The following is a 56041-nucleotide window of genomic DNA, read 5'->3' on the forward strand; positions in this document are numbered from 1 at the left end:
CGATGCCTCTGGGAGGATCGTCTGGACTTCATTTCTTGCCAAGGTTGATGGCAAGAGGGTCAGCAATTGACAGCGTTCCCGTGGAGAGGCTGTGGTCGCAAAGGCGCGGCGAATGTTGTCCGCCCACTCGGTGCATGTGGAGCACTTTTGCTCCGACGACCCCGATGCCACGTTTTCATATATATATATATTTTTTCTCTCTTTTTACAAAATAACAAGTTGCAATCATTGCGTCGCAACACAGGGACACCCCGTGCCGAGCTTCGGATAAGGGGCTCGGTAGAGGAGCCGTATCCATTGCACCATCAGTATGATGCAACATGTTTTTAATTGATATTAACCGCTAAATAGAGTTGAATGACTGGCTAGAGTTAAAAAAGAAATAAAGAATGTTTTTTGTTAAGTCGCACTTAAATATTTTTATTTTCGTGCTTGTCTCGTGTTTGCTTGCCAAAATCTCCCCAACCCACGCGTATACAGATTTGAATTTCAGTTAATTTACTTCCATTTATAAGTACCGTATTGAATTAAAATATGACTCTTCTGACTAAAGTATTTTCTAAGATACAGGCCTGCAAATTTAGGGGAAAACAGTCAAACAGCCGAAATTGATGTTTTTTATATTTTTTTAAAACATAATAAACAATAACGATATTTCTTTCGTACTGCTAAGTACACATAGATTGTGCCCAAAAATTGTGAAACTCAGCTAAGAAGTATAATTTCCGTCATTAATCACCAAATTTTACCCCTCCGGCTACGCAAGCAAACGCGACTTTCCACTTCTACGTAATGTGCGAAATTTTGCGTCGGAAGATTTTTTTTTCTGGGTGAAAATGATCTTTATTTTTTTTTTTTATTTCGGACATCGTTAAATAACATATACAATTATGAAGCAAATTAAGAAGGTCGACCAGCCACCCTCTTTTCGATCGTATCTGAAGTCACCCTGTATCTGTTGTGTAATTTATTCTGTATAATGCGCAATTTATTTTAACGTGCAAAAGATATGGAAGAACTATTACTTGCTATACTCGAATAAAAAAATAAAAAAAAAAAAACTTTTCTTTCAAAGTAAGAAGTCGCAAGAACTGCGTCGCCCCACGGGGGCGCACACCGTGCCGAGCTTCGCAGAAGGGGCTCGGTAGACGTGCTGTATCTATTACACCATCAATATAATGCAACATTTTTTTAATCTATAGTAACCCCTAAATAGAGTAGAATGACTGGTCAGAGTTTGAAAAAAATCGAAAACGGGATTTTTTTTTAAAATCTCCCTTAAAATATTTTTATTTTGGTGCTTGTCTCGGGTTTGCTTGCCGAAATCTTCCCAACCCGCGCTTAAATAAATTTGAATTTCAGTGCATGTACTTACATTTATACATAGTGTATTTACTTAAAATATGACGTTTCTGACTAAATTATTTCCTAAGATACAGGCCTGCAAATTTGGGGGAAAAAAGGTCAAGGAGCCAAAATTTATGTTTTTTATTTATTTTTTAACACATACTAAAGAATAACAATTTTTTTTTCGTATTGCTAAGTACATACAGATTTTACTGGAAGATTAGTAAGCTCACCTAAAAAGTATAACTTTAGTTATTAATCACCAAAGTTGCCCCCTCCGGCCATGCAAGCAAATGCGACTTTCCACTTCCACGTGATGTACGATTTTTTGCGTCCGACAATTTTTTTTCTGGGTGAAAATAATTTTGATTTTGTTTATTTTGGACATTGGGAAACAACATATAAAATTATGGACCAAATTAAAAAGGTCGACCAGCCACCCCCTGTTCGATCTTATCTGAAATCACCCTAAACAATAACAGACGATTTTGAAATCTTAACTATAATCTGCAACCAAAACATTTTTTCTGTCGTGTACCGCCCCCCCTGGAGGGCGCATGTCTGCATTCCTATTGTTTTTGGATGATTTTTGTGCTGGGTGAACGAAAATAGATATAACCTGGTCTTAGGTGGCGATATTAATATCATTATGTTAAACGCGACGACAACACAGTGTGAACTCGTTAAAATATTACAGTCAAACGCTTGTGTTAACACCAGTACTTTGCCAACTCGTATTCAAAATGATATTTCAACGCTACTTGATGTTTTTATTACAAATATAGACACTCAAAAACTAGTGTCAGGTGTTATCGGCGTGAACGTCAGCAATCACTTGCCCATTTTTCACATGACTAATCAAAACGCAATGGTTAAATCATTTAAAGAAATTTATGCTCTTACATTTCAAGACATTAATCCACTAACATTAGAATAATTTCTCAATGAACTCACACACGTAGGCTGCGATATAGTATATAGTAAAACTACCCCTGATGAAGCGTACGACACGTTGTTAACCTTGTTTAAGTCGGTTTACGTAAGGTTATTTAGTCACAAGGCATCAAGAAGCAAAAAGTCGAAGAAACCTTGGATAACGAACAAGTCATTAAAACTAATAAAACAAAAAGATGTTCTTTATGGGCGGTTTTTACAGACAAGAAACTCAAATGATCTGCATGCTTTCAAAGTTTTTCGTAATAAAGTGACTAGTTTCCTTAGAAGTGCAAAAAGGAATTATCTTCACAACCTGTTTAATGCCGACATACTACAACGAAGGGACATTACGTGGCAAAGACTGAACACAGTGCTTGATCGTGGCCAGCAGCACCCAAAGTGTATTCAAGAGTTACTTTTAAATGGCCAAGCAACATCGGGAACGGCGCTAGCTAACTCTTTTAATGACTTTTCTTGTATCACTGGCTAACTGTACATACGATCCACGTAGTTTAGAATACCTAAAAGCCAGAAACCGTGAACGTGCGTTTTTAGGGCCGACTAACGCTGAAGAAATATATCTCGTGTTTTTTCATTCCGTAACAGTAACTGTTGTGACGCCGATGACTTGCAAATCCGTCCAGTTAAGTACGTCCCAGATCTAATTTGTCCTGCACTTGAACATATTTATAACCTGTCATTTATACAGGGTGTATTTCCAAAACGTATGCAGTTAGCGAAGGTGAGCGTTTTGTATAAAGGTGGTGACAAAAAGGAATTATCAAATTACAGACCAATATCAATTCTTCACGTTTTTTCGAAAGGTCTAGAAAAATTAATTAATAATAGAATGACTGTTTTTTTGTGAAAAACATAGGATAATCACAGACTTTCAATTCGGCTTCAAGAAGGGTCGTTCAACCGAGTCAGCCCTCCTGACACAAAAATAATTAATTCTCCATTCTATTGAGCACAAACCGCTAAGACTAGGGGTTTTTGTAGATTACTCAAAGGCCTTTGACCGAATAAACCACGTTACCTTACTAAAAGAACTCGATATCTATGGCTTCCGATGGGTATTTCGAGATTTGTTGAAAAGTTATCTTCAGTTTTCGTTTCCAGAAAGTTGTTATAAACAACAAGATGTGCGATATCAAAGCGATTCAATCCGGAGTACCCCAGGGCATTTTTGGGCCCTTGTTATTTAATATATATATTAATGACGTAATAAATATTGATAATGATACCCAATTTGTTATGTATGCCGACGACACTAGTTTATGTTTTCATTCTTCCGATATTAAACAATTAATAAATCATGCAAATAATGTTCTCGATAAATTAAACCAATGGACCCTGTTGAATTCACTAGCTATTAACAAGTCCAAAACAAAAGCTGTGCGTTTCAGACCTAAAAATCAGAAAGAAAATATTGAGAACCCCCACATGATAGCGACTTCTCCTGTGAATGTTGTCACATAAGAATGGGGCCTTTTTAGACTTCGTTCGATTAGTCCAAATAAAGATTTATTAAACAACTGGCATAAAGTTAAACATTAAAATACAGACATATGAAATTAGACTTTGGGAGGAAATAATTCTATCTCTGGCGACTTCCCCTGCCGTCCTCCTAGACCGCACTTTCAGCGGGTGCCCCGACCACAGCCAAACTCGACAAACAAGGATCCACACAAAGGCGGGCGAGCCAAACTCCTCCACAGCCGTAAGGGGTCCCAAGTTTGCGAGTTAGCGGGCGGAAGACTCCACAGCCGAAGTGGGTCGGACGTAAAGGTTGGCCTCCAGAGGCAGGGAGAGTTCCAGCGGTTGGCTGGTTAATACGTTTATTGAATATCTGCCTTCTGGCTGGAGGGCCTCAAGGTAGGCAGGGGGATAAGGGAGGGGGGCGGGGGGAGGGGGGGAAAGTGATGGGCCCCTCGGTGGCCGCTTATATTGGGTTCAGCAGCATTCTGGGGTCCTCCAGTCCACCAACCAGAAAGTTTTGGAAGGACCAATCAAGAGGGGTTTTCTTAGCACTAATGAAAAGGCTCGGAGCCCAAATCAAATACGAACATTTAAAAAAACATGCTCATACACGAGACAGAACACATTTCAAACGAAGCTCACAAGAGCAGTCATAAACAATAGAAAGCATATACGTACGTAAACAGGGAATTTATTCAAACACAGGGCAAAACCACCTCCGAGTAGAGATCCCAAAAGCAGACGTACACAAGACAAAACACTTCCAACGCGGGGTTCTGTAAACTAAGTGTAGCGTTACAGCGTTCACGTTCGCCCCAATTTTGGGTCCCCCGACTCCGAAGGAATCCATGAGCCGTCCCGTGTAGACGGAAAGAACTTTCTAAAAAGCAAAAAACATAAAGTGAAGCTAGACTAAATACTCGCGCGAGCAAAACTTCGCGACAATATTGTGCCCTCAGTGAAAAGCCTAGGAGTTGTATTTGAAGAAAACTTAGTTTGGAGCAAACATATTCATATAATTGCTAATAAACTCTCTCGCGTTGTATGTATTTCTACAAAGTTGCGGTTTTCTCTACCCACTAATATAAAATTGCTTATTTACGATTCCCTGTTTCTTTCTCACTTCAACTACTGCCACCTAGTTTGGGGGAACACAACCGCGTCAAACCTTACTAAACTTTTTTTACTACAGAAAAAATCCGTGCGCGCTATCTCTGGTTCTCCCTACGATGCACATACCGAACCACTTTTTAAAATCTTAATGTACGTCCGGTTCAATTTTTATATAATGATATACTGCTTAACAGGTACTATGCCGGCAAAAGACGAAATAAGGACAACATTGAACAATTATCTAGATTAACAAGAAACACTAACATTTATAACACACGTCACAATAGAACATGGATCATTCCTCATGCACGCGCGAATTACAGAAATCAATCTTTATGTTACACATTACCATTTTTACTAAATTCGCTTGATAATTAGAAAGGAAAAAAAAAGTGTTTCATGTTTCATACAGTTTATATACCTAGATCTATAGTTTTCACCTTGTATATCTTTGCGTACATTAATTGCCTAATGTGTAGTAAGTGATGCTGATGTTGCGTCACTCGTTTGTTATTGTATATTATTACCAGTTCTGTTGCCAAATCTTTTTTGCTTGTTTTTTACATTGCAATGGGACTATGCATATGTAGAAGGGGCTCAGACCCAGTCAAGCCGCACCCTTGCGGCTTTTTGTCTGAGCTCCATACATCATTTGTTCAGAACTTTGTACTTGGTGATGTTAAATAAACTTTGATTTTGATTTCGATTTTTTTAATTAAATCTTTCCACCAGCCCGTTTCCCATCGGATGGTAGAGTATAGTGATGAGATGCTTCAAAAACAGCAGCTGGTTTACCTCTTTCATGAAGTCCGACCTGAAGCAGGAACCTCCATCGCTAAGGACCTCATTTGGAATTCCCCCATATCTAGAGAACATTTCTATGAAGGCTTCCGCCACATTCTACGTGCTGATGTTTTTGAATGGAAGAGCATATAGGTATCTTGTGGCAACGTCTACCATTGCCAGGATATATCGGTTGCCCGAACTCGCAGCTGGGTTGATCTGATCGATGATGTCGATCGACACTCCCTCGAATGGTGTTTCGATGACAGGCATTGTCCCAAAAGGCGCTTAGCCTCCTCTGCATTTGGGCACAGTGCGCTAGCATACATCGCAGGAACGCACGTACCTTTTGATGTCACTCCGCATGCCTGGCCAAAAGAACTCTTCAGCCGTTAGCGGAAACGTGTTCTTCATTCCTTGGTGGCCTGACATGATACCATCATGCGCCATTGCCATAGCAGTTGGTCGGTATCTTGCTGGGAGAGCCAACTGCTCTATACTTCTCCGTGTTCAAATGTACAGCTCCGAAAGAGCAGGTTGTTCTTGATCATTATTTCATACATTGTACGATACTTGTGTTTCTTCACCACCCTTCCAACCTTTTCGAAACAACTCCTCAAAGACGCATCTTTCCTCTGCCGCGTCGAAAGCTTCTCGACGGTCGTTTCGAGAATCGGAACCTGTGGCACATTCAGTAGAGGCTCAGTTTTGTTCTTGCTTTTATTTTTCCTTGTCTCTCCAAGTCCAGCGATACCTGAAGGCGGAATTATCAATTCCTAATCCGCTTTTACCGAGTCGTCCGGAGAGGCTTCCTTGCGGTCCTTCGTCTCTGGTACCTCGTCTTTCTTTTCAGCTGGTGGCCGAAACCCTGAACAGTTGGTGTCTTCATCTCGTCGCTTCTTTGTTTATCGCATTCCCAATACGGGCTCGGATCGTTGGGATCTCTCACTTGCGGAACGTTGCCGAGCCTAAAGTCGTATAGGGGATTGTCAGTGCACTTCGCCAGAACTTTTCCTGCCAGAAAGGGTCTGTTGATTACAATTTCTGCCTCAGGTAAGTATTTCACTGTTCGGTCTAGGAAATATACGGGGCTACAGTTTCCAGTGTAGCACCCAACGGGCACCAAGTTATTTTTTACAACTAATGTGTTTCAGCCGGTGTCCCGTAGTACCGTAAGTTTTCGCTCGCCAATGCGGCCTTCAACCACAGGCATGTTCTTCACCAGAAACTTGGGTGGTCTCCCTACCCCTGCGTTAACCGCTGGTATTTTGTCGCCGTTCGTTATTGTGAGGTAGGTCTCGTCTGGTTTACCTGCCGTTTTGTCGGAGGCTGTCCACAGCCAAGAAGCCTGTGGTTTATCGCCAGCTCTCAAGGTACATTCGCCGGCCTTTTGCCCCTTCCGTCCGCAGTGCCAACATGTCGATGGTCTATATTATTGATTGTGACCCTGGCAATTAATTTTCTTGTACCCTACCTTATTGCATAAAAAGCATCGGAGGACCTTCCTTGTGTCTTCTCTGAACGCGTTAGGGAGTTTCCTTGGATTGGTCTTCGGGTCTGCTCCCTCTACCTTAGCTTTTAAAGTGCTCGGTTAAGTCTACGCTTAAAAAAAAATAAAACCTACGCTCTCTCGGCCAAATCATCTAGGGTCGAGCAGTCTCCATTTTTGAGGAAAACCTTCGGCTCACTTGCGCAGGTTGTCGAGTAGTGCTCCTTTAGCATTTTCTCTCGGATCGCGTCGAAAGCTTTTCAATTCCTGCAACTTTGATCCACCTAACGAAGTACTCCGTCAACCTGGTTGCAAATTGTTTTCTTGTTTCCCCGTCCCCGGGCTTCGCCTCACTGAATCTTTCGCGATAACCTTCTTTCGTATACCGGAATCTTTAAGCAGCGCCAGTTTTATCTTTGCATAATCCATCGTATCCGCAGGGGTATGCGACCGACCACAGTCAGGACTTTTCCTGTTAGAAACAGACTTCAAGTGGTTGCTCACTTGTTTTGTGACCATCCGAGACCGGAAGCCGTATGTTCCAACGTCTGCAGATACGCGTCGAGATCGTCGCGCAATTCTACTGCGATATCAGTTTGTGTTGACTGACCTTATGACTTCGTCAAGTTGAACCGCCTTCTTCCTCTTCGCCTTGTGCTTCGCAATTTCCTCTTTCCGGGGCCGTGATTTCGAGTTGTAGCAGGTCCCGTTTCTTATCCAGTCGGTCATATTCCGCTTGACATGTGCGTTCTTGCGCCGCTCATGCGCGTTCTTGCGCCACGTGGTCTTCTCTTGCCGCCTCACGTGCCTGCATCCTTTCCTCTCTGAATATTTTTCTCCATCTAAGCCTAGATCTTAAGCTCCTCACCAGAGTATCCTAGTTCCCTTCCAGCTGCCATCAATTTATCAATCTCTACAACCCCAGACCCAGTCATGATCGCGAACTCTGTCCTCCGGACCAACGAAATTAGGCCAGTGGATTGATGGAATCCTGGCCGGTTATCCAAACGGCAATCGTCAGTCGGGAAAAGGGAGAAACGTCATCCATAAATCGATAAAAAAAATTATATATTACAAGAAGGGAGATAGGAAGATGTCAGAAGCGAAAAAATAAAGAAAAGGAATTAGCAGAGCGAAACACTGAGGCAGTTAAGTTTACATTATCACGCTAATAAGCCATTTCTTCCACCGTCCTTGCAATAAGTTCAAGCCTTTCTACTCTGCGTCTTGCGGAGCTTCGCCGCATGAAGTGTGATGCCAGATGCCGGTGTCTCGTACTCTCCCTGGAGCTGTTCGTAGCAGCCGTCGCCGACCATAGCGGCTGGTTCCGCTCGGAGCTCTGGTCCTCACAGTGCGTCGTAGCCCAACCGTGGCTTTCGTCGCTGCTTGTTTTCTCGCGCTCGACATTTCCTGGAACGCGCTTGTTCCCTTCTTATTCTTCTTTTCTTCTACCAGTAATAATCGTCACCCGAACGTGACACTCATCTCGTGTTCTGATTTTCAACATTCATGAACTTATCTCACGTACAAAATCAGCGGTAACGGGCTGCGTGATGACAGTCGCACTTCCGTCTCCGACGCAAGGTACTGGTACCACTCTCTTTAAAATTTGAGGCGCAGGTTCGTCCCAATAAATGTTTATCTTCAGTTTCACAATAATATCCTATTATTATTCGGTACTATATTATTTAAAATTGTTAAACTAAAAAGTGTTGACTTAAAACGAAAGAAACACACAAGAGAACGAAACAGACGACACAGCTGCTGTGTCGTCTGTTTCGTCCTTTTGTGTGTTTCTTTCGTTATAAGTCAATTTGCATCACCAACACGCTGAAGTCTTTAACAAAGTGTTAATATCACGACTGGGTGTCTGGCACAGTAGTCTGGTGCTTCGTGAAGGATCAGTACCACTCCAAAAAAACTTCAAATTCATGATGCATGTTTTATTTTGTAAGGTGAACAACCTTACTTTCCCCGAGGTATACACACAACAGCCATATCGCAGGTAGGAAAACGACTCGTAGGGAAGAAATTATCTAAGAAGGATTAACTTGGTAGCCACTCGAAAGCTTCATATATTCGTTTCCAGCTAGAATTGACTTACTAATGGCACTTTTTTTTTTCTTGACGCTTTTTTATTTCGATCACGAAAGCAACCCCAGAAGGTATATTGTTGGTGTCTCACCTCTCCAAAGAGGAATGCTATGACCTTGTAAACAATTATAGGCTCCCACCTTAAAAGCCGAATTCTAGGATCGCAGACATATCTGTTAAGGAGATGAAATAACCTAGTTCGACGTGGCGGCTTCTTTCCTCGTGCACTTAATAATTATTTATTTATTTTCAGAAAACACTGCGGCGCCGAAGTTCTACAGCAGGGAATTGAGAATATATAAAAATCACAAATAGCACAGATCATCAGTACACAACAGAACACTAAATATGATCATCAATGAAGCAAATCAAATTGCGCACTTCTCAGCAGATAACACCAAAATATAAAATGTATCAAAAATATCTAAAATAACGCAAATCATCGGCACGCAACATCCAAAAAAGTTAGTTCATAGTGCACTGATCATCCTAAAAGAAAAATGAATCACTATCGGATAAAATGGCATCTGGAGGCAGGTCATTCCACTCAGACATAATTCGTGGAAAGAACGAAAACGTTGTTACGTTGAAATGTAACAACAATTAAGGCTAGGCTCACCTCTTTTTTCGTTTATCGCTGCTCACCATACAACTAACAGCTTATTGCTGCGTATGAAGGCTACTGGGTGTCACAAAATTAGTTTTTTCCTATCTTGGAAGGCCCCAACATTTCCTGGATTTATTGGAAAAAATATGCTTCTTTTGTTGTTGTTTTCCCGCAGAACAGATTTAAGTAAGGACAGAATATTGGGGCGATGGCTTCTTCTGAGGCGCGACACAGATGGTGAGGGCAGAGTTAGTCATTTTTGTGTGGTCTTATTGTGTTATAAGAACTGTTGCCCCGCAAGCGGTAGTTAAACCATATATAGGGCGTCGCGGTATACATTGAAACTTTATACCTACCACTCTTACAAATGCACAGGGCGTAATTCTTAACAATTATTCAAGGTTTTAACCAAAGGCGCACGTTTCAAGGTACACTAATGCAGACTTCAAAACCACGTTAAAAAGTCCCACATCTGTAATATGCGACATTTAGTTTATTAACAACTCATTACGATTCGAGATATGCGTGCTTCGAAAATAATCCGCTTTGGTTATATTTCTAACTTGCAAATCGTCACAGCAAAATGTGTCCTCTATATCTACGAAAAACTATCATGCCAAAAAGATTAATCTTGTAAATCCAACAAGCTAAAGTTAGGTCGCATTGTGCACACCAACATCCACGAAAAAAACAAAATACGGCACATCAACTCTTGACAACTCATCGTGTCATGTCAGAGTTAATCAACTAAAACCTTGCCACGTCTCTTAGAAATTAATGCAGTAAGATATGAAGCGTCTCCACAAAACTTCAACGTTACTTGTTCTCTTTTACAGGAACAAGATTAGATAATTCTGCCTTACTAATAGGAGTGTCTTATCACTGATTCGCTGCATTAAGGTAGGATCTAACAAATTCAAACTCGATATTAACACGCAACCGCGTTGAAGCCTTTCCTTTTCACCCTACCGTAAAAGTGCCACTCAGACAACACTTAAAACGATTGTCATAAACAAGCTACGCCGCGCATAGAAACGAATTTCCGTGTTTATGTTTTGAATTATTATCATTGCTTATCATCACGACTTCTTGCCTCAAACTTGATGGTCCATAAAAGCATTACTCTAGACGAAATAGTTGCAATAATCATTTTATACTAGCAACGAACACAAATGCTGTCCGTTATTCGCTCGACAAAGCGTTCTTTGATTACTGAAAAAAACAAATGTCACCGCGGTATCTCCCCCAACTTTCCAGCACAGCAAAATCATGAAACTTCGCACCTGTTGACGAAGCGGGCTTAACGAAAACAAACGTTTCCCGCGTTCAAATAATTCACTCCACCTGCATATATATCATAGGTGCTGCTGTTGGGGATTTAGAGCCTAGTAATATACTCTACGTGAACAAACTCGACGTCTGTTGTCATACAGATCCTGTTAGGCCGAGAAATGCAGTGTCCTTTAGGCTATTTATATACTGTACGTCGCGCCATTACATCCAGTCCGCCTTACGGCTTCCACTGAAACAGTAGTGGGAGGAGGTGGATACTTCGCAACCCAACGAACTTCGCGACTGCTGGGTAAGTAGTCACTTAACTGCAGGGTAAGCTGTTACACCTGCTCTTACCTGTTTTTTTTTTAATTCAATGAATCTATGAAGTATCAGCTTCCTTCGAAAACATTTGCACGCAGAGTGTTTTTATTTATTTTTTCGAGGGAGGGTGTTGTAGAGCATGCTTCCGAAATGGGTTATATTGTCACGGGTGGTGACCAAAAGAACAATAAATAAACAGAAAGAAATAAGCGTTTAATGTGGCGAACTTGTGCCAAAACTAAAAGGGTACAAAGATAATAACAGAGCGTCGCGGGCGTCGAAGTCGGCGTAGCAGCACAGTCGAACGCTGGGGCGAAACTTTTGGTCATCACCCGTGACAATATTATCGATCCCAAAATACTATTATTATTTTCAGTTTTATTCATCGCGTATATACTTGAAGGACCTTAGGAATCACCCACGAGATGCAACAAGCGCCTTTTGACCTCACGGTACCTAGAAGTGATGTCTAAAAAAAAAGAAAATATATATATCGTATTTTTCGCACTGTTGTCCGAAAACCGGCTGGAAGTCCGCACGTAAAACGTTTTCACACACAGCACGTCTTTTCGAATCCCTGCATTCAGGGCTCACAAAGAAGCGTGTATACCACATAAGTTATTAGTAACATTCCCCTCACCCTCAAAATCCGTCATGTCTCGTGAAAAATATATATTTTTTGAAAGAACACATCCTTGTATACTCCGCACCTGCAGATACTGTAAAACATTTATAGTTCGCGAGCCCTCTATTTTCGCGAAATGAAACATTCGTGAAATATACACGTTTGCATCTCCGGTCTAAGGGGCGGCCATCTTCCTCAGTGGGGTGCGCTTTTGGGCGCGGCCATAATCCGATTATGGCGCCTTAGCAAGGCTTCGTAATCGGATTATTACTCGTCCGAGCGCACCCCAGCCAAGCAAGATGGCAGCGCCCTGAAGCCGGACTTGCAAACGTGTATAAGGGCGCGGAAAGTTTCGCTCCTTAAAGGAGCACTCAAGTGGTTTTTGAGTTCCTGTTTTGATGATGACAACTAAATCTAGACGCCCTAAATATCCCTAAAAACCAAAAGCATATAGTCATACGGTGATTATTTCTATAATAAAAATGTAATTGAAGGCCGCCGAACCTCGGATCCGTCCAAAAGCGAAACCACTCTCATTGGTCACCGCTCGCATATCAATACGATCTCCAGCCAATGGCGTTGGACGACGTTCCGTCGCGCAGTGGTGCCAAGGTAGCCGCACCGGCCGAAAGAACCTCTTTGTCATTCGTGCTTCAATCATGGCGGAGTTCTGTACACTCGAGGACCTGACGTCGTTAGAGGTTGAAATTCTTCAGCGGACAGCCGACCTGCGGATGATTTCCTATGACGCCACCCCAACGTGCGAAGTGGACGATAGCAGCGCTTCGGAGTCGTGTTCGGGTTCCGAGGACGACGAAACGCAGACCTTTTCGAGCGTTCTTCATTTTGCGGTTGGGGCAATCCGTAACCAAGCAAACGTTTGGCATCGCAGCGTAACCTCCGGTACGTGATGTCAAACGATGTCGTCACGTTGACTTTCGCCTCGGGAGGACGGCAGGCTGGTTCAGACATGTGCAACGAGCGCAGTACCTATGACTGCGTCCGCTGCAACCGGAGCGACCGGAACGACCACTCTGCGCCGCGCGTACACACACCTGCAACCACTGCAACAAGCGCAGAGGGTCGGCAGCACGGCGACCGCTTCTACGCCGCCGTCAGCTGTTTTAGCGGCGCCTCTAAAAAGGGGACGCACTGCCACTCCATGCCATAACAGAATATAGACAGACAGTTTTTAATAGCCTAAAGCTTTATATATTTTTTTTCATGATAGGCTTGCACGGTACAGTGGATGAAAAAAAGAGAAAAAGATGCACTACGCCGTCCTGGACGATCAAGCTCTAATTCATGACTTTGCCAATAGTACAAATATCGTCACACGCCTTTTCTGCGATTATAAAAGACGATGTAACCATAGCAGCGATATAGCTACGTAGAAATATGATTTCGTGATCAGACGTTGCGAGCGTTTAGGATTGCTAACACTGATCACTTTTCTCCGGTGATGAAAACGTGTGAAAATTCGCATCCTTTATACGGTACGCGCCAGTAATACCTTGAACTTGAGCACACGCATGAAATGTGCCAAACAAGAAATCCAGGCGATGTTCGAGGACACAAATGCTTAGAAATCACCACTGTAGTCGAAGTAAACAAACACGACGGCGCGGGCGTCGCTGCTGTCTTGAGAGTGCCGCCACGACATCGCCGCACGAGTAGGTGGATCTTCCCTTCTAGTAAGTGCTGGGTTATCATAGCGACACACGACGAAAATTTACAGTCAAGGATAGCGGTTTTACGCGGAACGATGAGCTTTCACCACGCCGTCCACATCGACGATCACCACCGATGCCATGTTTGCAGATGGAGCCCGGCACGGCCGGCTTGCAACGAGGCGCGAGTTCATGATACGTGCGCTTCCGCGCTTCCCGAGCGACCGGGAAATTCACCCCCCGCGGAGGAAGGCAAGGAGAAGACGTAGTCCCTTGTTTGTGAAACAATAATTGCAGTATCGCGTATTCTAAACTAGAACTATTTCACATCTTGTGAAATTATCATGCACAACATATCTAAATTAACTGAAAATTGTTTCTTCAGCTAAACTTTACAAAGGCCGCCAACATTTTCAAACATACGGTAATTTCATTGGTTGGCGCAGGAAGAGCTTATTTTATTGCTGCGTGATGAATAGGCGGTTCTGCCTTTTAAAACTGAAGATACTCATTCACTGACACTTCCTTAACGCCATCGCACCAAAAAGTAGCTTCCCCAAAAACCACTTGAGTGCCCCTTTAAGAGTTGGAAGGAAGTTGACAAATTTAAATCAAAAGTGGAGCCGCAAAATAAAATTAATATTTAAGCATTTTTTGTAGTTCGTAAGCCAAGCCATTAAAACTAAATTGGCAATAAGACCTCATAATTGAAAGGCGCGTCATAACGAAACACTATTTAGTTCAAGGATGTAATTTTGTTTTATAGTATTCGGCGATTCACAAATAAAAATGTGATCTACCATCGGTAGTGGCATGCAGTCTTGAAATATATGCCATTGAAAAAAGAAAATCATTTTAAGAACTAAGGATTATTTACTGAAGGGTTTTAAATTTTATGCTCAGAACTAGCACACCGGGTCACCGGAGAAAACGAACAGGTGTTACCTGCAGAGCATAAATCAGACGGACTTTGAAGAGCTAATAAACGAATCAGGAAACTAGCCCTCTGGAATAAAGGAGAAATGCAAAATTGTCAGACCAATCCGTGATCAGTTTAAGCGTTTGTAAAGGCAATTTCCTGAGTTTGTAATAAACTTCCAGCAGGGTCACTCACTCGACATCAAACCTAGAGCTTTGCTTCACACCGTGCTGTTTAAATGCCACAGTTTGTCGTGACTATCAGATCAGCACGAAATGGCACAAAATGAATTCGAATTTTGGTTCGTATATTCAGATTGAGGGCGGCAGATTCACACCATATACCTTCACCGCTAGCCATAGTTTCGTGTTATATGTCTTTATATTGCAACGCTAAGTTCATTCATTAGCTGCAGAAATTATTAGGTTCCCCTCGAATAGACCCGGTACAAATAAAATTTACATACATGTTTACGGTTGGTCGTAAAATTATTGGGTAGAATTAATGATACAATCTACAATGATTAGCGATCCTTGTTGCGGTCGTTGGCTCGTGGCACCTAGTAAACTTGTATACCCAAACAAAATGCACGAAAGCGAAGTAGTTGACAACTACAAGCGCCTGTCATTGCCCACAGGCTTGTGTTAGTCTAGCCTCTGTGTTCGTGCAAACATTTCTATATCTACGAAATACTATCATGCCAAAGGTCAAGTTTGTGGAGGCAACATGCTAAAGTTGGGTCGCATTGTGCACCCAACATGCACGAAAGAAACAAAATACTGCACATCAAAACTTGACAAGTCATGGGGTGGTGTTTGAGTCAATCAACGCAAACCTCTTACGTTTATTAAAAATTAGTGCCAGTGAGATACCAAGCCTTTCCACAAAACTTAAACGTGACTGGTCCTCCTTTACAGGAAAAATATTAGATAATCCTGCCTTACTGATTGGAGTGGCTTATCGCCGATTCACTGCTTAAAAGTAGCGTCAACCAAATTCAAAGTCGATATTAATACACAATCACGTTGAAGCCTTTATTTTTTACCCTACCGTAAAAGCGCCACTCAGAAAACACTTGCAACCATCGACCCGAATAAGCTACGCTGCGCATATAAAAGACTTTCCGCGTTTTTGTTTTGTATTATTATATATTCTTATTATCAAGTCTTCTTGTTTCAAACTTGACGGCCCATATAAGCATTACCCCAGACCAAATTGTTGGAATAATCACTAGATTATAGTAACGAAGACAAATTTTGTGTTATTTGTTCGACAAAACGTTGCTTGATTAGTAAGGAAAAAAAAAACTGTCACCGCAGTATCTTTTCCAATTTCCAGCACAGCAACAACATAAAATTTCGCATCTGTTGGAGGGCGGGCTCAACGAAAAAAAGCGTTTCATGCGTTCAAATAAGCGACTCCACCTGTGGATATTCCATATGTGTTGATGTTCGGCTTTTAGAGCATAACAATATATTCCACGTGAATAAACTCCACGTGTGTTGTCGTACAGGTACTATTAGGCCGAAAAAGTCAGGATTCCTTTAGGCTATCTATATACTGTATGTTGCGCAGTAACGTTCAGTCTACTGAAACAGTAGTGGGAGGAGGTCGATACTTTGCAACTCCGCGAACTTCCCGACTGCTAGGTAAGTGATTACTAGGCTGCGGGCTACTAAGCTGTTACACCTGCTTACGTTTTTTTTTTTTTTTTTCTTTAGTTCAATGAATGTATGAAGTATCAGCTTCCTTCGGGAACAATTGCACGCCTCGACAGTCGACATTATTTTTGGTCTAGTTCCTCGGTAGGGAGAATTATGGTAATCCTGGAACTCTTTAGCTCTTGCAGGGGTTACCATGGATGAAGATGGCTCTCAAGTACCAATAAATACTCCTAAGAAACAATACGCCATGGATCGCCGTTGGCACATTCCCTTTCTTGGGGCCCTGGTGACTTTCTTCTCGTCGTCGGTGTACAGGCTATCGGGCCTCCTTTTTGTAAACATCATGGAAGAGTTTAATGTCAACCGTGAAGAAGCTTCGTGGCCCGTGAGTATGATACCCACCGGCTACGACATGGGAGGTAGGAAGACAAACCTTCACTAAAATATATATCAATAGCTCTCGAGTCTACGTGGCGTTTTCTCGTTTCTCAGTCGGTTCAGATAAAAAAAAAATTTTGTTTTTAGCAAAAGGGCGAAGTTTGTGGCCATGGTGGTCATGATGGTCACTGGGAAAGAGATGAAATTTGTGATTTGTAAGCTAATTAACTAAAATGTGTTAAACAACTTTTCTAAATGTTTATTTTGGGAGAAAATTGTATTTGTGGCATTACCTTTCGAGGAAAATATGGTCTAACAGTGTCCCGAGATTTGGATTCAAAAGATTGCAGTGGGTGCAGCGGGTCACAAAATGCCATCCTTGTAGACGGCTTCAAACCGATACTAAACGCATAGCCCCAGTGACGTCGATTCCTTCGCCCTCCGCCGCTCCTCAAACGCAGCAGGTTGGGAGAGCCCGTCTTCACTTTTCCCACCTAGTTTCACCTTAAGGGTGACATCTCTCGCCCCATAGCGCCCATTGCAAAATGTTTAATCAAACTTTCCAATGCATAAATTATGCCTCAAAAATAGACGTCATAAAAGTAAATCTAATATATTAACTAATTAGCTAACGAATTTATTTATGCCGTCTCAATTTGAACGGCCGTAATGGAAACATTCTTCTCCACAAACTTGACCCCAGGTAAAAAAAAGAAAAAAAACCTAATGGAAGTTTATTTTCTAGATGCGAAACGACTAAAAAAGAAGCACCTTGTATGATGCCTCCAGCCATGGCTTACAAACAAGTCAGAAAACAAGTCTGTCGTTTAGTTCGAGTAATTCTACCCTTCTTCCTCTTTTTATGTCAATCCCGTATGAGCGCCATTTTTCGCAGGAGCTGAATTCAAACACCGGGCTTTGTAATTTCAAAAGGTTGCACGTCTATTCGCAGTGCCGTTTTCTCGTCTAGGAGGATAAATAGTGAGAAAAGAACAAACAAACAAAAAGTAATTGCAGTTTTATCGATGAGAAAACATACGAAGCAAAAGTGAGACAAGAAAGTGAGACGCAAAGATGCAACAATCGAGAGAATTATTGCAGGATGTTTGGTTCCGATTGAACAGATTAAAAAAAGGGGAGGGGGGATAAGAGTTAGACAAGTGCCTTCTTCACCTTGTATGTATCAACCTCCGCGGACATTATATTGCAACGCGCGTCGGCGAGCAAGCGCGTGCGTGGCCCAGTCAATAAACAAAACAAACAAAAAAAAAAACGTGCGTGGCCGAGTGGTTGCCGCACTTGACTTTCGTGCGGTAGCCCAGGGTTCGATTCCTGGGAGCGCCGCCCCTTTTATTTTCTTTCAGTTTAGATTTCTGTTAATTTCGAGAACCGTGTTGCTTGCTTTAGGTTAGAATGTTCTACGCGCCGAATCTTCTAGGCCGATTGTTCGAGAAGTCCACGCGTGTACAAAAAGGGCCCCGCGCGGCGAGCCGGAGTCAGTCTCGCCCCTGCGCTCGATCCTGGGGTTTCGCCGACATCGACGCCCGCGACGCTTTGCTGTTTTCTTCTGTTCCCTTTTTGTTTTGGGCACAAGTTCGCCCCATTAAACGTTTAGTTTCTTCAGTTATCTTAGCCCCATTAATTGTCACTCGTGACAATATGAGGGGATAATCGTCATAGTAATTTGGTTAATTAACTAAAATATCTTAAGTGTTATATTAATGGATTTAAGACTATCGTCGAAATAGCAGTATTGACGGCTATTACAAATAGAGGCCAATTCAATCCAAATGATTTGTGAAGAGGTAATGTTTTTTGTTTTTTTAAAGTATTGATCGATCAATTTTAACGTCGTTTTTTTCACTGATTTAAAAATTGCTTTTAAAAAGAGCGCTGCAAGCCCTGGCTAAACCCTTTGAAGATTGACCTAGTGGTTTCAATCATGTCATCACTTGTGGTCCGTTTGCCTTGCTGCGTACCCGACCCAGAGGAATAACACGGAGCCAACGGTTTCAACAACAAGAAACTACATTGAATGGGATAAGGACGAGACGATTAACATGGTTACCAGCGGCGCCTGAGTCCAGGCAGCGACTCCCCGTGCGCCGCCTCTGATGCGCCTTATCAAGGCGGCGCACGCGATGTGCGCGTGGCTGGCGTGACGTCGCCGTCACGCGGGAAAAGTTCGGCACCTTTGCCTCGCAGTCGGGCAACTGGGCTGTGGAGCCGCCAAAGTGCCCACACTCCCCCCTCCCCCCCTTCTCAAGCTTCATCCGGCATGTCGATGACCGAGACGACGTCGTGGGCGTCAGGGGGTGGATGGCGCTGCTGGGCAGACTGGCGTTGCAAGTCCGGCCGGCGCCTGCTGAATGAGCGCGATGGCCCGTTGGAGGTCGCTCTCGCCACGCTGGTTGACGGATGCTATTCGCGACTCCAGCAAAACGGACGCCACCAAGCGGGAAAACCGGGAACCAGCCGGTCCAGGTCGCTCCGCGCCCCTCCGCGCGTCTCTAGTGGCTTTCGCGGACACGTGTTGTCGGCGCCATGGCGAACAATGTAATTTCACGAAGGTCCGAAAATTTCTTAAGTTTGCCTGAGTTTTCATTAGTGCGGTGAAGCGTCAGTAGATTGTTTCCTTCCACCACGTGTTTTCGATTTCTTGGATGAAGAGGAATCGCGGAAAAACGTTTTGATTTCTTGTTTGTCTCGAATCACATTCAAAGTGACGACTGCTTGGTAACTGATAAGGGGTTTCGTTATAAGGATGTAGAACAGTGGGAGGACGACAGACGAGGCATTTCACTGGAGGGAACACCAATGCCACCTCCTTCAAGTGAATGGGAAGGTTCGATAGCTGCTTTTCTTGAGTTTGGTTGTGTTCGATTAGCTGCAAGTTTGAGCCACCGACGCCGGTCGGTGCGTTGGCTAGTCATCTTGGCTGCTTTTCGCCGAAAAATCCGCTGGACCACACTGAAGGAGTTGGACTGATTTCGCAATTATTTGATTCAGGAAAACCTGCTCGCTGCAAATGATGAATGAGGGAAATTATCTTTTTTTCAAAAGGTGGGGGACGCGTCTCGCAACGTTAGAAGCTGTCACGGCATTATGATCTATCGCGCCTCCAATATTTATATTATACCCCCGTCGAATTAAGCCAGCAGCAATATACGTCTACATTGCTCAGGTTGACGGGCCACAAAAATACTCATTTGTTCCGTTCAGGATTCGAAGTCAAGTTCAATGCAGAAAGGTTCTGCGTGAATCTCTAATGAAGACTCTCTTCAGTTCGTCCGCATTCGTCTCCGTGCTACTGGCTAGAACCATTTGACTGAGTTTAAGTAGTATCTCTCTGTCTGTCAAATATTATTCAGCAGTTCATCTAACAGCTAGTCAACTAAGCTCATATTTCAACCCGAAGAATATACTAATATCGCTTTAGTGGGACATAGTAATATAATGCATAACCCGCTCATCAAAATGACTTTTTGATTGCTACTAAAACCTGATTTGAAATACGAGTATCAGCTGCTTAGTGGGGCGCCGGCGGGTTAACATGCTCCTTGGCTCAAGAAGCGATTGCTTAATTTTCGTAATTTTCCTGCAGCCTGTGTTGTTGACCGAGCACACGACGGAAGCTGTTTCTTAAACGCAAATACGCACAAAAGCCCGATTTCGCGGACAGATAAGTCGCATGGTCGAGGCATGCGAGTTGGCTGAAAATTACTGTTGGTGGGAGAATTCTGCAGTCATTGCCGTTTTCCTTAGATGATCAAAACTGATTAGTATATTACCGTCTCTCCAGAGCCCATAGTTTCGGTTTCAAACGAAATCTCCTGAACGAAAGTTTGACATGAAAAGAACAAAAAACACAGTTGGAAAACAAAACTATGCTCTGCAAGTTTATGTGCACCGGCTACACTTAACCGTCTCAGTTCAAATACCTATAAAATTGGGCATTAAACAAAAAAAAAATCTGTTAAATTGAACGCGCCACCTGTTCAGGCGGCCCGGCCGAGCCGACGCGACCTGGACTCAGCCGCCATGTTTGTTTGGTGGTGGCGCCCCCTATAGGTCGCTGGAGTCGCGAATACGTTCGGCGTCCGCTCTCTCCCCCGCTCCTTGGCCACGTGCTGCCCTTTCTGCAGCGGCTCGGTCAGCTCCAGTTTGTCGCTTGATCTCCTTGATCTTGATCAGGGCTCGGCTGGCGGCCACCTTGTTGCTCTGGACCGTCTCCAGCAGTTGGCTGCTCTCCATGTGATCCTCCTTGAACCGAGCCAGCTGCCGCTCCGTCCTGTAGAGTGTGGCCGCGGTCCACCATGAGACCAGCCGCCGTGTCGTTCAGATGGCGGGTGTGGTGACGGTGTTGTCTATGAGCCAGCTTCGTGGAAAACAAGGAGGCAGACGACATGGGGCTCAGTTGAGGGTTGAGCCCGATGTTACCTTCGCATCCCTTCCAGAAAGTTCGAAATAACGGATCTGATGTGGGTACACAATCTTCTCCCCCCTCTTGAAAAGGGGGTCAGATCCGTGAAAGTAGAAAACTACCCCCAAAATGCGAGAGAGGCGAAGCCAAGGAGACACATACACACAGAAAAAAAAAGGTTCCTCTCTTTTTGGTGTCACCGACGTCGCAGGTTATACCGCCGCCTTGGTGGAGACAAGGGGGTTTCCTGAACGGTAATGCCGTCAGTGTTTTCCGGTCCTGCGAGGAATCTTCGTCCTCTACTTGAAAAAATCGTTTAAGGTCGGTGACATGAACAGGTCCGGTTTCCTCACTAGACTCACAGTGAATTAGTTTGCAAAAAAGTGCTCACCACTCACTTTATTGTAAGTGAGTGGTGAGCACTTTTCACGCACGCGAAACGGTCCTTCCGACCTGTTGGCGAGGGAGGCTGCGAAGCCTCGAGCGGCGTCACTCAGTGGGTGAGTACGCCGGAGTACAAAATCTCCCACCTCGATCTGCAAGTCACGTCGCCCCTGGTTGTACTGTTCTGCCTGTTGCACTCGGGCGACGTCGAGATTCTCTCGTGCATCTCGAAGGCTATTGGAGAAGCGCTTTCGTAGGTCCTCCGCGAACTTCACGTAGGGGCGAAGCCTTCCCCCAGACTTTGCAGAAAGGAGACTGAAAAAGCGGGAACGCAAGCTCCTTGCCGACATTCAGTTGGGCAGGAGTGAGACCCGTTGACCGATTTGTGGTCGTACGGGTAGCGAATGCCAGCTCTGGCAGTTTCGCGTCCCAGTTCTTGTGGCGCTCAGTCTAGGCCATTAACATCATCTTAAGGTTCCGATTTACCCTTTCCGTGATGTTTGCTTGCGGGTGGTATGGGGAAGTTCTTTTGCGCTTAATCCACAGCACCGCGCGTGCGTCCACGAACACCTTCCTCGTTAGATAGGAGGCATTATCGCTTACAAGATGTGCAGGAAAGATAAACCTAGCGAATGTTTCAAGTAGACACTCCCAGATTTTTTGCGAATCTAGCTTCCGCTAAGGGAATAACTCAACCCACTTCGTGAAGTGGTCGGTTACCACGAACAAGTACTAATTGCCGCGGGTACTACGTGGCAAGGGGCCCATGACGTCACAACAACAAATCTGCAAGGGCTCTGACTCACGATTGGTTGCATGAGACCGGGGGGCTGACCATCACGTGGTTTTGCCTTCTGGCACACCGAGCACCTGCGAGCGTATCGGAGCACGTCCTGCCTCATGCCTGGCCAGGTAGCAATTTGGGATAACGTTTCGAAAGTTTTGCTCCCACTGCGGTGTCCTGCCAAGGCAGAGCCATGCATGCATCGGATGAAGAGCTTACGTAGCTTGCGGGGTGTCACGGTCCGGAATGCCGAGCCCTCCGGATCGTCGTCGCCTGGGGGATGTGGTGCTGGAGGAGGCCGTCGTCGCTCATCAAGTAGAAGTCGAACTCCTTGTCACTTGGGCGGTCCACTGGACCTCTTGCTGCCAGCCAGGCGGACACACGTTGGCAGAGCCCGTCATCCATCTGCGCCTTGCGAAGCTCCTCGCGGCTCACCAATGTACCCCACGGTGAATCTGGGGACCGTCCTGTCGTGGCCGCGACGGTCACCAAGCCATGGGTATCCTGCGAGTGTTCCTCGGGAAGTGGAGCACGAGAAAGCGGATAAGCAACTTTGTTAGTTGACCCCGGGCGGTACACAATGAAGTAGTCGTACTGTAGTAGCGTAAGCGCCCAACAAGCAAGACGTCCAGCCGGATTCTTAAGTCCCCTTAGCCATGATAGCGCTAAGTGATAAGATTGAATCTGGAACGTTGCGCCATTTAGGTACATATCGAAGCGCTTTAAAGCATGAATAATGGCGAGACATTCACGTTCTGCGACACTGTAGTTGCACTCGGCCTGAGTTAGCGTGTGGCTCGTGAAAGCAACTGCCCGAAGCACACGGCCATACTCCCGCAGCAAAACAGCACCCAGGTTACAGTCACTTGCATCTGTCTGCAGAACGAACGGCTTGTTCAAGTCTGGGAGCTATAAACAAGCGTTGTCAGTCACGGAGTTTGAAAGGGCTGCAAATGCGCATTGTTGTTGTTCAGCCCAGCACCACCTGACACCTTTTTTTAGAAGGTGATAGAGCGGTTGGGATATCTCAGAACAGTGTCGAATAAAATCTCGGTAGAACGCAATCATTCTGACGTATCTTTGTAGGCTCTTTACGTCAAGTGGGCTTGGCTATTCCGTTAGCGCGCGCAACTTATCTTCGTTGGGGCGGAGCGTGCCTTTATCCACAAAGAATCCAAGGAAGTTAATTTTGGGCGCGGCCAACTGAACATTTCCGGGATGAATCTGAGATCAGCATTACGCATTCGCTCAAGTACAATGCGGAGGTGCTCGACACGCTCGCCAATAGTTCTCGAGAAAACAACCACGTCATATATGTATGCCATGACAAATTCGTACTTCGAGTTCCCAAGTACAAGATCCATCAAGCGTTGAATAGTGATAGAGGATAGTGATAGTATTTTATTGCAGTTAAAAGTTTGTGGTGCAACTCGGAGTGCAGGTGAGGAGGGAAAGGCATGCGCCCATACACATATTGTGACCCTTTCACCAACCGGACGGCGCTATCAGGAGCACTAGTCTAGACAAAAAAGAAAAGGAAAACACACACACACACGCACACACATGCATGCACGCACACAAACACACGCAGGGAGGGGGGGTGCAAGGGAGGTGATTATGCTATGGTCCGAGTAACTGTTCTACATCACTCGTGGATGTCGTCTCGGTTGCAGGGGATTGACCCACTGAAGTGGTGTGGGAGTGACCTCCAAATTTCTGCAGCACGCATTAGGCACGATGTCTTGTAGCGCAAATTTCGTGACAGTGGAGGTTGTAGCCGGCCAGCTCGCTTGTTGAGGCGAGGTGGGGAAGGCACGTCAGGGTGGCCAGCACTCATCAATAGGCAGAAGAACCTGATCGAGGCTACGTCTCTACGGTGTTGCAGAGTCCGCCACTGGGCATACTGCAGGAGTTTGGTAGTGGGAATATCTCTGGCGGCAGTTTGGTATGACGAGGGGGAATCTCGTCAGTACAGCGTAAGGGCTGCCCTCCGCTGTATGGACTCGAGAGATTTTGTATGCGTTGTTGAGGGAGGTCCCAGATAGCGGAACAGAATTCCAGCTGCGGGAGTACCAGCGACGTGTACAAGTGCCACAGTGGTGTAGCTGGCATGCCGCGCGTAATTTGGGTGACGAAACCCAGTGTCCGCCTCGCATGTGAAGCGGTTCCTTGGATGTGGAGGCTAAACTTGAGGCGCTCGTCAAATGCGACTCCGAGCAGTTTTGTGTGAGTGACACGAGAGAGTTGGGTGACACCTATTGCAAGGGGTGGGGAGTGTGAGGGCTTAGCCAAGGACAGGCAGGCTGTCATCCTAAGGCATTTTGGAGGGTTTAGTGGGAGGCTGTGTGCCACGGACAACCTGTAACAGACATCGAGGTCATTTTGAAGGGAGGTGACTGCATCCTTGGAGATTCCTGGTTGTATCAGAGAGAGGTCGTCTGCGAATAGTATTGCCTTATATTTCAGTTCATCGGTGATGTCATTTATGTACAGCGAGAAAAGTGTAGGGCCAAGCACACTGCCCTGCAGCACACCGGCGAGCACACTACAGTGGGACGAGAGATGACCGTGGAAGGCGACTCGCTGGGTTCGATTCCTGACGAAGTCAATTAGCCAGTTGGTCAAGGAACCCTCAATTAGCGGCGAGATGTTTCGGTGGCGCCGTCCCATGGCTCTCTTTCGTGACGTCATTACCTTGTGAAGAACAGGTTTGATGGTGTTTGTAATGGGCATGGTGAAAGCCTGAAGTCACAGAGCTCTGAAAGTAACACTGCCAACACCGTCGAAATTGAAGTTCTTACATTCCTCTTATTTCCGTCCATGAGACATGCTTTGCTGACGTCAGAGTCAGCATTCGGCCAATTGTGGAGGGCCGACCACAGCGACGCTCTCGATCGCTCACGTCGCCAATACCCACTTTCTGGAGTTTTTTAGGGAGAAGTGTGTGGTTGACGCGATCGATTGCTTTTGAAAAATCCAATTGTACTAGTTGGCAGGGGATGCGCTGGTCTAGGTGTGAGCTGAGCGTGTGAACTGCTACTGCCAAGGCAGAGTCGCAGCGGCGTCCCCTTCGGAATCCGTGTTGTGCCTTATTTAGCAGGCCATTGTCCTCCAGATGGTTCAGGATTTTGTTATTTACTATTCTTTCCAGTGTGCAGCTCACAATTGAAGTGGAGGCGATGGGGCGATACGTATCAATGCTGTCGGTGTCAAGTCAATTTGCTTTGTGGAAGGGCGTTATGATGGATCTCTTCCATTGAAGTGGTACAGTGCCAGAGTCGAGTATGCGTTAAAACATGTGGATCAGGATGGGCTTTATCAGAGGGGCGGAGAGCTGGAGAAAAGTAGGATGCACTCGGTCTGGTCCAGGGTTCTGTACTGGGCGAAGGGAGGTCAGTGATTCTTCTAAGTGTTGTTCGGTAATGGATAGGGATGACAGAGAGGCTCCAGGTGAAGGGGACAACTCGGGATTAGCCGGGTGGAAGGTGAGGCTTGGGGAGGTACGAGAGGCATTCTGGATAGAGGTGAGGCGGGAGTCGTGTGGGTAGACCAAATTGAGGAGAAGTGTTCACTAAACGGAGTCTATAGTGGGGGTGGGGGGTCTGATACAAGTGTCTGGTTGTGTTTGAAGACTGGGTGGCCAGGTGAAGAGGTCTTTCTTTGGGATTTGACGTAGGCCCAAAACAGCTTGGGATCTTTGGCTGCTCGGGCTGCAATGCTGGTGACGTACTCCTGATGTAATTTGTGCACCAGTCTCTTTATGTATTTTTGCAGACTTCTCGCTTCGATGTAGCTAGATGCACAATGTTGCTTTCGAGCACGATTGAAGAGTAGGCGCTTTCGTCTTGCAAGTTTTACAATGTCTGTGGTGATCCACGGAGGCCTCTTTTTCTTCGAGGCCGGTGAGTGAGGAACGCATTCCGTCTGGATTGCGGTCATAAAATCAGTCCAGAGGTCGTACATTTCGTGGGTGGAGGGTTCGGACAGCACCATCGACCAGGGGGACAGGTGAAGGAGCGCGCGAAGTTGGGAGAGATCCGTCTGTCCATACCGGTATACCATTCGGGAGAAATGTCCTTGGCGGGAGAGAGACGTGTAACATTCAATGTGTATAGCCTTGTGGTCGCAGCCGACCAGACTCTCCTGTGCGTAACAGTCCCCCTATTGAAAAAAAAAACAGCTACAATATCAAGCTGGGCAAGCTGGTTTAGCTGGTTTTTAAGCTGGTTCGAGCTGGTTCGAGCTGGATCGAGCTTGCACTGCAGCTGGGCAAGCCGGTTCGAGCCTGTACTGAAGCTGGTTCAAGCTTGGCAAGCTGGTTCAAGCTGGTTCTGAATCTGTCCCAAGCTGGTTCAAGCTGGTCTTGCTGGGAGCGCGCACGCTAAGGTCGGCGAGAGCTTGTCGAACTGGCATTGCCGGGAGCGCGCGCGCCAAGGTCGGCTGGGGTGGGGACAATGCCACGTCCTGTTCTTTGTCCTCTCGTTTTTGGCAGACGACCGGGCGCTTCAGGCACGCTGCGAGCTTCCTTTGTGTGCGAGAAAAGAGAGAGTGTGAGTGGTTGGAACGGAGAACTTGAGACACGTTTGGATATATTGGGCACATTTTGGAAAGGACGGCTGTGTGCGCGTTGTTTGGCGACTACTTGAACGGCGGAGCAAACGAAGCGGGATTTAAGGAGACAGCGAGCGGCAGTCCGTTCAGCGCGGGAAGAAGTCGGATGCCCCGACTGAAGCGTCGTTTCGTGACTTAGAGCATCTGTGTGCTCGTGAACGACGGTGGTGCCGGGGAGTATCACCAATGCCATCCAAGCCACACGGATTTCCTCACCTCTGCCGACTACGCAAGAGGACGCTTCGCCCCCATTACGGGCGGGACCCAGGTTCGGTTCTCTCATCCGCGTAGTATTTTTTATTGTTATTGCTTGTTTTTGGCGTGTTCCTAGTATTTTTCGTGTTGAGAGATAAGCAATCTAGGTTTAATAGCATTGTTTGTTTTGCACCGAGAACTACTATCTGTGCGCCGGTTAGTACTGTGTCAGCGCAGTGGATGGGTAGCATCTGAGCTCATGTGAGCAGACCGCGAATACGAAAATAATAAATTAGATGCCGAGCTAACTTTTCTGAATCATTTGGCTTGTTTATCCTGTGTATTCATTTAAACTGGTTAAAATGGTGGGGAAGTACGCCAGCCTAACCAGCATGGGCAGTTCACCCATCGTGACTCAGCATTTGCCCGGCATTCACCCAGCACTACCCCGCGTCCAACCAGCTTGACCAGCACGGCAAGCTGGGCATGCTGGAGCAATAACCCAGCATGGAGCTGGGACGCTGGGACCAGCATGAAGCTGGGATGCTGGGACCAGCTTGTGCTGGGACCAGCACGGCAAGCTGGGCATGCTGGAGCAATAACCCAGCATGAAGCTGGGATGCTGGGACCAGCTTGTGCTTGTTTTTTCAATAGGGACACAAGGGTAGGTTTTGTAGTGAAGCAAAGGTCAAGTTTGGCTCGTTGCCGACAGCTGAACGATATGTGGGGTCAATGCAGAGCTGGATGAGTCTGGCAGTCTCTACCATTTCGAGGAGCTGCTGAGATGCTGGGTCAGCGGGTATAGGTGCCGATAGGTCTCTCCAATCAATAAGCACATTGAAGTCCCCTAGTAGGTAGACACTTGCATAGGATGTGCTGAGTTCCAAAAGTCTGTGGATAGAAGTCTAGAGAGAAACAAACCTCGAGGAGTGCCTGTTTGGGGCTATGTAAACACGGGCCAGAAGGAACTTGATGCGGGGAGTCCGCAATTCTACGAAGACAGCCTCAAGGTTATCCTGCTCCAGGTCGGCTCGGCGCCGACAGATGATGTGAGACGGGGCGAGCACCATGATTCCGCCCCCACGGGAGATAGAGCGGTCTTTGCGACAAATCTGGTAACGGGTAGTGTCGGCAATTTGGCCGTCGCGTGTCGTTTCATCTAACCACATTTCAGTGAGGGCGAACACTGTGTCGTCTGTGGACTCGAGCATGGTGTTAAATTCAGGCAGCTTGTTTTTGATTGACCGTACGTTAGAGTACCAGAAGTTCAAGTGCGTTGGATGCTTTCTTCGTGGCGTGGACGGGCTGGGGTCGTTTGTTGTTGGGTTCCTAGGTGTAGTGGATAAGGGACTTGCGGGGGACTGCCGGGTTACGGTTGCGAATAGCTCGTCGAAGTGTGGGAGCTGGCATGTGCCGCAATACCGTTCCTCTGGAGATGAGGAGAGACGGTGGTAGGCCGAAAGTGGGATGTACTCGCACTTTCTGTGCACCCAGAGTTGGCATGTGTCGCCCTGTAGTGCTGCTGTGTTGCTCTTTACGGCCCCGGGCGCAACGAGGGCACGGGTGCCTTGGTCCGGGGTTTAGAGAGATGTTTCCGGCAGCAAGTACGAGCCAAACGACGTGCGGTCGGGCAGACGTGAGGCGCGGGCTTTTAGGCCTAGTGGCACTTGAGGCTACGGCGTAACCAACGGTGGTACCGAAGTTACTCACGCATAGGGGCCGGCAGTTCAGTCTCTGGGGGAGCCCGGAGCATTCACGTTGAGAGGCGTCGGTAAGAAACAAGGCACGCAAGCGCGAGTTGATCAAAAAAGCAACAAGTGGACGCAGCCAAGCGCGGACCGTGCCGGTGGCCATCTTCGGTACACTGGCTGGAGAGTTCGACAAGCCAAGCGGCAGTCGGGTGAACTCGAACAACCCTCTGTGGCAGATGAAAGCCGTTTTTAGAACGTCTGATGGGTGAATCTCGATCTGAAGGTACCCGCGACTGCAATCCACTGTTGTAAACACGGTCGCGTTACCGAGCGCGTACATCACGGAGGAAATGTTGGGGAAAGGGTAGCTGTTTCGTACGGACACATTGTTAAGCCGCCTGTAATCCACACGGAGTCTGGCTGTTCAGTCTTTTTTCGGAGCGAGAAAAACGGGGAACGCCCAGGGGCTCTTCCACTCACGTACTGAACCGGTGTCAATCACTTCCTCGAGCGCCGCATCTAGAGGTGCTCTTTTCGGGACGCTAATCGGTCGAGGGTTGCACCTCCGAGGCGGCGCGTCTCCGGTTTCAATGCGGTGCAGCAGAATGTCAGTCTTTCCAGGTGTTTCCGTGAACATCGGTGAGAAACACTGCAGGACGGCTCGCAGCTCCTGCTTCTGCTAGCTGCTTGCGGAGCACTTTCGCGACGATTCTCGAATACCGGCAGGCAAGACGTCCGGCACCATTTTGAAGTGGGCTGCAGCGGGAAGGTTACGGATGCTGTCCTCCCGTCTGGTAAACGGAGTGAGCTCCGGTTGTTGTCCCAGCCGGTATCCGCCACCAGAAAAGTCGAGTGTCATGTTTTCGCCTGTAATGAAATCTCGGCCCAAGATCACAGGTACCACAAGTCCTGGCATTTAAAGAAATCGCTGACGCTGCTTTTTTCCATTAAACCGAATCTGCAGCCTGACGGCTCCTCCAGCTGTTATTGCTGTACCAGAAGCTAGCTGCAAACGGGTTTCGCACTGCCGGAGGCTTATCTTTTTTGCTTTGCAGAGTTCGAAGACGAAATCCTCTATAAGCGAGATAGCGGCCCCAGAATCCAAAAGTGCGGCAACGGGAAAATCGAGCAGTGAAATCGTCATGCGCGGTTCAATGATGTTAGGCTCGGGCTGGATTCGACATACCGATGGAATTTGTGCCGCGTCCTCAGTGCTCCCAGGGACTGCAACGGCCGTCGGTGAGTGGCTGTCTGGTTTCAGCGTCGCCGGCCGTAGTATAGTAGTCTCCCTGGTTGTTTTGGTTCCGGCCCTTTGCCGCCGTCTCGTGCCACCTCTTGTTTGTAGTGTCCAGAAGCCTTGGACACTGCATTCGGTGATGGCCGGGATGCTCGCACTCGTAGCAGCACTCCGACGACAGTTGCCTGCTTAGGCCACCCGCACCGAGGTGCCCGTCGGACCGCCTCCAGTGATCGGGTAAGGAACCACTATGGGAGGGCCTCTACCAGCCTTGCGACTGGCTGTTGTGGGGAGGGCTTGTTCCGTTGCGGCGGGGGTCGATGCTGCTGGGCTGCGGGTTTGCGACCGCACCGTGCCAGTTTTCGCCAGCACTTGCAGGAGAAGACTGATGAAGATGGTTCGCTTGGGTGGTGATCTCCGTTGGGCTCCAGCTAGCGATAGGGCACGGCCACCAACCTCCCACCTGTCGTGGCGACCCCCGGCTAAAACCCTCACGGACCCCGCTGTGACCTTTGGGGACCTCTCGGGGAGAGTTAGGCGAACATACGCTTATCCCGCACGGGAGATCACCATGCATGCCAAGCCAACTCTTCTGGTTGACGTGGTGGGGAAGGGAGGTCTCGTTCGGACAGTCCACTTGCGTGGAGGCCTCGGGGCACCGCCATGCGCATGCTGGTTCGAGCGCGTACTTGGCTGGTGGTGGCGGCACGTAGTCCCGCTCGGCAGGAAGAGCTTCCTCGATGAGGCGGGCGCCCCGGGCTAGCTCTTCAAGGGTCTGAAAGGTGCGGTTGATCAATTAGACGTGGTACCTTGAGTAACACTGTCTCCTGACCCGAGTTACTGTGTCCGATCCCGGCGACTTCGGGTCCGCCGTCTCGAAGACCTCTTGCATGACCCAGACGTACCGGAATAGACTTTCGTCCGGGTGCTGCGTCCTTGCCTCGAGCTCTCGGAGAATTCGCGACGCGTAGCCTGCAGGCAGGAACTCTTCTCGAAGCCTTGTCTGGAAGTTCGCCAGGCTGGTGAAGGGGGCCTGTGAGCCCAACAAGCACCTGGCACTGGCTTGCAACGCCAGCGGGAGTATGCGGTCCACGATGAAGGCTTCTGAGGCACCGGAGGCAAAATGGTATGTCTGCAGCTCGCCCAGGAAGTCTGCCACGGACTTGACGTCGTCGTACCCCATGTAGACCGGAACAGTCAAGTGTGGTCGGGGCTCTCGCGGTGGGGTTTCCTGCTGGCCAGGCGTGTGGGCCAGGCGCTGCATCACGGAGTCGCACATCTCCGTGACCTTCGTAAGCAGGGTCATTTGTGCCGCTGCGGCCATCGCGGCTTCGTGCTCCCACGTGAGCATTCCTGCAAGCACAAAAAAAGAAACGCCCCCCAAAACCCAACTCAAGCGCAAACAAAGGAAACGCCCCCCAGAAACCAAAACAACAGCGCAAAACGATTGCCGCGGTCACAAAAACAGTCAGATACAAGTCAATACAACAAACACGGGCGTGACGGAAGCACAGAACGATGGTCGAAAACACGGGGTATGGGTAAAAATGCTTACAGAAAGAAGAGACCAAGGCCCGTAAAATTCCTGCGAGTGGGTAGCATACCACGCTTGGGCGCCATTGTGGTCGGTTAGCTTGATGCATACCCAACCCGGAGGAATTACACGGAGCCAACGGTTTCAACAACAAGAAACTACATTTAATGGAACATGGACGAGACGATTAACTTGATTACCAGCGGCTCCTGAGTCCAAGGCAGCGACTCCCTGTGTGCCGCCACTGATGCGCCTTATCAAGGCGGCGCACGCGATGTGCGCGTGGCTGGCGTGACGTCACTGCCACGTGGGAAAAGTTCGGCACCTTTTCCTCGCAGTCGGGCAACTGGGCTGTGGAGCCGCCAGGGTGCCCACACACTATCTAGGCAGCGTGTCCTTGGCGGGCGCGCCGACGACACCATTCACGACATGACTGAACCGACTAGTCACTCTTAAGTGTAATGACTTTGCGGCGCTTTTCTTATGCCCAATTTCTAAATCTGGCGCAAAAAGAACGCGAAAATGAATTAATAAGCATTATTTTGAAATGCTTTTAATCGGTTTGGCAGGCAATGGTAATTTCTGTCAATACTGCAATCGACCCTTAAAAACAATCATGAGAAAGTGAGGTAGCAACTTCTTGTTCATCATTAGATATACCCTGACGATCATCCCGTCATCTAAAGTCCGCTGAACCTGATAAAGGCAGCGTGAAGATGGCACTCGTCAAACTCTCATCCCTTAAAAAAACTGTTAGAATTAAAATTAAACACCTTGTATAGTATCATCGCCAAAGCGGGTCTTACTCGTTTCAACATTCTCAAACGCAGGTCAAATTATTGACACCATATACCGTTCAATATAGAGTTTCTAATTCTTCACCAGCTCTATAGAGAACAAAAATGAATGTTAGTTGTCAATCTCTCTGCTAAACAGTTATAGGCTCCGTTTTGTTGATGAGTTCCACATGTGATCTCGTTTATGTTTTTGTTGGGGGTGTGCGAATATTGATATTGTCGAATTCCAATGGCATACGAATATCAAGAAAAAGCACCTTCGAATATCGAATCGACTATCGAGCATGTGCGCAGTATTAAAATAATGGGGGAGAGAAAAGACGAGTATGCGAATATTATTGCTTTTATTAGATGTCGGCTCATTGATGACATTTATACCAGGAATTAAATATAACTTAATCAGTCTAGGCAGCATGTAAAAAAATAGCTTCTATGCAGTCATGGCAACTGGACCAATGATTACCCAAGTAAATGAGTAAATAAAATGATTCATAACTAAACAGCGTGACAAAGATGCAACTAAAAATAGTCTAATAAATACACTGGTAATGACCTTAGCGTATGAAGGATACATCTGGTGCTTTGGCCATACATATATATTTAAATTTAAAAAATATAACAGCACTTGACTAGATAATACATATCAGATGTAACTTGCAATCGAGTCATGCAAATTGAGGGGCAAAGAAAGTGAAAAAGAAACCAAAACTTCTCTGGTCTCATGAAACAAAATTTGTGGAGTTCTTTTATGTTCAACGAAGACAGATACGTATTTTTCGGGGAATAAACATATTCTTATACGCTTCAGATATTTCAAGGCATGCGCGGCTTTCAGATTATTCGGTACTTGACCCGCTATTCGCACTTTGTCCGAATATTTGGCCGCGGTCGAATAATCAGGAGCTTCCGAACAAGCAATTCTCGAATCGAATACGATTCGAGAATTGCTTGTTCAGAAGTTCCCGATTATTCGGCCGCGGCCAAATATTCGGACAAAGTGCGAATAGCGGGTCAAGTACCGAATAATCTGAACGCCGCGCATGCCTTTAAATATCTGAAGCGTATAAGAATATGTTTATTCCCTGAAAGCTACGTATCTGTCTTCGTTGAAAATAAAAAAAAACTCTACAAATTTTGTTTCATGAGACCAGAGAAGTTTTGGTTTCTTTGTCACTTTCTTTGCCCCTCAATTTGCATGACTCGATTGCAAGTTACATCTGATATGTATTATCTAGCCAAGTGCTGATATATTTTTAAATTTGAATATATATGTATGGCCAAAGTACTAGATATATCCTTCATACGCTAAGGTAATTACCAGTATATTTGTTAGACTATTCTAAGTTGCATCTTTGTCACGCCAGCATGTAAAAAATAGAAGCTATTTTTTACACGCTGCCTAGACAGATCCAGTTTTATTTAATTCCTGGTATAAAAAATCATCATCATGGTATAGGAGATCATCGATTCGTATTCAAACTTTCGAATATTCGCACACCCCTAGTTTTTGTTCTATCAGAGCTATTGTTATCACTCAGTGTATTGTATACTGCGTCGTATAATGGTGCCTGGAACGCGTCTCTGACTGGTGTGTTCAGCTACCTATTCCTGCCATGCACCCAAGCAGCACAGAGTTGGCCGATCATTGGCCAATGGCTGGCAATGGTCCTTTGACCAGTGGCCAAACAGTGGCCAGAGATTGGCCGATGACTGGAGTTTATCTTGCCAATGGCCAGTAGCCACTGGCCATCAGCCATCGGCCAAGCATTGGCAAATGAAGGCCTTTGACCACTGGCCAAAGGCCATCATTTTTGGCCAGTGGCCATGGCCACCGGCCACTGGCCAAAAAACTGTCGCCTGCAATTGGCCATTGCTTGCCCAAATTTCGTGCTGCTTGGCATCGAAAGGGGTCCTGAAGTGGCAAAAAAATACGTAAAAAAAGTGGGTGGGTCATGTTGTCGGATCTTGCGATCCCGGCGGTTGGGTGCAGAAGTTCAGAAGAACAAAAAACACCTGGGAACGCAAATTTTACTGTCACTGCAGCACCCCTGCGGTGAGAGCGCCAGTGTTGCGGCCCTGGCTGTGCCACAGCCACATAACACTTCTATGGCGTCATAAGTATGCGGTAAACATAGCAGTGGAAGACACGCTCCAGGAACCATACTCTTGCCAATGGTGTCCTGGGCTCCTCAACCTTCATATTGAAGACTTTTCTTGTTATTTTCATAATCATGATTATTATCTAATTATCAATATTAATGTATTATTCTTTTATATTAATTATTAGCATTATATCTATTTCATTACTAATGTTTTATTATTATTATTATTATTTTTAAGTCCTCTGAGTACTTAAACGACCGTAGCCTTGTTTGCCAACCAAGAAACGTTCTCTCTTTATCACGAGTTTTTTAAGTATGAGCAAAGAACTGGCGCAATTTTTGTATATAGAAGCATACCTTTATTTGACAAAGCATACTGCTGATCAATTTTTATGCACAAGATTGCTGAAACTGACTATTTGTCTGTACTCGTCTTATTAATAAATCCAGGCCCACATATCCCGCATCAAAGCAGCCATAGATGCAGCAACTGATAGCCTACTCCGCTAACACAAGTCGCACCAAAATATTTATTCAGTTGGACCGAGAAATTACGTGTTACTTTGTTATTCACTTTCTCAAACAGGACTGGTGTATGGACTGCTTTCCCAAAGGCTAAGCTTAGTTCAGACGGCCATCGTGGGCGCCTTCCTTACGTCGCTTGGACTCATTGCCTCTGTTCTTATTTCAAAAATTTGGTGGATGACCGTTACATTGGGATTGCTGCATGGTAAGACGAAAGGAACATTGTAGCGTTTTTTTTTTATTGTTCCCATTTCTGTGTAAAGTAGAACTGATTTAAGAAATCGAACGTAAGAGTACATTTAAGGCTGTTATAAACAGCAACAGCTCAAGAAAGACAAAGACAAAATATGAGACACAGAAAAGGAAACAAGAGCGATGTTGTCTTTCCAGACGACAAAGGTGCCTCCCCTATCGTCCTGTTGTTGCTTCTATTTGGAGCAGTTGCTTTTTACAATAAATCATCAACTTGTCCAAGCCTCCATCCTAACAAGTAAGGGATACTGGGGTTAGTTAAAGAAACACTAAAATGACTAAAACAAATAAAGGCGCGGATGAGACACATTTTTAAAAATAATTCCACGAAAAAATATTTTTCCTTGCAATATTGAGGCTGTTAGATGCAATTTAGGTGGAGGTCACGGGCCGCTCTAAGCCCAGCCCACAGATCGGTGACCCCGCCCATTACTACTAGATTGGCTTCGCTGCTCGGGCGAACATGCTCACAAGCCTAGTGTCTCCCTTTCGCGATATCTGCAGCGTCTAGTCAGGCGTCTAGCTGACGCCGCCTGCAAGTCGCTCGAGGAGACGCGCGGCAGCCTCCGGCATCATCTGCTATTCCACCACCGTCTATCATCATCTACCAGGTCGTCTGCAATGACCGTAAAAGCCGGACATAAAAGCTGCGCGTCGACCTCCGTTTTCGCGTTCGTTTGTTCACTATTCCCCCCGCCTATAAACTTCTGCAACGCTCGTAAGACGTGTCCATTAATTCTAGCGTTTCATAGATGCACGAGCCACGATCTGGTAGGGAGTATTCACTGGCGGCCATATCCGTGTCCGTTGCTACTGAGCGCGTGCCGACGGCGAGCTTCCGGAGTCCTTTAGGAGCGTGCATTTAGCACCATCAAGGTTGCCGGTTTTAGCAGGCTATTACTGTGAGCTCGTTCTGAGCATGCGCTCTAAACATCGCCCTCTAATATGGCGTCTGGTAAACACCTCCTATACAGGCGCCTGTCAACGTCTTTCGATGTGCGGTAAGAAGCGACCGAGAGGTATAATAAAATCAAGAAAATAAACTTGCAGTCTTTCCTGGTGCCCTGTTTCTAAACTTGCTGGGTAATAATCTTGAAATATGCTCTAATACTTGATTTCGGAAAAGTAACTCTTAACGTTTTTTCCTGTCCCTCTTGCAGGACTCGGCAGCGGAACAATGAGTGTCTGTGTGCAAGTGTTTGTGAGTCAGAACTTTGCGGTTTACCGAGGAATAGCCCACGGCATTGTGAATACCGGGCCCAGCATTTCAGCGTTTGTCTTTCCTATCCTCATGTACTTATTGACAAGCAGATACACTTTTGAAGGCTCCCTCTTTCTCTTAGGGGGCATCCTTCTGAACTTGATTCCTCTTAGTACGCTTTTAGGTGAGCACTTTACAACTCCACAGAAAAACCCTCCACTAATAGACGGCTGCGATAGGCCGATAACTTTTTCAGATAAATTGAGGAGGCAAGAAACACAATACGGAACGCAAAAAAATCGATCCTCTACTTCTGAATCAAAGCCACGCGTCCTGAAGACAGCGGGAGAGGTACTTCGAGCCCCAGTGTTCTACGTCCTATTTGTGTCGTGGCTAGCGATGTACTTAAACCTGGACATAATTCTGACTACAGTCGTTGACTTTGCAACAGACATTGGAGCCCCTGAACGTAAAGCTGCGGCCCTGCTTTCCCTTTTCTCAATCATGGATGGAACGGGGCGGCTTCTGATTCCGCTGATTGCAGATAAGAACCTCGTCCGCCGCAGCACCCTCTGGGCCTTCGACTTCCTCGTCGTTGGAATACTAGTAGCTACCCTTTCTAGCGTGAGATCGTACAAGAGCTTAGTCATCGTAATGTTTCCTATGGCAGCAGCAATGGGTTGTTCGCAGTCGATGTTTGGTGTGTTACTGGCAGACTATATCGGTCTTGACCGACTTTCTGTTGCATATGGACTGTGCAGCATGATCGGTGCACCAATTCTTCTTCTGAAGCCTCTCGTCATAGGTGAGTGACTTGACTAGTTCTGCGTCGCGATCCACGTTTTCAATTGACAGTTAAGCCTATCATGACGCTGAACATGAGCAACGCTTATGACTAACGATTATAATATATGGAGAATAAGAAATGAGGGCGACAAAGCACAAAGACAAACCTCATAACACAACTAGGTGACTGGTGGGTGACAGAAAAAATCCGCTTGGTCCTGGCATCAAACCAGGACCCTCTCCGTGACGACTGCCCACGTATAATACCAGGAATGGGCAAACTCACCAGAGCGAGTCATGTCCGATTCCTGAAACCACATACTACAGCCCGTATTGTTTTCCAGAATCTCACTTACAGGCGGCCCGTAATGGCCTCAATAAATATGAATGATATATTAACGTGAAGCTGAAGTGTTTAAGAGCATATCCGTTCATCTTCTTCTATGTACATTTTTTTATATATATTCGATTTGCTTAGGCTAGTGGCAGGTTATGTTGTATTATATTATGTACTATTCGCTTTATAGGGTCTAAAGGGACTGAATAAATGTCTGAAATAAAATATTTGTAGTAATTTTAACTTACTGCTTTACACTGGCCGCTTTTATTGTATTAAAAAGTCAATCTGGCAACTTGGTAGTTTGTGATAGATAATCACCGTTACGATAACCACCTTTTAATGAGTGGAAAAACGCTAAGTGCGCAGGCGAGCTGGCAGTACCTAATCATGTCGTAAAACACCCGAGACTGTGCGTAGATATCTCTGCGTAAAAGGTGGTTGAGATTGACTGTGTGCGTATATATATGATGCTAGAGAAATAAACAAGTTAGCTAAGTTTGAGTTGTTCCCTTCTGTGTCTGTTCCCTCGACTAATTTTTTTTTTTTTCAGCAGTTTCAGGTGTTAAACGACATGGTTCATAGGAGTGTTTGACTAATCAGTAGTCTAACTATTTCTGCATCATTACCCAGGCACATACTGTTGACGAGCACAAAAAAAGAACAAATGATTGAATGAATGAATGAATGAATGAATGAATGAATGAATGAATGAATGAACCGAGTACCATGCTATGTAGTAGCATCACAAACTGAAGTTGAATATGTTTAGCGGTTTCTTGTCTCGTAACACATGTAGTTGGGTATAATTCCAAACGTATACAAAAGATATGAACATCTCATGGGGACGATTCGTATTATGTCAACTGCGGGTAATAATAGTCTCAAGACCTGTACGCATCTTATATAGCGTGGGAATCTGAACGAAAAATACGCCATCCTTCTTTTTTTCAGGTTATTTCAGAGACACTACCGGATCGTATGTGGACATGTTTTGCATATTGGCTGGACTTCAGATAATGAGCAGCTGCCTTTGGTTTGGTGTGCTATTGGCAGAACGCAAAAACTACACTGTGGCGCTTGGAGAATAAACACAATTCACAATAAGATAAACTAGTATACCACCAAAAAATAAAGTATTACAATTCTATACTGGCACCTCCTTGGCATCTGAGCAGCAAAGTACCGGTCTGGGAAAACCTAGTTGGTGGTTTCAAATACCACCCTGGAAGCCCGCATTTTGACGGAGGCTTACTGCGGACAAGTCGACGTGCAATTGAGATTCCGGCACTGCGTGAAAAGATGTGCGGGTAGTCCACGTGCGAAATCAGTTCGCTCTGACACGTAAGTATGCCAAATTTACTTCATTTCTCTTCCCGCATCACTTATATTACATAAGAGTTTTGGTTACTGTGCAAGTTTTTGCTCAATTTCAAGATACAAGGTAGCGCTTGAAGACAAGTAAAAAAGGCGAAATGGACTCAACTGTGCGCTAATTTTCAGCTGCTCAATCACGCGAAAATGGAACTATATATAGTCGTGTCTTCGGGCCACTCGCAGCCAATCTGATGCCCCACCACCGCTTCCAAGATCGCGATTTACTTACCTGCAAGTTCAGTAAACACTACGCTGACACATGCTGCGCCGCATCTTTTGATTCTGTCAGCTTCAATAATCTCCACAGTAGTTTGTTACAAAAAACTGAGTGCTATCTCGCCTTTTGTTGTTAAGACCTTTTTTGTGCTGGGATGACGGTAAACTGTATGAGAGAGGTTCTAATTGCACCTTGGCCAACGTAGATGTCTCCACCAATGAGTACCCAGTGAAGGTTATGAATTTTCACATATGGGCTGTTTATTAAAGAATGAAATACATTTTAACGCAGCCCCCAATCCCAAATTTTCTCCGTCCTCCCGTTTCTGCATTTTCTGCTTAATTTAGCGAATAAAATGACGTAACGTGGCCTACAGAACATGGGAAAATTGACGTCACATGACCCTTGCACCAATCTAGTTTCAAAGTTAAATTTAGGGCGAGAAATTGCTGTCACCTGACCTGTAGGACAATTCATTTTCCGCCCTAAATTCAGCGCAAAAATATGCGTGACACATAAATTTTCTCACCCCATCCATGTCGTCCATTCCTCTCTTCTCCCCCTCCTTGTAGCACATCCTAGATAACCCTAGGTGATGTGCTCCTAGGCTGTCCTATCCATCCCTCTCCCCTCCCTCCTCACCTACCTCCAATTCCAACCTCTACCTCCCTTCCCCATTCTCTAGCGGAGCACTCCCTCCCCTCCTCCTCTTTGATCGCGTGACACACCATTTCGGTTTCCTCAATAGTTATAAAATTGTGGGTACTTCTCTACCGTAACGACTGTTTAACGTCTTCAAAAAAATTGAACAATTACTAGAATAAACTGCATTCCATACATTATACGTAGAGCGCTGCGCGGATCACAGTTTGAATATGTGCATCTGATCCGCATCCGCAAAATTAGAAACCACATCCCACTCTCAATCCGCGCATTTATTTTACATCAGGAAATCGGTCATGAATAAAAATTAAAATAACATCTGGATGGTACGCTGCAAGCCTCCTGCTTACCTTCAAACTACGAACCCTTCCCGTCAGATTAAGTTGAAATTCATTGTATCGTGTCTTGTTATATCGTATTTATATAACACGAGATCATCTTTCCAGAAATACTTCACATCGGTGGAAAGTTCATCGCAGTTATGAAATTGCATTGGGAGTCCGTGACAGTGACATTCACTCCAGATGATGCGCTCAAAACGAAGGAAATTTTGATATTTATTTTTCTTCTTGCCTTTTAAACCCATTTTAAGCTGACACCTATTTAAAAAAAAACATAAAAATTAAGAAATGACAGACTATTAACATTGTGCACTTTTACTTAGGCCAAACAATAAAAAAAGCGGGGAGAGGAAAGGCGCTCACTCCCCGCAGCAAAGTACTCGTGTATATGTGGTAAGGTGCGACTACACTACTGGGGAAAATACCACAATATTCACTAACGGCAACACCTCCTATCGGTTTCAGTTTTAATCATGAACCCTCAATTGCATGCTCGGAACCATATACTTAAGAACAACGCAGCGCCAACTGTCGAGAAAGAGGAAGCGCAGGCAGAAGGAACGTTTTACCTGTCGAGGTTGTTGTTAGAAGAAACAGAATATCGTCAACATGGACGAATTCAGACTCCTTCGCCTCTTTTAAGAATAATAACCGCTAATATGAAACCTATCTTTGTCGATGCACTTGATGCTGGGATAGCATGCACGAACTGCACTAAAAGACTGAGGTGCGGAAACCCGTGCTGGGCAAGTTCCACAACCCAAGAGGACTGAATTCAGTGTCCACGATCTACTTCTAGGCGAAGAAGCTACTTACAAACTTCTACTTCTTTATGGCTTGTACATTTTTCGGTTCTCTTTGGCCAAAGAACGTTTTTCGCTCTTTTCCTAATAAACACGAACAAGCTTTCCCAGCACAACTGATGCTCCTGCATTTTTTACTTTTTCTAGGGACAAACTTTTCGGCAAGATATAACGTTCTAAAGCGGTCTTCAGTGAGAATGAAAATTAGGGCTGTGTACTTAATCAATTAATCTACCGATTAATCGAATAATTCTTTAATTAGGATTTGCTTTTTTAACCGGTTAATAGGTCAAACTTTAATCAATGAATCGTTTTATTTATGGCCTTTAAGCCAACGGAGACCCTAGACAAAAAGCTGCCAGTGGCAGCTTGACGAGGTCCGGGGCCCGTCTAAAATTTGTCAGCAGGACATCCATTCAAAACACAAAAGGATATTACATGCAAAGATACGCTGAGTAATCACTTCATGCATTCAACTTCTAACAGCATTATACAAAAAGAAAAAAAATTATTCGCAGAACTTGTGACAGATTGAGAACATATACAGCTACATATAGAAGAAAATTACGCAAAACAACACAAGGCGCACAAACGCATAACTTCTTACAGCACTGTACAAAATGCAAAATTTATACAAAGGTGTGGGTATGCTCAAGGAATTTCACGAAACAATTCACAAGAAATGCATAAGTAATGATTTCCTTCCCATTTGATATATATCAGTATTATTATTAAGAAGATGATTAAGTAATAAAGGTAGACGATATGTAATTGACTGGTAAGTATAGTTAATACGAGCTCGTGGAACTATCCATTTTTCAAAAAGACGGGTGTTGAAACTACGAGGATGTTCGGAGAGCTCTGACATCTTGCATAAAAGCGAAGCATGCTCAGGAGATGAAAAACGAAAGCATGCAGTAATCTAAGTCATACATAATAATAATAATAAACTTGTATTCAGGACACAGATTCACATCTTATCAAGTTTAATTATTATATATTTGGCAAACAAAGGTTTCGTGTGAGCGAGATAGACCTCATTGGCAATATAACGAAGCATCTTTTTTTGAAGTAAAGTAAGTTTTTCTATGTTTGTTTGTGTAGTTGTCCCCCAAACAAGATGGCAATAATTAATGTAAGACTGAAATAGTGAATAGTAGATTTGTGATTTCACGTTAACTGGGAAAATATTGCGGCAGTGTGACATAACTCCAACCACCCTAGACAGCTTCGTAACAAGATAATTGACATGATCATTCCACAAAAGGTGTTCGGAAAAAAATATTCCAAACGTTTTATGTTGTTTTACTAACTCGATTGGTACGATGCCTATTGTAATATTATGATTAATTGGCAGAGCCCTGCTCTTTGGTCGAAAAACTATAGCTTTCGTTTTCTGAATGTTAATTTTAAGGCCATTGTTGTTGGACCATATAAGGAACTGGCTAAGAACATCATTTGCGCCTACGATTAATTTTTCAACACTCGTTTCGGCAAGAAATAGGCTGGTATCATCAGCCTATATTATGTATTTTATTTGTTTGTTTACATTTACAATATCATTAATATACACATTAAATAACATTGGCCCAAGTATACTACCCTGCGGAACCCCACATCGTATGTTAAGAAAAGGCGATGTATGACCATCGATCACAACACATTGCTTACCGTGCTTCAAATAGGAATGTAAAAGGGACAGAGTTACACCACGTATTCCATAACAGTATAGTTTATCAAGTAGTATTTTATGGTTTATGAGATCAAACGCCTTACTAAAATCTATAAATATACCAAGGGTAAACAGGCGATTTTATATATTTTTCAAAATAATTTCTTTTTGTTGAAGCAATGCAGACTCAGTTGACTTTCCTTTGCGAAAACCATATTGAAAATCCTAAATCACAGAATGTTTAGCAAAGAAAGAATCGAGGCGTTTTAAAATAATTGTTTCAAGCCCTTTGGAAAATATAGGAAGTATCGAGATAGGCCTATAGTTTGTCGGTAGATTTTTATCTCCTCCTTTAAATATGACTGATACTTTAGCTAATTTCATTCTACTAGGAAATGTCCCTTGTGACAAGGCAAGGTTAAAAATATGCACCAGGCAAGAGGCAATGATATCTATAACAAATTTTACGGCTCTAGCTTGTAAATCATCTGTGTCGCAACTTCTACTAATGCTAAGGCCCGTAAATATAGAACATACTTCGTGCTCATCAGTCGGTTCTAAAAAAATTGTTTCGTGTACTATATCTTGTATAAAACTGAAGGCATTAGCATTACTTGGCGGTGGGCTTAAGTTTACGAATACTCTATTGAAGTGTTCTGCTAGTGATGCCCCAGAAACGTTTTTCCCATCAACAGAAAGTTCACCAATAGCTTTACGCGGTCTACTACGGTGTAACACCTCATTTATGGATTTCCAAACTAATTCTGGTCGTTTTTTGCAATTTCGGTTAAAAAGCTGTGTGTGGTACTCCAGTTTAGCTTTCCGCAATTCAGATGTCAGGCGGTTACGAAATTGCTTGAAAATTATCAGTTTATCGGGATCTCTTGACGTTAAAAAATACTTATATAAACTATTCTTCTTTTTTAACATTTTCAGGTGCAGAGGAGTGATCCAGGGCTTCCGAATATTTTTAGATACTGTCATTGTTAATAAGGGAAAATTCGAGCTATAGACATTGCTAAAGATGCTAATAAATGTGTTATACACCTCATCTGCACATGTTTCAGAATAAACTGGGCCCCAATCAGTGCGCAAAATTTGAACCCTGAAATTTTCCAAATTACGCTCGGATATGTTTTGAAAAACACATGATACTTTATTTGATTTCACTATGGAAGCGCCAACCCCACAGGATATAAATATAGGAATGTGATCGCTAATATCACTAATTATTGTACCAGCGTCATGGACGTCTGTGCTAATATTGGTAACGAAAAGGTCAAGGGCACTGGAGCAGGAAATATTTATTCTAGTGGGAGACTGGATCACATTCATGAAGCCATTTGAACTGATGATATTATCTAATTGCGATGATAAAGTCGAGTGTAACAGTGTGTTCACATTGAAATCTCCACCAAGAAAAAGGGTTAATTTATTTAGAGATATAAATCCAAGATACCTATCTAGAAACGAACTAAACTTATCAAAACACGCCGATGGCGGTCTATATACTACTGAGAAAACTAAGTTGTTACTTCGTACAGTTAGTATTTCAAAATCATCTGTCATTTCGGTATACCTTGCTAGAAGTTCACACCTAATGTTTTGCCGAACGTAGATGGAAACACCTCCTCCGCGTTTCACCTGACGATTTAAATAAAAATGTGTATAGCCTTGCAAGGCATACATATCATCGTGGTCATGGTACCATGTTTCTGTTAGCATAAAGACGTCGAATTGAGATGGAAAATGAGAAATTAATGTGTCAAATGTATCCACTTTATTTTTGAGAGAGCGCACATTGAGGTGAAATACAGAAAGAGCGTTCTTAGTTTTTAAGCATTTCATTACATCGGATGGCAAAATACAGTCGTGATACCGCATTTCCATTTGGCGAGACAGTCATTTACATCAATATCTAGCAAATTATGACGGGATCATCTTCATTCACAAGTTGAACAATAGGCGTGCTGTCAGACTTCCGGGCGAACATCTTTCCATTTTTTGCCCAGACAAATTTCCAGTGAAATTCTCGCTTCCTCCCGATAGCTTTGCCAAGCAGACGCTTGAGCGCTGGGCACGAGTGCTCATTTAGAAAAACTGGCAAAGCCGGCGAGAGGCCAAGATCAACAGAAGTGATACGCCTCTTCTTTGCCTTCTCAAGTACAGCATCGCGTTTACGGCGGTTTAGAAACTGGACGATGATGTTGCTTTCTCCAGCGATACGCGTCGGTACACGATGACACACTTCGATGTCGGAGTGCGTTATCGGTTCACCGATGATCTCACCGATTTGGGTCAGAACGGTTCCGAGTTGTTCGTTATCACATTTTGGAATGCCTTTAATCTCTAGGTTTACGTTTCGCGTGTACTGCTCGCAGAGAAGCAGCCTAGTCTGACATTCTTTCATCTCTTTCTGCAACTCTGCATTTGTTTGACGAAGGCCTTCGTTTTCTTTTTTTAATGCTACGTTTTCCTTGAGAACTTCGTCCAGTTTCTTTTTCATTAGTTCGAAGTGGCCGTTCATGAAGTCCATGCTAGTGTTAACTTCACGTACATCAGCTCGGATGTCTCTATCAAACGAGTATTTCAACGTTCTTACTTCTTTCTTTAAGTCCTCTTTTAACTCAGTGAACATTTTGGTGAGATCCTTTGCCATATCGTAGCTACAAAACAAAAACAGAACAGACCAGCACAATACACTATACACTATGGCAGCAGCGACAAAAGAAATGAAAAAAAACAAACACGTCAGACAACAGGATAATGAACCAACCTGCAAATACGTGGTTCAGCGTTTAGTGCCGTGAACTGTTGGCCGTCGCTGCTGCCAAATGACGGTGATGTCGATCACAGTTGTGTCGATGGTGGTCCCCTTTTACGCTACCGCTTCGATGATGTGATCGGCGCAGACCAGTAGATGCGCGAGGTGATTGGTGCGTAGCGGCACGTGGCAGGCAGACGGATAGGCAGAGTTTCCGAGATGATGCGACGGTCCTGCACCTTGCCCGATGGTACAGACGAGGCAGCAGCACAAGATATCTGCAAATACGTGGTTCAGCGTTTAGTGCCGTGAACTGTTGGCCGTCGCTGCTGCCAAATGACGGTGATGTCGATCACAGTTGTGTCGATGGTGGTCCCCTTTTACGCTACCGCTTCGATGATGTAATCGGCGCAGACCAGTAGATGCGCGAGGTGATTGGTGCGTAGCGGCACGTGGCAGGCAGACGGATAGGCAGAGTTTCCGAGATGATGCGACGGTCCTGCACCTTGCCCGATGGTACAGACGAGGCAGCAGCACAAGATATCTGCAAATACGTGGTTCAGCGTTTAGTGCCGGGAACTGTTGGCCGTCGCTGCTGCCAAATGACGGTGATGTCGATCACAGTTGTGTCGATGGTGGTCCCCTTTTACGCTACCGCTTCGATGATGTAATCGGCGCAGACCAGTAGATGCGCGAGGTGATTGGTGCGAAGCGGCACGTGGCAGGCAGACGGATAGGCAGAGTTTCCGAGATGATGCGACGGTCCTGCACCTTGCCCGATGGTACAGACGAGGCAGCAGCACAAGATATCTGCAAATACGTGGTTCAGCGTTTACTGCCGTGAACTGTTGGCCGTCGCTGCTGCCAAATGACGGTGATGTCGATCACAGTTGTGTCGATGGTGGTCCCCTTTTACGCTACCGCTTCGATGATGTAATCGGCGCAGACCAGTAGATGCGCGAGGTGATTGGTGCGTAGCGGCACGTGGCAGGCAGACGGATAGGCAGTTTCCGAGATGATGCGACGGTCCTGCACCTTGCCCGATGGTACAGACGAGGCAGCAGCACAAGATATCTGCAAATACGTGGTTCAGCGTTTAGTGCCGGGAACTGTTGGCCGTCGCTGCTGCCAAATGACGGTGATGTCGATCACAGTTGTGTCGATGGTGGTCCCCTTTTACGCTACCGCTTCGATGATGTAATCGGCGCAGACCAGTAGATGCGCGAGGTGATTGGTGCGTAGCGGCACGTGGCAGGCAGACGGATAGGCAGAGTTTCCGAGATGATGCGACGGTCCTGCACCTTGCCCGATGGTACAGACGAGGCAGCAGCACAAGATATCTGCAAATACGTGGTTCAGCGTTTAGTGCCGTGAACTGTTGGCCGTCGCTGCTGCCAAATGACGGTGATGTCGATCACAGTTGTGTCGATGGTGGTCCCCTTTTACGCTACCACTTCGATGATGTAATCGGCGCAGACCAGTAGATGCGCGAGGTGATTGGTGCGTAGCGGCACGTGGCAGGCAGACGGATAGGCAGAGTTTCCGAGATGATGCGACGGTCCTGCACCTTGCCCGATGGTACAGACGAGGCAGCAGCACAAGATATCTGCAAATACGTGGTTCAGCGTTTAGTGCCGTGAACTGTTGGCCGTCGCTGCTGCCAAATGACGGTGATGTCGATCACAGTTGTGTCGATGGTGGTCCCCTTTTACGCTACCGCTTCGATGATGTAATCGGCGCAGACCAGTAGATGCGCGAGGTGATTGGTGCGAAGCGGCACGTGGCAGGCAGACGGATAGGCAGAGTTTCCGAGATGATGCGACGGTCCTGCACCTTGCCCGATGGTACAGACGAGGCAGCAGCACAAGATATCTGCAAATACGTGGTTCAGTGTTTAGTGCCGTGAACTGTTGGCCGTCGCTGCTGCCAAATGACGGTGATGTCGATCACAGTTGTGTCGATGGTGGTCCCCTTTTACGCTACCGCTTCGATGATGTAATCGGCGCAGACCAGTAGATGCGCGAGGTGATTGGTGTGTAGCGGCACGTGGCAGGCGGACGGATAGGCAGAGTTTCCGAGATGATGCGACGGTCCTGCACCTTGCCCGATGGTACAGACGAGGCAGCAGCACAAGATATCTGCAAATACGTGGTTCAGCGTTTAGTGCCGGGAACTGTTGGCCGTCGCTGCTGCCAAATGACGGTGATGTCGATCGCAGTTGTGTCGATGGTGGTCCCCTTTTACGCTACCGCTTCGATGATGTAATCGGCGCAGACCAGTAGATGCGCGAGGTGATTGGTGCGTAGCGGCACGTGGCAGGCAGACGGATAGGCAGAGTTTCCGAGATGATGCGACGGTCCTGCACCTTTCCCGATGGTACAGACGAGGCAGCAGCACAAGATATCTGCAAATACGTGGTTCAGCGTTTAGTGCCGTGAACTGTTGGCCGTCGCTGCTGCCAAATGACGGTGATGTCGATCACAGTTGTGTCGATGGTGGTCCCCTTTTACGCTATCGCTTCGATGATGTAATCGGCGCAGACCAGTAGATGCGCGAGGTGATTGGTGCGTAGCGGCACGTGGCAGGCAGACGGATAGGCAGAGTTTCCGAGATGATGCGACGGTCCTGCACCTTGCCCGATGGTACAGACGAGGCAGCAGCACAAGATATCTGCAAATACGTGGTTCAGCGTTTAGTGCCGGGAACTGTTGGCCGTCGCTGCTGCCAAATGACGGTGATGTCGATCACAGTTGTGTCGATGGTGGTCCCCTTTTACGCTACCGCTTCGATGATGTAATCGGCGCAGACCAGTAGATGCGCGAGGTGATTGGTGCGTAGCGGCACGTGGCAGGCAGACGGATAGGCAGAGTTTCCGAGATGATGCGACGGTCCTGCACCTTGCCCGATGGTACAGACGAGGCAGCAGCACAAGATATCTGCAAATACGTGGTTCAGCGTTTAGTGCCGGGAACTGTTGGCCGTCGCTGCTGCCAAATGACGGTGGTGTCGATCACAGTTGTGTCGATGGTGGTCCCCTTTTACGCTACCGCTTCGATGATGTAATCGGCGCAGACCAGTAGATGCGCGAGGTGATTGGTGCGTAGCGGCACGTGGCAGGCAGACGGATAGGAAGAGTTTCCGAGATGATGCGACGGTCCTGCACCTTGCCCGATGGTACAGACGAGGCAGCAGCACAAGATATCTGCAAATACGTGGTTCAGCGTTTAGTGCCGGGAACTGTTGGCCGTCGCTGCTGCCAAATGACGGTGATGTCGATCACAGTTGTGGCGATGGTGGTCCCCTTTTACGCTACCGCTCCGATGATGTAATCGGCGCAGACCAGTAGATGCGCGAAGTGATTGGTGCGTAGCGGCACGTGGCAGGCAGACGGATAGGCAGAGTTTCCGAGATGATGCGACGGTCCTGCACCTTGCCCGATGGTACAGACGAGGCAGCAGCACAAGATATCTGCAAATACGTGGTTCAGCGTTTAGTGCCGTGAACTGTTGGCCGTCGCTGCTGCCAAATGACGGTGATGTCGATCACAGTTGTGTCGATGGTGGTCCCCTTTTACGCTACCGCTTCGATGATGTAATCGGCGCAGACCAGTAGATACGCGAGGTGATTGGTGCGTAGCGGCACGTGGCAGGCAGACGGATAGGCAGAGTTTCCGAGATGATGCGACGGTCCTGCACCTTGCCCGATGGTACAGACGAGGCAGCAGCACAAGATATCTGCAAATACGTGGTCCAGCGTTTAGTGCCGGGAACTGTTGGCCGTCGCTGCTGCCAAATGACGGTGATGTCGATCACAGTTGTGTCGATGGTGGTCCCCTTTTACGCTACCGCTTCGATGATGTAATCGGCGCAGACCAGTAGATGCGCGAGGTGATTGGTGCGTAGCGGCACGTGGCAGGCAGACGGATAGGCAGAGTTTCCGAGATGATGCGACGGTCCTGCACCTTGCCCGATGGTACAGACGAGGCAGCAGCACAAGATATCTGCAAATACGTGGTTCAGCGTTTAGTGCCGGGAACTGTTGGCCGTCGCTGCTGCCAAATGACGGTGATGTCGATCACAGTTGTGTCGATGGTGGTCCCCTTTTACGCTACCGCTTCGATGATGTAATCGGCGCAGACCAGTAGATGCGCGAGGTGATTGGTGCGTAGCGGCACGTGGCAGGCAGACGGATAGGCAGAGTTTCCGAGATGATGCGACGGTCCTGCACCTTGCCCGATGGTACAGACGAGGCAGCAGCACAAGATATCTGCAAATACGTGGTTCAGCGTTTAGTGCCGTGAACTGTTGGCCGTCGCTGCTGCCAAATGACGGTGATGTCGATCACAGTTGTGTCGATGGTGGTCCCCTTTTACGCTACCGCTTCGATGATGTAAACGGCGCAGACCAGTAGATGCGCGAGGTGATTGGTGCGTAGCGGCACGTGGCAGGCAGACAGATAGGCAGAGTTTCCGAGATGATGCGACGGTCCTGCACCTTGCCCGATGGTACAGACGAGGCAGCAGCACAAGATATCTGCAAATACGTGGTTCAGCGTTTAGTGCCGGGAACTGTTGGCCGTCGCTGCTGCCAAATGACGGTGATGTCGATCACAGTTGTGTCGATGGTGGTCCCCTTTTACGCTACCGCTTCGATGATGTAATCGGCGCAGACCAGTAGATGCGCGAGGTGATTGGTGCGTAGCGGCACGTGGCAGGCAGACGGATAGGCAGAGTTTCCGAGATGATGCGACGGTCCTGCACCTTGCCCGATGGTACAGACGAGGCAGCAGCACAAGATATCTGCAAATACGTGGTTCAGCGTTTAGTGCCGGGAACTGTTGGCCGTCGCTGCTGCCAAATGACGGTGATGTCGATCACAGTTGTGTCGATGGTGGTCCCCTTTTACGCTACCGCTTCGATGATGTAATCGGCGCAGACCAGTAGATGCGCGAGGTGATTGGTGCGTAGCGGCACGTGGCAGGCAGACGGATAGGCAGAGTTTCCGAGATGATGCGACGGTCCTGCACCTTGCCCGATGGTACAGACGAGGCAGCAGCACAAGATATCTGCAAATACGTGGTTCAGCGTTTAGTGCCGGGAACTGTTGGCCGTCGCTGCTGCCAAATGACGGTGATGTCGATCACAGTTGTGTCGATGGTGGTCCCCTTTTACGCTACCGCTTCGATGATGTAATCGGCGCAGACCAGTAGATGCGCGAGGTGATTGGTGCGTAGCGGCACGTGGCAGGCAGACGGATAGGCAGAGTTTCCGAGATGATGCGACGGTCCTGCACCTTGCCCGATGGTACAGACGAGGCAGCAGCACAAGATATCTGCAAATACGTGGTTCAGCGTTTAGTGCCGTGAACTGTTGGCCGTCGCTGCTGCCAAATTACGGTGATGTCGATCACAGTTGTGTCGATGGTGGTCCCCTTTTATGCTACCGCTTCGATGATGTAATCGGCGCAGACCAGTAGATACGCGAGGTGATTGGTGCGTAGCGGCACGTGGCAGGCAGACGGATAGGCAGAGTTTCCGAGATGATGCGACGGTCCTGCACCTTGCCCGATGGTACAGACGAGGCAGCAGCACAAGATATCTGCAAATACGTGGTTCAGCGTTTAGTGCCGGGAACTGTTGGCCGTCGCTGCTGCCAAATGACGGTGATGTCGATCACAGTTGTGTCGATGGTGGTCCCCTTTTACGCTACCGCTTCGATGATGTAATCGGCGCAGACCAGTAGATGCGCGAGGTGATTGGTGCGTAGCGGCACGTGGCAGGCAGACGGATAGGCAGAGTTTCCGAGATGATGCGACGGTCCTGCACCTTGCCCGATGGTACAGACGAGGCAGCAGCACAAGATATCTGCAAATACGTGGTTCAGCGTTTAGTGCCGGGAACTGTTGGCCGTCGCTGCTGCCAAATGACGGTGATGTCGATCACAGTTGTGTCGATGGTGGTCCCCTTTTACGCTACCGCTTCGATGATGTAATCGGCGCAGACCAGTAGATGCGCGAGGTGATTGGTGCGTAGCGGCACGTGGCAGGCAGACGGATAGGCAGAGTTTCCGAGATGATGCGACGGTCCTGCACCTTGCCCGATGGTACAGACGAGGCAGCAGCACAAGATATCTGCAAATACGTGGTTCAGCGTTTAGTGCCGTGAACTGTTGGCCGTCGCTGCTGCCAAATGACGGTGATGTCGATCACAGTTGTGTCGATGGTGGTCCCCTTTTACGCTACCGCTTCGATGATGTAAACGGCGCAGACCAGTAGATGCGCGAGGTGATTGGTGCGTAGCGGCACGTGGCAGGCAGACAGATAGGCAGAGTTTCCGAGATGATGCGACGGTCCTGCACCTTGCCCGATGGTACAGACGAGGCAGCAGCACAAGGTATCTGCAAATACCTGGTTCAGCGTTTAGTGCCGTGAACTGTTGGCCGTCGCTGCTGCAACGGCCAACAGTTCATTAAAAGTAAAAAGTCCACGCTTTCGCCACGCAGGCGTTGACGAGTACACCTGCATGAAGGTAAGATTTAATTGAACATTGGATATAAAATAAAGTGTAGGGGTAGAGAATTGTAACTCCAAAAAGTGGAGAAGATATGCGTGACCCCGCCCTTTCAATGGTGTGCGAGTTTCCGTTTAGCGCAGCAGAGAGTGTTGCGAACAATCACCGGTGTTCCCTATAGCCGGAGAATGTCAAGAAAACTCTTTGCTTCTGCGGCTAAGGTAATAATTTTTCAGTCTTGGTGTCTTTCGACTATTCTCAACTACAATTCAAGGTTGAATTAAAAAATTCGAAATTGTTAGTGGCGCCATTTATAACATATTCAACAAAAACGCCAAGTTGTAATTTGAATTTTCTAAACTATCATACATGGGACTGAGAAAAACCGATTAATCGATGAACTAATCAAATAGAAGTTTACGATTACTCGGGTTAATATTTTAATCGACACCCAGCCCTAAATGACATCTTTCTTGACGTAAATCACAATTTCTCCCCGATTAGCACGTTTTATTTAAGGGAGTTGTTTGCTGCCGCAATACGTTCCATGATGTACCCCAGTCGACTCTCCGAAGGAGGGGGCCGGTCTGGATGGTGACGACCGTTGGAAGTCCCCCGGGAAGTCGAATAAGAAAAAAAAACTAAACGTTGTTCGATCCCGCTGGACACATTACAACGTTTGCAGGTTAATAATGGCCATTGTGGCCACGTTTATTTTAAAACAAAATGACAAGTCAACGGTAATATACAAAACTTCCTAAATTAAAATCCAAACTTTAGTCCCCAGTCTCAAAAGCCGAATTCTCCGAGAATCCTCTCGGCACCCCTTTCGAAACTTTTCTAGACTCGTAGGGGCCTCCTTTCACTCCAGAGGCGGACCAATCACCAAATTTGCCCATTGTCACGTGGTACACTCTTACCCAAGAATCAGGGAGCTGTCAACGTGATCCCCCTCCGACAACTCAACGGTCAAACCCAAATTCCTTGTAGAGTCAATACATGCTTTCGTCACCACCTGGCTGGCGCCACCCAGTTAAGTTATTGAGTCGATTAAAAGCGAAGTTTCTACACCAAGCGGCGAAAAAACCCCGGACACAAGCACACCCGCTTAAAAGCTACAATTGTGGACGGATGTACCGCTGCCTAAGACATGGGAGTCCCGGCGCCCCAAACCGACGCCCGACCCGTCTGTTAACGACCGGGGTCCGACTGCTGCTCAAAGCCCCCTGTGCGGGAAGATGACGACTCCCCGTTCATGTTTTCCCGTCGCGAGCGTACCCCCTGCCGCGGGTCTGCGAGCAAACGCCCAAAATGCAGACACAAACATAGGGAGACAAAAAAAAAAAAAAAAAAAAAGCCGACACAAGTGTAGAAAGATAAACTTTTCTAAAACAAATCTTACTTATTACAAACAAAATCCTTCGTTACTTAACAACCTCCCTTCATAGCCTCACTCCATTACTCACTCTAAACTGTGCGACAGCACAAGCTTATGGGCCGCCTCGGGAAAAAAAGTAGATTGGGCCCCGCGGAAATGCGCATCCGATCCGGAATCCGCCAAATATGATTCACTTTTATTCGCATCGGCCGCTTTACTGGATATATCCGCGGATGATTCGCGGGTAATCCGCGGATATGCAGGCTTCTAAATTCATAGGACTTTCTAGGCATAGGTCGCTGCCAATTTTCTTCAACCTCTGCCGCACAGGGTAATTGATTTGAATCTTAAGCACGTGCTTTCACTGGTGTATGGAAGCGTCTTATTGCTCCGATCCTCCGTGTGCACTGGCACTACCTAAACTACTCGCGTTTCGCCAAATTTCAAAAGACTGTTCGCATTTCCTTCGTGCGCATCAAAAAAACACTCAACTCCTCGCTTATTTTCGACATCTATGAGTATCTTGGGGCCCCTGCCTGACCAACTCCGTGTTGATGACAGGTTCTTTCAACTTCGCATATGCAGACTAAGAATCTACTGAAAGCTGACCGATATTCACCTTTTCGTCTCCAACAAACGGCAGTTCATTTGTTCGTTTCAAGCTCGGCTCATTGGGCCTAACAAAATGTTTGCGGCGTCTTACAGGCAATATTACAAGGTGCATTTTTAGGCTTACAGATTTGTAATAAAAGAAGCTCTGAAAGCTACAGTAATGCGGTTTGTGCAGGTGAGTTAAACTGCCAGGGGGACTTAATAAAGGTGTTAATGGCATTGATAAGTCGAAGTGGAGGCGTATACGTGTATACTTGGTTTCACCTTACGATGAACCGCAAAAAAAGCTACGAGCCACCGGGGTCAATTCACAGCTAGGAGGGCGCCACGTGTACGGTCGGGCGAAGCGACGCGGAGAGCGCGAAGTCACGAGGCAAGCTACATATTGGCTTGTGTAGATCGTAACGTTCATCGCGGTACATTATAAGGTGAGAAACGGAGTATATCTGACTATGGGAGAGCACGGTGGCCCAGATGCTAAGGAAGTATTCTTTTGTGTGTGTGTGTGTGTGTGTGTGTGTGTGTGTGTGTGTGTGTGTGTGTGTGTGTGTGTGTGTGTGTGTGTGTGTGTGTGTGTGTGTGTGTGTGTGTGTGTGTGTGTGTGTGTGTGTGTGTGTGTGTGTGTGTGTGTGTGTGTGTGTGTTCTTTTCTTGCTGCTAAGCAATATTCCTGAAGGAAGAAAAAAGCAAACAGAAACGGGCTAAGGAAGACAAAGAGATGACGGCTGTCGGCGCGTTTGTTCCGCGGTGGCGAAATCTGCAGGCGCGAAGATGCCAAGCCGCGGCGAGCGCGATGCTGAGTTGCCGCTCGCCAGGACGCCAGTCCCCCAGGGGCCTGGACGCTGCTTGAAGTATTGGTGTGTCTGCGTGTGTGCGTGTGTATGTGTGATCGCCGTCGGTGTAACCGCGCGTTGTATTAAGGGACATTTCCCATAATGACATCACACGTGACGTCACCTGTAATGTCACGAGGGTAAAAATTTTTCGCTAAGTTTGGCGTGAAATTTTTGCGTTAAATTTGGCGGGAAAATGATTACCCTCGTGACGTCACACGTGACGCCACCTACCCTGGAAAAATGTTCCGCTAAATTTAGCGGGAAACTTTTTCTGCTAAATTTGACGAGGAAGTTTTCCCACTAAATCTAGCAAAAAAATTTACCGCGAAATGTAGCAGGAAAGCTATATGCTCGTGACGTCACACGTGACGTCACGCGAATGAATGTGAGGTCACGTGAAATTTAGGCGGAAAAACGTTTCGGCTAAGTTTAGCGGGGAAATCGACATCACGTGACCTCAGCACCAATTCAGTTTCCCCGCTAATTTTAGCGGGAATATTCCCCCGCTAAATTTAGCGGGGAAATTCTACCGAATATTTTTCGCTAAATGGGAAAGGAGCAGGAGACTCAGTCATTCGAGCAAGTCGTTCGGGCGTGCGGTGTGAGTAGTTTGCCGTTTCGATCTGGATAAGCATCGTACCGGCGTGCGGTCGTGTATCAGTACTGCGTCATGCGCTTTAAAGACTCAACGCTAGCAGTCGTACTGCACTCGATAAATTTCTCCTCTATAGTAGGTAACAAAGTCATAATACTCTTGCAGACTAGGGTCTTGCACTCCAAACAAGTAATGACTAATCTCTTTTAATCCGAAAGCGTTAACTGATCCATGGAGCGAGCCGACGTCATCACCTTCGAAGCCACGCCAAACGGCACCTTAAATCCTTTCTCCAAGTGAAGCCAGCTTCCAGCTATGAAACCACGCGAAGCGCCTAGACAATGGCACCTAGTTTCCCCGATCCCAAAGGAGCGGAATAAAGCTGATAGATCTCGGCTTCGGTCCCATTGGCTGTCGCACGTTGACAAGGCTCCCATTGGCCCCTGCACGTCAGTTTCAACGACCGCCACCCCAGGGCGCTACGTGTCCGTCAGCGCGCCGGCAACACGAAACGTCCAAGGTCAGAGCTGCGGGGAGAGGGCGCGCTCTGCCGTCGACGCAAAAACGCTGCTGACGAAATAAGGGAGCGGAAGAATGGCGTGCATGCTTTCGCATTCACAGCTCATAGGAAGTGCTTGGGTGTACCTCGAGACTTTTTTCGGAAGTAGTTTGCAATTACGGTGTGTGCTACCGTCACGGTGTCACTGCGTATGAT

The 56041-nt window shown here is 46.5% G+C and overlaps 1 protein-coding gene and 1 pseudogene across 1 annotated transcript; one reads left to right on the forward strand and one right to left on the reverse strand.

The window, feature by feature from the left end:
• Positions 1–16572: 16572 nt before the first annotated feature.
• On the forward strand, positions 16573–38653 carry LOC115313281 (monocarboxylate transporter 12-B). Its single transcript, XM_029972236.4, has 4 exons — positions 16573–16744; positions 35048–35191; positions 36399–37244; positions 38517–38653. The coding sequence occupies exons 1-4, from the start codon at positions 16573–16575 to the stop codon at positions 38651–38653; spliced, it is 1299 nt and encodes a 432-aa protein (XP_029828096.3).
• A 2983-nt stretch (positions 38654–41636) lies between these two features.
• LOC115313284 lies at positions 41637–42182 on the reverse strand (annotated as a pseudogene).
• Between the last annotated feature and the right edge of the window lie 13859 nt (positions 42183–56041).

Source organism: Ixodes scapularis, unplaced genomic scaffold (genome assembly GCF_016920785.2).
Source record: "Ixodes scapularis isolate PalLabHiFi unplaced genomic scaffold, ASM1692078v2 PGA_scaffold1__304_contigs__length_218370807, whole genome shotgun sequence".
Lineage (NCBI taxonomy): Eukaryota > Metazoa > Arthropoda > Arachnida > Ixodida > Ixodidae > Ixodes > Ixodes scapularis.

Coding starts and splice junctions, on each gene's coding strand:
- LOC115313281 (XM_029972236.4), top strand. CDS start 16,573: ATGGATCGCCGTTGGCACATTCCCTTTCTTGGGGCCCTGGTGACTTTC. Junction 35,192..36,398: donor TACATTGGGATTGCTGCATG/GTAAGACGAAAG, acceptor TCCCTCTTGCAG/GACTCGGCAGCGGAACAATG. Junction 37,245..38,516: donor TCTGAAGCCTCTCGTCATAG/GTGAGTGACTTG, acceptor TCTTTTTTTCAG/GTTATTTCAGAGACACTACC.